Raw genomic sequence first — 72,089 nt, 5'->3', positions numbered from 1 at the left:
GATTCAAAGCAGATATAAATTTTTTATACTAGATTCGTTGGAAGTTTATCTTTCATGTTTGTGACCCTAAAGTTTTTCTATAAGTATATTGCATTCTAATATACTGGAACCAGGATTTAAGTACTTTTGGGAGATAACATGTATATTTGTATAAAAGAAGGATTAAGAAACTTATATAAGAAAACATCTTGTATTTAAACTTTATCTAATTGATGGGGCGGTCAATCAGAATATCCATGATGATGGACCTAAATGGTAAACTTGAATTGGATGTGAAACCTAATGCATCATTGTTGTCTCTCGTTTGAGTTGAGAGTGCAAGATACAAGTGGTTTTCACAACATGAGATTATGTGAATGCCAATGATATGAGCTCAAATGACTCACTACCTTTGTGGCAAGATAACCAATTTAATCCCGCAATGTTAACAGTATCTACCTTAACATGTTTGGCTCCCACTAGACTATAAATTCCTTTGGGTTGAAGATAGTCTATTTGGATATAAACGCCATTTAAAATGATACTCCAATGCATTATGCATATATCCTATCCTTGATCATAGAAACTTATTTACGTTTTTGGTCATTACCACCTTAGTGAAACGCACAACTAGACACACTCACCAATCCTTAGGAACTAAGATCACACCCAATCCATTGTCCGAAATGAATATCCTCTAAGCCCAAGGGGCAAGAGGTAGGTAACTGGGTTATGATGGTCAAATATATGGAATTTGGACTAGTTGCTTTATTGGTTTTGGACCATTTGAAATCTTAATAGTGTAAACTTTTATTTTATTTCAAAACCAAAAACTATGGTGGAAAATAGGCCTTAGTGACAACTATGACTAAGATTTATTTATTTGTTAAAAAATAGCCCACTGCCATTTAAATAAGAGCATAGACCTAAATGATCTGAACATCATCAATATGAAAAAAATAAATAAATAAATCTAATTAAATATATATATGTATAAACAACATATCAATGAACGACTTAAATTTAAAGTGACCAAGTACGAGCATATTCATAATCAATGTTAATAAGACACAAATCAATACATCAGACTTTGTACAACATTAAACAGAATATCATATGATTATATTTGAGATCTAAGTGCAAAGCACAACCTCTGAATAAAAATCAAAGCCTTTTCAAGTGGATCTATAAATTGCAAGTGATAAATTATGGGTCTATTAAAAATAAAATGAGGAAAGAATGCTCAACGTCAAATATTTTATTTATCTAAGTTCTTGTTAGATTCCTTGCATTGCCCTTAATTTTAAAATAAGATACAATTAACTGTATAATGTCAAATAACAATTGAAAAGAATAATTTCAACAACATTCCGACCAATGTTAAATGCTCATTGAAATAATAGAAGAGTTGTGCGAGTTTGAAACCCTTTCTTCATATTAACATGCGAATTGAATAAACTCAAATTGGGGATTCAAAACCCTACTTGTGTGGCCACCATCAGCCCCTTTATGTAGTTGCGAGGGCACCCTGATTACTTGGCCACACTATCCTGTTGCCTAGTCATGCAATCATCCTTGGCTCTTGTTTTCTTCTTTCCTTTGTTCCATCTACTCCGATAGTTCTCCTAACCCAGGCTGTAACCGATTAAGATCGATACATGACTCATAGAGTGTATGTTCCACATATCTTCTTAATATTCGAGTTTTGTGGATCTTCTCTTATGAGTGCTCTTGGATGTCTAAAGTGTCCAAATGAGAGTACCGAATGGATATTATAGGCATCTACACATGTAAAACCCCTTTCTGTGTAACTTAAGGTATAGTAACGTGGACACAATATACTACCTGCATGGCTGCAACACATGTTCAGCTTCGGCATGTTGTGCAATCATGCAACAGACCTAACACTCTGCATAATGTGCCCACCACATGCATCTTTATGATCTTTCTCACAACACTTCCTTGTTGTGTATTCACATAACTAATGAATTTTGTGTCTTAATAAATGCCTCCTCAATCCCTTTTGATTGCTTTAGAGATGAAAATCACAGGTGGATCAATCCTCCAATTGATTTTTCTCATACACTTGCCTTATTGCACAAAATTCTGCTTACCAACAAAAGGTATAGGTGTTGCACGACTGGGTCCGTACAACACCTATCGGGTCTCAACGCCTATTTAAGCTTGACACCCCCACCAACTATTCATTTCATTCTAATTTTTATTCGCACTTGTTATTAGTGTTTTGCGTGATTGTGCAGTTGCTCCTTGCATTCTCACTCACCACCAGTTATTTGCATGGTTGCACAACTTTTTTTTTGTTAGCTTGTTAGTACACCCACTGTTAGTTCACACTTCACTGTTAGCCACCCCCTCTTAGGAATCAATACCAAGACCTCAGTGTTGAAACGAAGTATCTTTCACCCAGTCCACTGTTGAGGGTCGAATATTGCATATCAGACCCTGATTACTGCCTGATTTTACGTACACGATAATGCCTAATATTATAATTTAATCGTGTTTTTATTGCAGGATATAATAAGGAGCTTTGATTGAAAAAGAGTATTAAAAGCATGGATTTAATGCTCCGAAGTCACCAGAGCAAGGAATGGACTCCAGGCGATCGAGATCGATGGATATACACGCCAGAGATCTAAGAAAATTGAGAAACTAAAGCTCAAGTGGCCCGAAATTGGTCCAGAATGCTAGATCATAGGGTTCCCACCATTCGTTGGGCTCGAAACTTCATAAATGGCCTAAGAACCAGAAATTAACCGTACACGTTGAATTTCAGCCCTCAGATCCTTGTGGAAGAGGCTAAATAGTCAGATTAGCCCACAAATCGTTAAAGTGGGGCCCGCATGATATCTGGATATGCTTCAATGTTGGGTCCAACCCCTTAAATGGGGTGGCACAGTGATTAGACGGCATGAATTTTAAATAAACATCATGATGGACCCCACATGGGGGTTCGTGTGCACTGGCTGTGTACCAAATGAGCTAGATCGGTCAACAGGCTGTTAACCAATCCCTTCTTCATCTCCCTTGTCCGCGAAAGCTAGAACAGAGCTTGCGGTAGATCTTTATGGGTCACCACTGGCTATTAATAGCCTGATCTATACCGTCCATTGGAATCTTACGGGCCTGGTCATCGAAGCCTAGGTGTCAGGCTACCAGAAGACAGCAGAGATGGGTTTTCAACGGCTCAAACAGAAGCTGAATGGTGTAATGACAGACTTTGTGGTCCACACTGAATCTGAGTTGAACTACGCCATCCTCGACTGGTTTTTCAAGACGCATCTAATGGACGGCGTGGATTTCTCGAAAGAAAGACTGAGTGGGCCCCACCAAGCATCAGCGCAGCTTCTGTCATAAAGTTATGCACATCCAAGAATTTCAGAAATTTCGGGAGGTGGTGGCTCACCAATGATGATTAGATCGATGATCTGGACCGTTCAGTAGACTCCAATGACCCAGCTAAGGTAGACCTAGGAGAGCGAATTTGAAGAGAGCTGCATGATCGGTTTTTCATCGTTCAAATGCAATTCGGACGGCGGTCTAAAAAGCTCAGCAGGCCACACCAAATCCATTCGAAAACCATCCGTTTCCATCTAATTTTTTGAGCTGAATACAATGAACAGTATGGATTCTTCCGTTACCAACGATAATGGACTCCATCAAGAATCCAGCGCGAGTGCGTAAATCCGGCCGCTGTGGACCCTTTTATGTTTCTGATCACCATCGGATGGGTAATCCAGACCGTCCATCATGTAGTTCGGTGAAAAATATCCCAAGGGACATGGATCTTTTGAAAAGAAAGCAAGGACATGAGGGAGTTGGGACACTGTTTCTTTACTGCATAAAGAGTCCTGCACAGGCTCTCCCGGCCCGCCTCGCAGGTTATAAAAGAAAGAAAAGGAGACGTGTGCCAGGGGGGTGCTGGACGTGGAGCTGGACGTGGAGTTGTTTAACAGTTTTTTTCTCTTCTCCTTGTCCTGATTTTATGTTTTGAGAGGTGAGTTAAATCATGGTCATGATTAGCTAAACCTCTTAGCTAGGGCTAAGAGGTGAAGCTTGTAGTGAGATAGGAGACTCTACTTTATATTTTAAATTTTGTTTTAATTTACGAACTAAATTTGATAATGGTTTGAGTATTGGGAATGTTTTTAGTTTTTAATGGTCTGTTGTGACTGAAATTACAATGGATCTACGATAGCTTTGAGCATGTCCCTTTTCTTTTATGTTTATGATGTCAGGAAGCCCTGTTGTTTACCATCGTCTCCTGGGCATGGTTGGATGACGGTACCCTCCCTAACCTTCATACATTGATTGATTGGTTGGTAATCAGTTTAATTCTGTTGTTTGACTTGTTGCCTGGGCATGGTTTGGTGATGGAATCCATTCTAATTCATATACCTTTCATCTCTTTAAAATTATATCAGAGGAAGTTCAGTTTAATTTTCATGATTTTTGAAGCAGGCATAAGATCTCCCTGATCTCTACAAGTGGATCCTCTGAATCCCTAGTTTCTTATCTCTGATTTCTCTTAAGTTTTAGATTAATCTCTCACCATTATTCATCATTTTATATTGGATTTAAATTTCATCTTAGGTTAGTTCTATTTCTACCTAGTTTCAGGTAACGTATAAGTATCAGTCCCTTGGGATTCGACCTCGGTCTCACTGAGTTTATTACTACATCACAACCCTATACTTGGGGAGTGAACAAGTTTTTGGTGCCGTTGCCGGGGAGTGACGGTTATATTTTTCTGAAATTTACTAGCTTTAGGATTAGTTTAAGATTAGGATTTTTTTTCTAACTTTAGGTTTAGATTTCCTATTTTAAAAACTAACCTGTTTTCCTGTTTTGTAGGATCCTGACACAAACTTCTAAATTGGTAATCCCTTTGTAATTCCTCTACTTTTTCTATTTTTAGAATTAGGGTTTGAATTTTAAAAATTTCTAATTCTGGTATTTTTCTATTTTTAGGAAATAGTTTATTTTTAGAAACTTTCCTCTTTTGTTTTTAGAAACTAGGTTAGTTATTTTCCTTTTTAGAAATTAACTTTCTATTTTTATTTTTAGTAACTTTCTAATTTTAACTCTTTTAGAATCTAACTTTGTTTCCTAATTTATTTTTAGAAATTTTCTACTTGTAGAATTTTTGTTTAGAAACTAACTTTCCTATTGTGTAGGCTTTTAAGGTAGAAATTTCTAATTCGGTAAGCTTTCTCTCTACTTTCTATTTTTCAGTTCTCTTTTAGTAATTTACTTTCTAGTTTAGGACTTTCTTCTTTTAGAAACTAGTTTACTTCTATCTTTCTTTTTAAGGATTTTCTAATTCTAGACCTTCTCTTTAGAAACTGACTTGTTTGTTTTCTTTTGCAGGTCTTTAACTTAGGGACTTCAATTTGGTAATTTCTTTCCAACTCTCTCTTTCTTTCTAGATTTTCTTTTCCTTTCTTAGGATTAGGTTTCAAATTTGATTGAGGGCTGTGAGTGTTTCATGCCCAAGTGGGCCCGTGACAACACTCGACGTCTCTTGACTGAAGGAGGATTGGTTGAGGGGTTAACTATCCATCGCAGGACTAGACACCACTCGAAATCCCCTGAGTTAATTGAAGTGATGGCTGAAAACCAACCTCTTCTACCCCAACCTAGGGTGGAGGACATTCAGGATGAGAATGAGGTGTATCAAGCACCCCCGCCACGTACTTTACGAGATTATTTACAACCAGCGGGGGTGAGTACGCCCTCATGCATGATTTTTCCTGAAAATACAGGACATATGGACATCAAGCCAGGGGTTATCCAACTCCTTCCTAAGTTCCATGGGCTTGAATCTGAAGAACCATATCTACATTTGAAAGAGTTTGATGAGATCAGAGCCACTTTATATTTTCAAAATGTGTCTGAGGACACAGTCAGGCTGAGACTCTTTCCTTTTTCCTTAAAAGAGAAGGCTAAGACGTGGTTACATTCACTGCATCCTAGATCCATTGGCATATGGAATGATATGCAAAGGGAATTTATAAAGAAATTCTTTCCACATCATAAAATGATTACCCTTAGAAAAGCAATCATGAACTTCACCCAAAAGGAGGATGAAACATTTTACCAATGTTGGGAAAGGTTCAAGGATTTGGTCAGTTCATGCCCACAACACGGCTTTGAAACGTGGCGCATTACAAATTTTTTCTATGATGGACTGACATCTTCCATGCGCCAAATGGTCGAGACAATGTGTAATGGAGAATTCATTAATAAAAATGTTGACGAGGTATGGGATTACCTCGATAGTCTTGCTGAAAAAACACAATCATGGGACTATTACCCAAAGTCAAACACCACGTCTAGGCTAACTCAATTAAAGGAGAAAGGTGGATTATATCTCTTGAAAGAAGAGGATGATCTCAAGTGTAAAGTGACTACGCTCATAAGGAAAGTTGAGGCCATGGAAGGAAAGAATGATAAGGTTAATGAACGTATTTGCGGCATCTGTGATTGCAACATTCATACAACTGAAAATTGCCCTACAATACCCGCCTTTCGAGAAGTGTTGAATGAACAATCCAATGCTGTAAATAATTATCAAAGACCTTTCAATGGACCAACCTCTAATATGTATAATCCTGGTTGGAAAAATCATCCAAACTTTAGTTGGAGAAATGGACAAACTGCTACACCTCAAAGTTTTTTCAATCAAAATCCAAATCAGGGGAAACCTCACGATGAACCAGTTCAAAATTCCATGCAAGAGCTGACTCATGCAATGCGAGACTTTATGTAAAAGATGGATTCACGTATGACGGTTATAGAAAGGGGGATGCTTCCTGCACAACCGCTCCCTAATCCTAAACCGCAATACGAGATAAGTGATCCTAGCTCTTCAAATCAAATGGGGCACGCCAAATCCATCACCACTCTTAGGAGTGGGAAGATCATTGATAAAACCCTTCCGGTTAGGCCCGAAAAGCCTCAAGAACCAGAAGAGGACAACAATAATGGATCTAGTGAGGCCCCACAAAAATTAGAACCGGAACTTCTAGAAAAATCAGTTGCTCCATTTCCCTAACGGTTGGTCGCACGAAAACCTCTCTCTAACTCTCAGGATATCCTAGAGGTGTTGAAACAAGTGAAAGTCAACATTCCTCTGCTTGATGTCGTAAAACAGATACCTTCATATGCCAAATTCCTAAAAGACTTATGCACGACCAAACGACGGCAGAGTATTCAAAAGAAGATCTTCTTGACTGAGAAAGTGAGTGTCATCCTAAAGCAAGACGTGCCATAGAAATTCAAAGATCCTGGTAGCCCAACCATATCATGTGTAATCGAGAACCATCGAATTGATCATGCACTTCTTGACTTAGGAGTGAGCGTTAATCTAATTCCCTACTCGGTATACAAACAGTTAGGTTTGGGTGAATTAAAATCCACCCTAACCACACTACAACTTGCTGATCGCTCTGTTCGTGTACCAAGAGGGATAATTGAGGATGTGTTGGTCCAAGTTAATAGATTTTACTACCCTGTGAATTTTATCATCCTGGACACCGAACCCATCAATAACATGAGCACTCAAATCCCCATCATTCTTGGTCGCCCATTCCTTGCCACTTCAAACGCAATTATCAATTGCAGGAATGGTGTCGTGACTATATCTTTTTGGAATATAACATTAGAGTCAAACATTTTTTTCAATAACGGCAGAAACTTAGAGGATGATGACGATTTCCACGACATTAACATGATTGACTCTTTAGTGGAAGATACGACACCTCTGACCTTATCCTCTAACCCTCTAGAGACGTGCCTGGCCCACTCCCATCATTTTGATGATTACATGATTAGGGAGATGTGTGCCTTACTTGATACTGCACCGGTACTTGAAGTTAACCGGTGGAGGCCACAATTTGAAGAGTTGCCCCAAACTGATGTAGTGCCTCTACCGTCTAACCTTAAACCACCGAAGCTTAACCTAAAACCTTTGCCCTCTGATTTGAAATATGTCTATTTAGGTCAAGATGAGACATATACGGTGGTGATCTCTGCCCACTTGGAAGAACAGGAGAGTATGCTCATATCTATTCTCATTGAGCATAAGGGAGCCCTTGGATGGATGATAGTGGACCTCAAGGGAATCAATCCCTCGATTTGTACTCACCGCATTTATCTTGAGGATAATGCTAAGACCACTCGGCAATCACAACGTAGACTAAATCCAAACATGAGGGAAGTGGTTAAGGCTGAGGTTCTTAAACTGTTAGATGTGGGTATCATATACCCCATATCCGATAGTCAATGGGTGAGTCCAACTCAGGTGATTCCTAAGAAGTCTGGGATCGCCATCGTAGCCAATGCCAGTAATGAACTCGTACCAACTAGAGTTACTACTGGTTGGAGAATGTACATTGACTACAGGAAGCTAAATACCGTCACGAGGAAGGACCACTTTCCTTTGCCCTTCATTAATCAAATCTTGAAAAGGCTAGCTGGTCATTCCTATTACTGTTTCCTTGACGGGTATTCGGGCTACAATCAAATTGAAATCGCCCCTGAGGACTAGGAAAAGACTACATTTACATGTCCCCACGGCACCTTTGCTTATAGAAGGATGCCATTCGGATTATGTAATGCCCCTGCCACCTTTCAGCGATGTATGATGAGTATCTTTTCTGACATGGTGGGGAAATATCTAGAGGTCTTTATGGATGATTTCTCTATTTTCGGTTCATCTTTCAGCGAGTGCTTAGAGAGTTTTAAATGCTGAAAAGATGTGAAGAAAAGAACTTGGTACTTAATTGGGAGAAGTGTCATTTCATGGTTCATAAGGGAATTGTCCTTGGACATATTATCTCGTCCAAAGGAATCGAGGTGGATAAGGCAAAAATCGATCTTATCTTTAACCTACCTCCACCCAAGAGCATTAGAGTGTGCGATCCTTCTTAGGACATGCAGGGTTTTATAGACGATTCATAAAGGACTTTAATCTCCTCTCCCGTCCCTTATGTAATCTTCTACAAAAGGATGCACCATATGAGTGGACTGAGCAATGCCAGGAAGCTTTCACCAAGCTTAAGGGCATGTTAACCACCGCACCTATCATGCAACCACCCGATTGGAGCCTTCCTTTTGAGCTTATGTGCAATGCTTTTGATTATGCTCTTGGAGCGGTTCTAGGCCAGAGAAAAGATAAGAGGCCCTACGTCATTCATTACACAACTAGAACTTTAAATTCTGCCCAAGTGAACCACTCGACTACGGAAAAGGAACTCCTAACCGTAGTGTTCACTTTGGATAAATTTAGGTCCTATCTGATCGGATCCAAGAACATTATCTATATAGATCATGCGGCACTTAAGTATCTTCTTTCTAAGAATGATTCTAAGCCCCGTTTGATACGATGAATCCTTCTACTCTAAGAATTTGATTTGAAAATTAAAGATAAAAAGAGAGTAGAGAACGTAGTGGCCGATCACCTTTCTCGCCTTAATACCTCTGATTCCCTTGAGGCGACCCATATCAATGATATGTTCCCTGATGAACAACTGTTCAGAGTCTCCCATTCACCTTGGTTTACTGATATTGCTAATTATCTTACCACAGGTTTGACACCAACACATTAGACTGTGCAAGATAAGAAGAAATTTTTTACCGAGGTGCACAAATTCTTCTGGAATAATCCTTATTTGTTTAAATATTGCCCAAACCAAATCTTAAGGAGATGTGCGCCAGATAATGAACACCAAAGTGTCATCTCCTTCTATCACTCACAGGCTTGTGGTGGTCACTTTTCTACTAAAAAGACCACGGCTAAGATTTTACATGTGGCTTTTATTGGCCCACTATGTTCAGGGACACTCATGAGTTTTGCAAGGCTTGTGAGCGTTGTCAAAAATTAGGAGCATTATCCCATCGAAATATGATGCCTTTGAATCACATCCTTATCATAGAAGCATTTGACTACTGGGGCATCGATTTCATAGAACCATTCCTCCAATCATTTGAAAATTTGTATATTTTGCTCGCCATAGATTATGTTACTAAATGGGTTAAAGCAATTCCGTGCCGAAATAATGACCATCGCGTGGTCATTAAATTCTTAAAAGAGAACATCCTTTCACGGTTCGGGACGCCTCGAGCCATCATTAGTGATGGGGGTTAGCTTAATGAAGAAATATGATATCTCTCATAAGGTAAGCACCCCATACCATCCACAGACAAGTGGACAAGCTGAGATTTCCAATAGGGAGATCAAACATATCCTAGAGAAAATGGTTAACCCTGATCGTAAGGATTGGTCAATCCGATTGACTGATGCCTTATTGGCATACCGTACTGCTTTTAAAACCCCTATTGGAACGTCTCCCTTTAGACTTGTCTATGGAAAAGCTTGTCACTTGCCTGTGGAGTTGGAACATAAAGCGTACTGGGCGATCAAAAATTTGAATTTCAATCTAGACAACGCTGGCTCGCTACGTAAACTTCAATTAAATGAACTTGCAAAAATCCAGAACGATGCGTACGAGAACTCCAGAATTTACAAAGACAGAATGATGGCATTTCATGACCAACGTATTCTACGGAAACCATTCACACCTGGTCAAAAAGTCTTTTTGTATAATTCTCGATTACATCTCTTTCCAGGTAAGCTTCGATCTCGTTGGACCGGCCCTTACACTGTGGTCACTGCGTATCCTCATGGGGCCGTTGAAATAAGAGATCCTGACAATGACAAGGAGTTTAAAGTAAATGGACATCGCTTAAAGCCATTTATCGAGAAATTTGATTCAGAGGACATGTCCATACCTCTGACTGATCCTGTTTACTAGGATTGATCTCCTAGTCTGATGGAGGTATAGGTAGGTTTCCTCTTTTCATAGGACTAGGGTAGTTTCCTTTATTCTATTTTAGGATAGATGGTAAACTTAGCGCTCCTGGGAGCCAACCCAGCTTTTCATTCCGTTTCATTTTCTCAGTTAGTTAGTTCAATGTTTGTGGGTAACATTGCTGTAAACCCTCACGAGACTACAACTCGTCTACAGGGGCAACCTAAGGGTTTAAAGGCTTGTTGCATACGCTAAATGCAATCGAGAGTACCTGCGAAAGAGGTATAGGTAGGATTTTATTTTTATTTTTGTTGGTTTCTCTCTTGTGCTGACCCGCTCTTACGTAGAAATCTATGGAAAGCTTGTTGATTCTTTCGTTCAGGTATTATCATCCCATCACTTCTCATTTACTTTCGTTGTCCCATGTGCATTGCATGCTTACTCTTTTACATTGATGACAATGTAGATTTTAGGTTGGGGGTGGGAGATTAGGTTATCTAATCAGTATTTTCTTGGTTTTGAGCAGAAATTTGTGAAATTTTTTAAAAAATTTTCTAACATTTTTGTGAATTCGAAGTGATTTTGACGACCATCTTGGATTTAGAATTACAAGATAAGTGATGTTGGTAATTTATGACTCTTAGATTCAGTTATCTATTTTATTAGATTTCATAGTTAAGTTTGAAGTGTTAATCTCTGATTAGAAGTTTTAAACATTGATTGAGTTATGATTTCACATGTCACATCTCGCTTTCACATTAAGATTTCAGTTTGATATTGAAGGGTTAACTTGGTAATCACTAAGCATGTAAGGAACCAGCTTGGAAAATTTGCCCGTCATGATCAATTGAAGAAAAAAAAACAGATACCTTTGGAAAGGTTGGGCGAATAATCTTCACCACAAGTTTGCTCCCTGTAGGTGAGGATTTGATTCCCCTTCTTGACGTTACTTTTACTACAAAAATCAAAAGCAAAAAAATAAAAATAAAAATAAAAATAAAAATGATGAAAAGATGATTTGTGAGGCAAGTTTTGGTAATTCGTGTTGGTTACCAATGATATCCTGAGATAGAGAAGTGAATTTTAATGATGATAAGCCGAGATTAGACTATACACCCATGGAACTTAATGTTTAGAATTGTTCTAATTAATGGATTAATACTTTGAACTCGACTATGAAGTTATCGTGCGCTCGAGTCCAGGAGATAGTAATGCCCAACATTCAAGAATTATAGAATTCTAGGATCTGGATTGTTTTTCAAAAATCATTTGATTTTATAGAAATTGTCCTGTAATTTTCAACTTATTTTTCGTATAATTTGCTCGGGACTAGCAAAATGCTGGTTGGGGGTTGTGTTGAGGGTCGAATATTGCATATCAGACCCCGATTACTGCCTGATTTTACGTACACGATAATGCCTAATTGAAAAAGAGTATTAAAAGCATGAATTTAACGCTCCGAAGTCACCAGAGCAAGGAATGGACTCCAGGGGATCGAGATCGATGGATATACACGCCAAAGATCCGAGAAAATTGAGAAACTGAAGCTCAAGTGGCCCGAAATTGGTCCAGAATGCTAGATCACAGGGTTCCCACTCTCCGTTGGGCTCGAAACTTCATAAATGGCCTAAGAACCATAAATTAACCGTACACGTTGAATTTCAGCCTTCAGATCCTTGTGGAAGAGGCCCAATAGTTAGATCAGCCCACAAATCGTTAAAGTGGGGCCCGCATGATATCTGGATATGCTTCAATGTTGGGTCCTACCCTTTAAATGGGGTGGCACAGTGATTAGACAGCATGGATTTTAAATAAACATCATGATGGACCCCACATGGGGGTTCGTGTGCACGGTGCATAAGTGCACTGGTTGTGCACCAAATGAGCTAGATCGGTCAACAGGCTGTTGACCGATCCCTTCTTCATCTCCCTTGTCCGCGAAAGCTCGAACAGAGCTTGCGGTAGATCTTTGTGGGTCACCACCGGCTATTAATAGCCTGATCTATACCGTCCATTGGAATCCTACGGAGCTGGTCATCGAAGCCTAGGTGTCAGGCTACCAGAAGACAGCAGAGATGGGTTTTCAACGGTTCAAACAGAAGCTGAATGGTGTAATGACAGACTCTATGGTCCACACTGAATCTGAGTTGAACCACGCCATCCTCGACTGGTTTTTCAAGACACATCTAATGGATGGCATGGATTTCTCGAAAGAAAGACTGAGTGAGCCCCACCAAGCATCAATGCAGCTTCTGTGCATAAAGTTACGCACGTCCAAGAATTTCGGAAGTTCCGGGAGGTGGTGGCTCACCAATGATGATTAGATCGATGATCTAGACCATTCAGTAGACTCCAATGACCCAGCTAAGGTAGACCTAGGACAGCGAATTTGAAGAGAGCTGCATGATCGGTTTTTCATCGTTCAAACACAATTCGGACGGCGATCTAAAAAGCTCAGCAAGCCACACCAAATCCATTCGAAAACCATCCGTTTCCATCTAATTTTTCGAGCTGAATATAATGAATGGTATGGATTCTTCCGTTACCAACGATAATGGACTCCATCAGGAATCCAGTGCGAGTGCATTCGCACCCCTGTGCCGAGAAATCCGGCCGCTGTGGACCCTTTTGTGTTTCTGATCACCATCGGATGGGTAATCCAGACTGTCCATCATGTAGTTCAGTGAAAAATATCCCAAGGGACATGGATCTTTTGGAAAGAAAGCAAGGACATGAGGGAGTTGGGACACTGTTTCTTTGCTGCGTAAAGAGTCCTGCATAGGCTCTCCCGGCTCGCCTCACAGGTTATAAAAGAAAGAAAAGGAGAGGTGTGCATTGGACGTGGAGCTATTTAACAGTTTTTTTTCTCTTCTCTTTGTCCTAATTTTATGTTTTGAGAGGTGAGTTAAATCATGGTCATGATTAGCTAAACCTCTTAGCTAGGGCTAAGAGGTGAAGCTTGTAGTGAGATCGGAGACTCTACTTTATGTTTTTAATTTAGTTTTAATTTATGAACTGAATTTGATAATGGTTTGAGTATTGGGAATGTTTTTAGTTTTTAATGGTCTGTTGTGACTGAAATTACAATGGGTCTGCGATAGCTTTAAGTAAATGTCCCTTTTCTTTTATGTTTATGATGTCAGGAAGCCATGTTATTTACCATCATCTCCTGGGCATGGTTGGATGATGGTACCCTTCCTAACCTTCATACATTGATTGATTGGTTGGTAATCAGTTTAATTCTGTTGTTTGCCTGGAATCCATTCTAATTCATATACCTTTCATCTTTTTAAAATTATATCAGAGGAAGTTCAGTTTAATTTTCATGATTTTTGAAGCAAGCATAAGATCTCCCTGATCTCTACAAGTGGATCCTCTAAATCCCTAGTTTCTTATCTCTAATTTCTCTTAAGTTTTAGATTAATCTCTCACCATTATTCATCACTTTATATTGGATTTAGATTTCATCTTAGGCTAGTTCTATTTCTACCTAGTTTCAGGTAACGTACAAGTATCAGTCCCTTGGGATTCGACTTCGATCTCACCGAGTTTATTACTACATCACAACCCTATACTTGGGGAGTGAACATCTACCACTCGAGCTATGGATCTGGGTGTATGGTTGCACAACTTGTTTCCGACATCAACCTATTGCACGATCATGCAAAAGATATTTTGCTTTAGTAAAAATCGCCAAGTTCCAAGACTATGCAGAATTTTTTCCTCATCCCCATTCAACATATACCCTCTGCGGGTGCTTCTATATCTTACACAACTATCCATTGTGAAATGTATTTGACTTGCGCAACTGTCTATTCAATGATCTTCCCTAACATTCCTTCAAGTCCACATTTTTTTCTTTAAGACTTTTAACTCTTTTTAATTTTCAACTATTTCCTTCTTTACAAAAAATTGACAAATACTAAGACAACCCCCAACGTTACTTCGGGATCCTTAACTCCTCCTTGTCAAACCTGGAGTCAAGCCTAACAATTGGCAAGAAGATTGCCTCAAGCAGAAGAACACTCTAATAAAAAGGCCAAGACCACTGCTAGCAATCTAGTCTTGTTCAAGATGCCAACTCCTCCTATTATAGACTTCTCAAATAAAATAGATAATCTACTGAGCTCCATTCGCCAAGCTATCATTATTGGCAAAATAGAGAGACCACTTAGAATGGGTCATGAATTGAAGTGGGAAGATTAGTTGAAAACCACTTCCAACATTAAGATGGATAGCACCAAACCGCCCATAAGAGAAGTTAGCTCGTCTCCAACCTTCTCTCAAAAGACAAGATGGCCAGCAATGGGATCTTTCAAACAATACATTAAGTCATAAAAGAGCCACATATCCTATAGGGCTCACTGATAGAGAGGGGTTCTAGATATTGGACATGGAAGATATCTTTATCCGATTCCTGATGCCAGTTACAATCCTCATGATCTTTTCCCAACATGCTACTTCGAAATCATACAACAACGATTCCTCAGTCGGAATTCTCCTTGGGGCATGGAGAATTCTACACCCGTGGCTTCCTCTCCTTGCATAATTATTACCATGCTGGGGCGAAGGCAATAATTAGAATGCACTCAGATATCCTTATCAAGATAGACTTTCTTGATGCTATTGAAGTCATATCTGATCACTTGTGTCATGATGTGACCATCTTCAAGAGATTTCTGAATTGTTGGTGCCCCACTACTAGATCCTTTCATATTCCCATTGGTGAAGTCAACATCACCCTTTGAGACATCTATAGAATGGAAAGTCTTCCTATTACTAGACATTTCTACGACGAGTACGCTAACAAATGATGAGTTTGCACACAAGATTACTAAGACAATCGTTGAACTCTTCAAAAAAATATCCTAGTTCTTTAACATTAGGAAAATAATCAATTTTACTTGGCTAGCACACTTCACTTGCGATTTTTGTACATTTGCATTATTATTTTAATTTTCTTGCATTCTTATGTACTACTCTAACGATTTTATAGAGTTAACTTTCTCTTATTTTGTAGTTTTATTGAGAATAATAGCAAAGAGCTTAACAATATCAGGCAGAAGATTAGCGGTTGAGTTAAAAACAACAAGTCATGTGAGTTGGCCATATTCTTAGTCTATTGGCTTGGTTCAATAATACTCCCAAGCTCTAAGTGGGCTGAGGTCATAAGACCCACTCTATTCAAAGTAGTGAGAATAATGGCCGAAGGAAAAATTATTCATTAGTCCCTTCAATACTCTACTTCTTATATAAGGCATTTAGAAATGTGACAATGCATTGTAAAAGCCCCTCAGTTGGAGCATCATTAGCATCACACCTTAGCACTATTTCACAGGGTGGTTTAGACTGTACTTCCCTTGAACATATGATAAAGCTAACAAGGCCTATAGCAACTCAGATCACCTATTGCTCTAGCAATATTAGTGGAGGAGGATGATCAAGAAAACTTACAACTAGGTTATAGATAAGATTAAGAGGATAGAGTCTATCTGCTTCTACCAATTCCCTCTTTCCAACAATCCTGAAGATAAAGATGCAGATCACGACTCATTATCATCAAGCGAGTGTCACTTCTTCATATCTATCAGATCATGTAGTCTACCCTTGAGAGAAAGTAATGAATTTTAGCCCAAACCCTATTATCCTAGCAGGTTTGCAAGTCAATTCGATTTTAATAGGATGATTCTAGAGACTTGCAATGCCGTTACTCGAGTAATGAGGAGTTTCGGTTTTGTCTTGTATAATTGGGTATTTATCTGGAAACAACTTCTCATGGTGCACACAGGATCACATTAGAATGTAGCGACCACGCCTGTCACTACTAAATTGGTTAGAACTAATGCTTTGCATCCTCTAACATTCCATCTATGACCACTCCTCCAACTATTCCCATAATGAGCCTACTATTGCATTGACTCCTACAACAGTAGATTCAGGTACTGATGCCATAGAAGCAACTTTCAACATTGTTTCTTAAGCAGATATACATGAGTCTTTTACTACTCCCTTTGTCATCGGATACTTGGCTACACCTATTCTTCCATAAATGATTTCGACAATAGGTATAATTATAGAATTCTTAATCTTTTTATTTATACTCAGATTATTATGTTATCTCTTATCCTATATTAATTATGTTATCTTCTTTACTTACGGCCACACAAGTTCAGATCTTTTCTGTTGGTTCGAATTCAATGGAGATAGTATCTGATACCATTTCTTTAGAGAAATTTCCTCCTTATAAGCTTATTCTAGTTAAGAACATACTCTCACCAATCACATACATGTTAAATGGTCCAAAACAATGGCTTCTTAGTGATGTATTAACAATTCTGGATAACACTGCAAAGCTTGCTAAGATTACTATTTCACGATTGCATGATTCACTTTCTCAATTTTGCGCTTCTCTTCGGGCAAGTGGAGTCTGCACAGTATAGAGGTTGTTTCAAAAATATTATATCGTCAAGAAGAATTATTACTTCTCAATGAATATATCTAAGAGATCTTCTATTATTTCCAAACATAAGAAAGAGTGCAGCTCTCTTTAAGAGTGGGTAAGAGCTTCTAAACAAGTTTTGACATCTGTTAACTAGAAAATTGTCAGTCTCAAAGCCATGAAGCAAATTGAAGAATTGAAACTGAGCATGATCCAGGTGGATTTTGATGAAAACGTAAGTATAACAAAACTTGAGGAGTCAAAGCTCTCAAAGAAGAAGATTGATGCTGTTTCACTGGAATAAGGGCTTGGGGAAATTTCAAATTGAGTTGGCTTAATGTTGCCATAGCTCAAGTTCAATTTAATCAAGACTTGCAGGGATATATGTTGGCTTTGGGCTTTATAAAATGATTTAACATATGTAATTTTATCAATATGTAATTTTTTGACAGATAAGTTCATGATTTGAATAATATAAATAATTTTGTTTAACTTCAATCCTACACTTCTTTTCTTAGCATGCTCTTGTGGATAATTTTCAACTTTATGAGTCATGTTGCAATTGCATATGTACTTCATTTTAGTAAGAATTACGAAGTATCATTAGGATTTATTTATTCTAACTTTTGCATATCGTTATACTTTATGCTAATATGTGGAACTACCTTAAAATTCTATTAGTCAAACTAAGGCGCCAACTACAGTTTAAGCTAATGAGTATTTGAAGCATCCATAGTTTTAGATCTTGAGTATTTGGAGCGTCCATAGTTTTAGCTCTTGAGTATTTGGAGCATGTAGGGCTTACGCTGGTTGGCCTTAGTAACTCTCTTGAGTTTGTGGAGCTCACAATAGCTTGGGGAGTCCACGCATTACGATCCAGTGGGGTCCTTAAAGTTACCAGGGCACTGGACTTAAAAGGATTTACGCACAGGGTTGGCTTTAGTAACTCTCTTGAGTTAGTGAAGCTCACAAGGCTACACGTCGAGTTACCAATCCTAAGGTTGTCAATCTATTAATGGGGAGCTATTCATTGTTCGCCCTTCCCATGAGTTACTATTGGAAATAAGCCAAAGAGCTGGGAGATGAGGTGGGGGGGTCTTATGCACAGTTAACTGATTAAGGCACACACTACAGCTTTCTTTTTCTTCACCTTTATAACCAAGGTCCATTCACATGGGGGGTCTTACGCACAGTTAACCGATTAAGCAACACACTACAGCTCTCTTTTTCTTCATAACCTGGGTCCATTCGCATGAGGGGGTCTTACGCACAGTTAACCGATTAAGGCACATACTGCAACTCTTTTTTTTTTGCCTTTATAACCAGGGTCCATTCACATGGGGTTTATTGCATTCACATTCCCTATGACGCTACCAAGAGTAATAAAGATAGTATATCTTACGTGTGGTTGGCTTATTGCGAACATTGCGAACATTAGGTCTTATGCATGGTTGGCATTCTTCAGGCCAAATAATATGATCCAACAGCAGTACAAACCTCTGTCTGTGATGAAGGCAATCTTCTACTTGTTGTGCCCGTGCATGCTAGTTTGGTTTTACCCTGAGTATGCATCCATGAAATTGAGCAGTGCATACCCAACAGTGGCGTCCACCAGCCGGTCGATCTTTGGTAGTGAAAAACTATCTTTGGGGCAAGCTTTATTTGGATCAGTGTAGTAGATGTAGACCCATCATTTCCCATTGCCCTTCTTCACTAGCACTACATTGGCGAGCCGGTCAGGATAGTGGACCTCTTTAATGAAATCGGCTTTGAGAAGCTTGCCAACTTTTTCATTGATTGCGACATACCTATCCACATCAAAAGCTAATCTCTTCCATCAAATGAGCTTGTGGTTGAGATCCACATTTAAGTGTTATACCATGACTCTTGGATTTAACCCGGGCATGTCCTGATGAGACCATGCGAACACATCAGCGTGCTCTCTTAAGAGGTCAATCACCTTAGCTTAGAATTGGGGACCGAGCAGTGACCTGATATGAACTGTCCTTATTGGGTATGTCTCGGAGAGTTATATAGGGACAAGATCTCCCACAGGCGATCTTCTTTTTGTAACTTCCTCCTTGAGATCTAGGGAGGTGATATGAATGGCCCGTTTATTCTCGTGGCCTTCCTCAAAAAGCTGTCGAGTAGCATTATCAGGCTTCATGTTGGTCGCCCCTAACTCTATTTACCCCATGTTCGGTTAGAAACTTCATGGTGAGGTGATAAATGGAAACTGTAGCCCGCATGACATCCATGGATGGTCTGCCCAAGATCACATTGTACACTGAAGGGCAGTCCACCACAAGGAAATCTATCATGGTGGTGACTTGGTTAGAGCCTTCTACTATGATTGATAATAAGATGTTTCTTTCTGAGATCACGCTATCTCCTGCAAAATTAAGCAAAGGGGTTTGCATGGGCTATAATCTCGACCTCCCTATTCCCATCTTATCGAAGACAGTTATAAACAAGATATCTCTCGAGCTCCCTATGTCGACTAGCATTCAGTGTACTTTGTGGATGGCCACAGTCATGTTGACCCCCAATGCATTGTCGTGGGGGTGTTGGATCCCCTTTGCATCCTCCTTATTGAACGTGATCGTGCACAATTCCATATTGGGTTCCTCCTCAAGACGAATAGTGAGGTTCACTTGATGGATGTCATCAATGAGCTTCACACTCTAAGCATGAGCTCGTAGTGTTCGGTTCGAGTCTTCTCCACTAACAGGTCCATCGAAAATGATATAAATTTCCCCAACCGACTCATTGTTGTTGCACTCCTCTTGTTGTTTTTGCTGAGGAGCTGGTCTATCTTCCCTGCACCTAGCGACGAACTGGCATAGGTAGCCCTCTGGATGAGGTAATCGATCTCCTCCTTAAGATAAAAAAAATCAATCATTTTTTTTATCATGGTCTCGATGAAAATAACAATACTTTGCATTCTCTCTTTTCTCAGGAGTGGGCCCCATCTTTTTCGGCCACTTCAGAATTCTCTTATTTCTGACCTCCATGAGCACCTACTCAAGTGTGATGTTCAATGGAGTATACTAGTGAAACTGACTCTTTGGAAGTCAGGGAACTCAGGGAGTGACCCTAGTTGCCGTCTCTCTATCTTTTGGGGTTGGCACTGGGTCCCTCCTTCGTCTTATTTCTCTTTCTATCTTTCACCAAGTTGCTCTCGCCCTTAGCATCCTTGCGGGTATTGAACAATTCCTCATCATTCGTGTATTTATAAGCACAGTTCAGTAGGTCGGCCAAGGTCATGGGGGGGTTCTTGCCGAGCGAGAAGAGGAACGTCCCTTGTTTAAGCCTAGCCATCATGGCTATGAGGGCTACCACTTCGGAGTAGCTGTCAACCTAGATGGCCTTAGCGTTGAACCGGATGATGTAATCCTTCAACGACTAGTCATCCTTTTGAGTCACTATAAGAAAGTAAGTTGTTGGTGTACGAATATCTTTGTCTCTAATAAACTAGGTGGCGAAGGCTCTGTTGAGCTAGGCGAAAGAGTCAATGGACTTCAACTTCAAGTTCTTTTACTACATCTAAGTTGCCATGTTGAGTGTTAGGGATAATGCCCTACACATCACAATTCTGGAAGTGCCATGAAGATCCATCCATGCTCGGAACGACTCCAGGTGCTCAGCTGGGTTGACCAAACCCGAGTAAGGTTGTATATGGGGCATTCTGAATCTTGGTGTTGTCGTCAGTGAATCACGGCTATATCTGCTCCAGGGGGGCGTCAAAAAATGCCGGAGCCTTTACTTGGTAGGGTTGTTGAATATTACCAAGCTGGTCCCGAATCTCTGATTTTCGTTTCCTATGGGACCCCACTCTCCTCCATGACTTTTGGGGCTTTCCCCCAAGCCTAATCACTTCTCATTGAGGGTATGGCGCAGGTTGGATTCAGCGAGCTTTGTTGTTGCCCACATTTAGGCTGGGGCGGCTAGGCTTCCTCTAGCTCATACTTACCCCTAATGCTGCTCGGAGCATGATTGTACAGGGTGGGATTGCTCAGTCGCTGCCTCCACTACTTTCCATTGGTTGGCTGGGGACGCTTGCCGCCTCTCCAACAACCTCATGATACAATCCACATTATTGTCTAGGATTCCGACCTGGTTCTCAAGATAAACAAGTCAGCTTCCTTGATTCGTGATTTTTATACCACAGCCTGTAAGGGTAACTAGGACTAGGGAGGTGACCATGAAACCTGATCCTCCCCAAACGTGGCCTGGTGAGTGGGCTCGGTTGCAATTAGGGCCTTTCCTTTTCTCTTTGCCATTGGAGAGAAGATTGGTGAAAATTGTAGTTAAAGACGGTGAAAAATAGCTTTGTCGATTCCCACAGACGGCGCCAATCTGTTGTTGCCAGATTCTAGCTAAGAGATAAAATCGATGTAGAATTGCGCCATCTGGTGAACCTACAAAAGCTAGATAACATATGAGCAATGAGGGAAGGGGTGCCAGTGGTTAGATGTGGACCCTTTGATGCCTAAGTCAAGCTTGTAGTTGGTCTCAGAGGTGTGAATTAGGGTTTAGATATGATCTCTTTCTCCCCTTCCTCTGGTTTAGAGTGGTCATATATATAGGGTCTTAGAGGAGGTTTTGTACCTCCGTCTCATGTGCTATGTTGGAGTCTCATTCTGACGGGATTCCTATCTTAGATTTTTCAGAGTGATATTCGGCTGAGCTCAAATCTGTTGAAGTAATCTTCAACTGAGATCAAGCCGGATCCTTCTCTTCCACATCCATGGTGAGATTCTCTCATAATTTCTCATACTGCCTCTCTAACAGTGGTTAACTTGGATCTAAACCTGAGATCCTTTCCCATATGTTCGTTGCCCACATATTCCCTACTCGAGCCCCATTCGGCAAATCGTCTTTGAGATAAAGGAATTGGTTTTCCCGTGTTGATGACCCTTCTACTCGGACCAAGGTCACCCTAACTTGGAGGGACGTCGCCTATAGATAATCGTCACTCTTTTCTGTGTGAGGTACGTTTGTTTTCATACATAAAAAGTTGAATTAAGAGTTACATGATGTTGATGACAATGATATATGTATAATTTCTAAGCACATTCAAGTAACCACAGCTCCACTACTATGGCTTTCAACAAGGGAACCCTTGTGCTCTCAGGTGAAACCTGTACGGTTTGGCTCTAGGTTAAAGATTTTGGCCCATGGGCTTCAGCGCTTATGTATGGGCTAGAAAATGATGGTACAACTTAAAATATAATAATATTTTTTAATCCAGACCCTGTCCATTTATAGGTATATTTACATGTACAATGGACCAACCAACCATAGGCCTAATTAACTTTATGGGTCCATGCCTGAATTTCAGGCCCGATTTAGGAATGGGCGGAGCTTTATGCTGGCCTTAGCCTCTATCATTTACAGCCCAAGAACTGATTTACCATGGGTGATTGCACAACTATTTTCAGTATGGGATTTTTCTTACCGAAAGATATTTTAAAATAATTTTCTTCTTCTCAGACCTTACGACAAGATGTTGAAAAAGCCCTGTACAGCAAAATGCAGAACAATGTAGTACATGTGCTTGTATAGGAATATATGATCAGTTCACTTCCACCTCTCTCTGACAACAACCCCTCTCTGGCGTCCGACTACGTGCAATAATTGGACGGTTAGAATTGTCTCGTCAATGTCAACGAGATGATGGTGTCTGGGTCGGTGTCCCTCGCCTTCATGGCCCACCCTCATCAACTAGTCTGGAAATGCTATCCTAGGTTGCGAGTTCACTACCATTTTCAAAATATCGGTGACTAATTCACCGTACATGTGGTGTATATCAGATCAATCTAAAACGTTCAAATTGCTGGAGCCCGTCTAGATGTAGTGTAGTCCTAACCACACCAAATCAAACTCTCTTGTATTGACCATTAACCACGTTGATCGTTGATCACTAACTCACTATGGGAGTGGATTAGGTGCGGCCCCGGTCTCACCCAAGAGGGTGCAGTCCTTACCGTGGGGCCCACCTTGATGTATATAATCTATATCCACACCGTCCATCAGTTGTTTTCAGATCATTTTAGGGTATGAGCCAAAAAACGAAGATCCATATCTCATGTGGACTATACTACAAGTGGTGATTGAACACTAACATTAAAAGATTCCTAGGGCCAAGGATAAGGTTTCCATAATGTTTATTTTTAATCCAACCTATTAATAAGGTCACATAAATCTGGATGAATGGCTAAAACAAATATCATCTTGATCCAAAACTTTTATCGCTGATTAATGGTCAATCACCACTTTTTTCCTATTGTATGGTCCACATGAGAATTATATCTACTTAATTTTTGGGCTCATACAATAAAAATGATCTGAGAAAACAGATGGACGGTGTGGATATATAATATATACACACCGCCTTGGATAAGTCCAGGGTGGCACCTAATCCGCTTGCACGACGCTACGTGTGAGAGCGGATTACTCTCCCTGCCACTAGCCAATGGCTAGTGGTCGGTGCTCTGTGGGCCCCATCATGATTCATGTGTTTCATCCATTCCGTCCATCTATTTTGCCTAGATCATTTTATGATATGATCCCAAAAATGAGATATATCCCAATCTCAAGTGGACCACATTACAGGAAATGGTGTTGATTGAGGGTCGACCATTAAAAGAATTTTATGGCCATAAACATTTTGGATCAAGATGATCTTTGTTTTTTCCCTTCATCTAGGTCTGTATGACCTAATCAATAGATTGGATGTCAAATAAACAGTACAGTGGGCCTTAGTAGGATTTTAATGGTGGATATCCATTCACTATTGTTTTCTTGTGGTGTGGTCCACCTGAGATTTATATCCCTCTTATTTTTGGAATTAAGCTGTAAAATGATCTTTAAAAATGGATGAACGGCATGGATAAAAGACACACTTTATAGTGGTGCCCACAGAGCACTGACCACTAGCCACCGGGCAGGTAGGTGAGAAATTCACTCCCTGATTGGCAATCTCACGGTACGACTGGAATCGAAAAAAGAAGCAGATCCAAAGGTTGGATTCTACCGTGTGTGTAATGACTGGCCTGATTTTGATTGGGCTTGAGCAGAGTAATTCGTGTCTGAGTGTGATAAAATCATTTTAACTCAAAGCATACGAATGCTTTATGACACCAAGCACCAAAGTAGGTGGATTAAGATAAGATGTAATGAGAAATGAGATTTGGATGCAGTTGTTCTCTTACATTGATTATATAGTATTTCAAAACACACAATAGATTGATCTTTGTCATAGCTACTGCAATAATTGAAGTTGACATTGGGCCAGCTATTGTCCCGTCAATCTATCGTAATAAAAAATTAACTCGTATTGGTAAACCGAATTTGTTAATTAGTCATTCAGATGAGTTTGTTTGCTTGTTTTTTTGTTTATTTATTTATTTAAACCATGAAGATAATGATTTTTATCACAAAAATGATAGCTTGATTGCGTTCATCATCAGAATAAAAATTTATGCAGAAAATACAAAGTCAAGTGTCAATTCCATTCATCTAAAAAGTAAATGCAGTATCATAGGCAGATAAATAAAAAAGAGAAGGAAATTATCGATGATGACTCAATCGGATAAGACGACTGTTGACAATTGACAATCTTCTTAACCTAGATTATTGTGAGATGGTCCTCATAATTATAATACTTTGATTCTCCAGGAAACTGCTGAGTCACGCATCGATCATACCCCTATAAACATGTCCCGACCCCCACACGTGCACCCATACTCCCTAGGTGTGGGTCCTTTTAGTGAGCTTGGACCTTACCCAACCCATGGGTCCATGGCCCATTTCAACTCCCTCCTCTACCCCTCACCTCACACCTACCTCACCCTTACATCATCTCTCTCTCTCTCTCTCTCTCTCTCTCTCTCTCTCTCTCTCTCTCTCTTAGCTACCTTACCCACATGAAATTTGTATGCTAGCCACCTCATTTACATGCTTGCTATTTTACTTCACTCACCTCCCCTTACACCAAACCTAAGTTAGCTAATCTCATACCCTTAACCCCTAGGTTAGATCTCTACACCTAAGGTTAGTTTCTAAACTTTTAGCAAAAGCGAAAAGAAAGAAAAGAAATGGAAAGAAAGAGAGTAAGAAAGAAAAGAAAGAAAATAGAGACGAAACACTACATAATATTATTATTATTATTTTTTTTTTTAAGCCTTTAACCTCTGTACAAAACCATGGCTAAAAAGGTTAAAAACCAAAGCTAAAGCCTTTTAGATTTTGCCTCAGTTACCTAAACTAAGGTTGTAAACCCCTTAGCTAAAGGCTTTAACCTCGGTTTTAGCAACCAAGGCTAAAAGGCTTTTATAGCCTCTATTCTTCAATTGAAGCTAAAAGAACCTGTTTAGCTTCAGTTGCCTCGAAATGAGGCTAAATCAAGTTTTTAGCATCAATTGTTTCCAACCAAGAGTAAATTAAAAATTTAGCCTCGGTTTCCTATAACCAAAGCTAAATCTATATTTAACATCGATTCTCAACAACCGATAATAAAGCTTTTAATCACAAGAGTTGCTGTTTGGATAATTGAGGCAAAATCGAGGTTAAAAATTGATTAGCATTTGTTGCCATCAACAGAGACTAAATTCAACTTTGACCTTAGTTCTTAATAAGTGAGGCTAAATCTAGTTTTTTGTCTCGATTTGGGTAACCAAGGAAAAACTTGTGCATGTTTCACCTATTTGAATCATTCATTTAATTCATACAACAAAAAAAGTTCTCTATTAAAGTTTTCAAAACAAAGTACATATGCACCCAACTACACATCAAACCGTTACATGATGTCACATAAGTTTTTCTCCAACCATCCTTTTCGTCAATCATGTGTGGTGAATCTGACAAGTGGAGAAATTTGACTTCTAGGCTAGGACCATTCCAGGGACTCCCACTTGATGAATGGTCAGGATCTCAAACACAAGAACCATGTTTGAATCTCTTCAGTCTCTTCATGCGAATTGCCTTCGGTCCTATAGTAAATAAAAAAAAGGCAACGTGGGGGCATCGTTTGCTATTAGCAACATATAAGAATCGTTGGGTGTGTTTATTCTATATATGCATATGAGGCACAACTCCTCTCCGGCACGAACATAGAATTTCATTAGCTGCAAATTAAAAATAAGGTACAAATCATTATAAACAACATGAGTAATATAAGGGGCATGGTTTGTTGGTAGGTGGTACCTAACAAGTGGAGCCCACATGATGTATCCATCAAACACAACCTAGAGACCTTGTGATGTACCTAACACGGCCACTATCCATATGCAAGTGTGGCCGACTAATCATGTGAACTAAGGGCCTACGTGTGGCCACCAACTAGCACTATACCAAAATTGTAAATTTGGAATGGATGGTTATGTTTTTGGTTTAGGAATAGGTTTAGACCTTTCCAAATTTGGAATGGTTCTAAGCTGTTCCAATCGTAGAAAAAAAATCGCAAAATTAGCGTTTCTCACCTCTCGCAGTTGAACAAGTTAGTATTTGGATATGCTAAGCTATGAATCTCATAAACTGAAAAGATATCCTTTCACATCATGAAAAGGCTTAGATCGTGCTCTGAAACAAGTAACCAAGCTTCGTAACCCTTGAGCTCTCCGTTACGTTATTCATAGTTTCCTTCGTGCTTCTTTCCTTTGAACCTGCTCTTCGAAACGAGGACTCTAGCTCGATGGCAGATCAAAAAGTTATTATAGGTTTTCTTATCTTCTAGATCTACAAATCGTCGAAATTTCAGCATTTCTATTCGAATCGGTTGTGGAAATCAATAATAAGGTTAGTGAAGGTTCAGATCTCGTTTTATTAATAACAATTCAATCTCAGCTCTTTGAATCGTTGCTCACTTTCCGATCTTCAGGTCTCCATAAGCCCTAGATCTGCAAATCCACAGATTATCAGAGGATATAATACTGGAATTTGGTTCCGTTTCCTGTAAATCTGTAACCAAATATGGATTTTAGGTGAAACAGGTTCAGATCTTAGTACTGGAACAAGATGTATTGTTTTTTTTTTTTCCAAAATTTTGAGTCTCCCTGTTATCTTGATATGTAAATAAACGGATTAGGGCTTTCCTAAAAAATCTCACATTGTAAAGAGCTCGAAGGATTGAAAAATCTGCTCCGGCACCATCATATCTTTAGCTATTCTTATGATATTTTCATTTATCTTATGAAAAATAAAATAAAATCAGAGCTCAGATGGGGATATTATTGACTGCGTCCATGTCTCTCATCAACCTGCCTTTGATCACCCATTCCTCAAAGACCACAAAATCCAGGTCGGTTTCTGGTTTTCCGGTTTCTTCGTTTTTGTTTTCCCCCGCTTTTGAATCATAATGGTTTTTTTTTTCCTCCCTTCCAGATGAGGCCTACTTTCCATCCAGAAGGTCTTTTTGATGAAAGCAAAGTAGCTTCGGATTCTAAAATCAACAAAGAGGAGAAATCAAAATCCATTTCCTAGCTTTGGCATTTGAATGGAAAGGATGATATTTACACCCCCGTTTTTGGTACTACATTCCCATGCAGACACTTTCAAATTTAGGTGGTATTAAATGTTAAATTGGATTTTCCGAAAATAAAATCAGATACCCTTTTGAGCTTCTTTTTTAAAATAAATATTTCGAGCTTTTTTTTTAAAAAAAAAATATATTTTGGAGTAGCATGCAATTTCTTATGTACATCTACAGCCCTGCTTTTGATTCTCACACCCCATGTATAACACTTTGTAGTTTGTAAAATTGCAGCAATAAGAGAAAAAAGGGGTTTGCTATCAAATATAGGTGGTATAAATGTATATTGGATTTCCCAAAAAAAAAAAATCAAGTACTCTTTTCAGCTGCTTTACTTTTTACCTTCTTTCTTGTTTACTTTGGAGATCTTATTTATTTATTTTGGAGGAGCATGCAATTACTTGTGCATATATACACCCATCCTTTTGATACTACACCCCCATGCAGACACATTGTAATTTTGTAATAATTGGGATGAATTTTTTTATTTTTTATTTTGAGAGAGAGAGGAGTGTACTATCAAATATTGGAAGTGTTAAATATGGAATGGGTGATTGTGCGTCCCAAGAAAAATAAAAAGAATAAATAAATGTTCTCTTCAGCTACAAAAATCCATGGTACAGAGAAGTTGTGCTCTCAGCTGATCAAGCCCATCCCAGTTAATGGTTGTTTTTTTTTTTCTTATGTTTTTAGAATGTGAACCATTGGCCTTTATAAACTTTAACAGTCTTTTTGAGGGCCACGGTGGAGCAACCTAGATCATCCAATTAGTGAAATTTTGCACCAGGCTCCACCCTTGATGTGACCCACCTGATGAATGGTTCTAATCTTGAAGGGTTGGCCCTGCTTACAGTGAAGGGCCCAATGAGTAGAGTTTTGGCTGTTTCCATGGAGTTTATATCTCTCTGAGGATTGTTTCAGACTTGCAATAGTTCATGGGACCACCTGAAACTGTCATCTATGCCCGCCCCCCACAAAACATGTGGCCCACCCTCGCCATCCGAAACATTCATTTGGTTGGACCCGAAGTTGATGGCCTACTGAATCATACGCGATGAGGAAATGCTAAATAACAATGTGGATCTTCCTCTAAACTCATTCAGAGAGATTTATGGGCATCCCTTATCCATGATGGGACCGTGCTCATTAGATCAATGGGTCGGATCACTGAAACTTGGGCCCTTGTTTTTAGAATCCTCTACATCAGTAAAAAAGCTTTTGCTGATGAATAGGACTGTAATTCTGGTAGAATGTCTTCAAGACCCAAGAGCGTGTCCGGCATGCAAATGCAGTGTGGATTCTGGATTGAGACAACAGGTTTTTACCTTGGGCTTTGGATTCAGTTATCATGCAAAGCCTTCATTAAATATAATCTGCTGAAACTCTGGCCTACCACAAAATTGTGATTATTTAATTTTATTAGTTTTTGTTGCAAGCAACATCCCAAGTATGCTTTGAATATAGCTTTCAGTGAAAAAAAAAAGTATGATCCTGTTGTGTCAAGGTTAATCTTGCATTCTGGTAGAACATTGCCTATCTTATATTAGTCATTCTTATTGTTTTCTTCCACCTCTAAAGCCTTTAGTAATTTTTATACTTATTTTAGATGTTTTCATAGTGTTTATGCTAACGTTCTCTTTGTTTTTTTAATTCTATTCTTCCAGGCTTACACCATGGAATTGGAAGCTGAAGTAGCAAAACTTAAAGAGGAGAACAAAGAAATGCAGTAGAAGCAAAACTGATTTTTTCAGTGAAGTGTAATGCAATGCTCGGCCAAACCCATTGGCGTTTGAGTTTGGGCCAACATTAAGCATAGGTTGCGCTTCACTGATGGTGATCCAGGCTATTCATCTGATGGGCCACACTGTGGATGGGTGATGGACCAAATATTTCCGCCATTGAATAATTTCAGTGATCCAACATTGGCCTTTGAATGGATGGTTGGAAATAGACTATAAACCAAGGCCAATACACAATAGGAATATAGGTCCACCAATCAGATGGCTAGGACTCTTAGACGGTGGGATTTCGTGCAGAATATCACATCCAACGTGGGGCCACCTGAATAAACAATCTGGAACACTGAAAGTGGCGCATGCCTATAGGGAATGCTCTCCTGAGCCAATGTTGGTCGTTCAAGCTGAGATTGTCTATTTCTTTGGTATCGATTAATATCTGAGTTGTTATCTTGTTTTTGCTAGTTTTGGAAATTTCCCAAATGCCTCTACACATCTGTTGTATTTGAGATTATAACTGTAACATAAGGCACATCATAGGCCAAACCTGATACTTTAAAGGTGCATAGTTAGAAATTGTGTTTTCTTGGACAATCTTTTGGGAGCAATTGCCAAAATGCTTTAATGGTTTCATTTTCAATACATCATCAAAATTGTTTTCTTGAATGATTAAGTACTTTGACCTTTTGCAAGCCCATCTTCCTCTGTGAGATGAAGAGGATTTCTAGATTCTCTTTTTAACAATTTCATTCAGTTAAAATTTGTATACTAACTAATTGATTAGGAGTAATGTACTTTGTTTGATTGCTATGGCCAGACAGGCCAGGTAGTATTTTAATTCAAACTCACTGAGACATTTGGTGATGCTTTAAAAACTCGGTCCCCAACGTTCAAAAGGAGACATCCAGCGGAGGGCTAACCATGGCTATGTGATAAATGTGATAAAGTGTAGAAACCTAACCACACACTAATGTATCCCAACTATGTGATGAATGTGATAAAGGGTGGTGGCCACTTAACTATGTGATGATGTATTGAACTACAGGAAAAATATGTTAAAGCGCAGCCAACTAGCTATGTGATTTGGTGTTGTTGTATGTTTATTTGATTATGCAAGATTAAATGCTTCACTACAAATAAGTATGATAGAATGTGTGACCGAGCTTTAAAGTTATATTATGATGACATTTGAATCATGTGATCCCAAATGCTTAATTATATGCCAAGTGATGGTTGTAATATATATCTTATGTAGTGGCAGGAAATGTGAATACTTGTATAGCTCTCATGACCATGTATGAAGACTGTACATTGGACCATTGGGCTTTACTTCAAATATATATTGTGCCATTATTCGGTAAGTATTGGAACTATCCGAATATATGTATGACTTACCTTGGTAGCTTGACATACTTAGGCAAAAATACATACGCATCATGGTTTATTTGATGCATTTCATATGAATTTGGATCATGTGGAAGGTCATGTGCATGGATTTACATATTGGGATCACAAAATGATCATATACATGGACTTACGGGCCATGATGGTTGTATGGATTATATATGGACATAGAAGCCATGGGATGATTGTATGCATTGCATACGCATGAGTTAAAAATTAGGTTGGTTGAGTACTTACATGAGTGTGGGAGCATGAGTTATGAATATGTCATACAGTGAATATGCATGAATAGAAACTAGGGTGCAATGAGAGTAACATATGCATTGTATGTTCACGGATGCTAGAATCATGACAAGTTGGATGTCGATCAATGCATTTCATGCTCATGAATGATGGAACAACGGGATGGTTGGATATTGGCTTATGTAGGCTAGGTTTATAAATCAGTGGAACCACTGATCTAGTAGTGGTTAGAACACCGATGAAAGTGTTGGAAACATACTGGAGATTGATGGGCCCACTGGTGAAATTCTTTAAACCTCGTTTGTACCAATCGAGTACTTATTGATCAAGGTTGGACGGGTGAAACAGACCAGTTATGCAGGTCGGGTGAGGTAGAGGTTTAATCAACCTAACATGTCAGGATTGCGACAAATGGGCTATTTTAAGTTCATACATATTATTATTGTATTTTAAGGATATGGCAGGCAACAATAGTAGCATAGCAGGGACTGTACTAGTTGCACTATGATATTTTGACCCTTTTGAAAAACTTTATAATGTGTCCATGTAAATGGAATTAGTGTATTCATTGTATCTATAAATGATATATAATGAAATCAAAATTTGGTTCATCTTGTGTGGAGATCGCAAGCTTACTGCTCGGATATTCTGATATATAAAAAAAATGCCAAATTTTTTCTATTGTGTGCCCGAATATGGGATCGGAGCACATGACCATGGCATGTGTGTTGGGAGTTAGATTTCAAGCATGACAAAAGCCTTGTCGGTTGTCTAGGAGAACAAAAAAGAGTTATACATTATCTATGTGGAACTTACCGATGCTAGCTCATTGGACTGATCCAAGCCATTCACACCTTCCACCTTGATACATGTACCATGTGTGACCCACCATGTGGTTAAATTATAGCTGCATGTGGGCCCCATGAGGTGATACATGTTAACAATCCTGAATCGCGACACACGAAAAATAAACTATAAGACTAGGTTTACTGCAGGAAATCCTTCCATCGTGACCATAACCCTTGGAGCTATGCTGATGTTTGAATGATCCAAACTGCTTATATGATGGGCGGTGGACGTACTGTTTTCCATTGAGTATGGACCATTTCATTATCCGTTATTGCATGCGCCATTGGTACGTGTGGTGTGCCACACACCCTTAAAGCCAGTCGTGTGTTGACATCACCAATTTCTATTGGTCTCACCATAATGTATATGTCATAACCATACCATCAATTCATTTTGCGATATCATATTAAGGTACATACTTAAAAAATGAGGTAGATCCAAAGTTCAAGTAGACCACACCAAAAAAAAAAAAAACATCTGTGATAATGATATTGACATTGAAACCTTCCTAAGCCCCCAGGCCCACCAAGATATTTATTTGCCATCAAACCTGATGAAAAGGTCACACACGCTTGGATGAAGAGAAAATGCGAGTATAAGCTTATCCAAAACTTCCGTGGTTCAAGCAAGTCTTTAATGGTAGCTCAACGTCCACTAGCTTCTGTGGTGTGGTCCACTTTTCTTTTTTTTTCTTTTTTCTTTTACAGGTGCACACGCCCCCAGACATTCACACGGTAGTAGGATTTCACCCCATGTGAATACTCGAACCATTACTGGGTGTTGAAACTCCTGAGAGTCTACCACGGGAGCAAGAGTAAGGATCCTGGTGTGATCCACTTGAGTTCTGATTCTACCTCATTTTTAGGCCATGCTTAAACTGAAACTATAAAATGAATGGAGAGTGTAGATATAACGTATACATCATAATGAGGCCAACAGAATTTGATGACGTTAATACACCATTGAGGTCGGTGGTGTGGGGACGCCAGGCAATCCACTTCCATTTCCCAACGGACGTGGATGGCCTTTAAACCCATCATAAACATCCAGCTAAAGTAAACTAAATTGGGCCACTGTGATGTTTGAGAGAAATCCACCCCGTCCATCCGTTTTTTTTTTTTTTTTTTTTTTAAATTTTAATTTTAAGAACATGGTCCAAAATTGAGGTAGATTCGCGGTTTGGTTAGTGTCGCTGCCATCAGCCTGGTGGCTAGTGGTCGGTGCTATGTGGGCCCTACTATGATGTATGTGTTTTATCCATGCCGTCCATCCATTTTTGCAGATCATTTTAGTTCTTGATCTCAAAAACGAGGGGGGAATAAGTCTCAGGTGGATCACAGCACAGGAAAATAGTGGTGATTGAATGTCCACCATTAAAATCCTCCTGAGGCCCACTGAACTGTTTATTTGACATCCAATCTGTTAATTAGGTCATACAGACTTAGATGAAGGGAAGAAACCAAAGATCATGAACCAAGCCCCCGAGAAGTTCTTAACGGTGGACGTTCAATCAACACTGTTTCCTGTGATGTGGTCCAACTAAGGTCGGGATATACCTCACTTTTGAGCTCATACTGTAAAATAATATAGAAAAATAGATGGACGGCATGGATGAAACACATACATCATGGTGGGCCCACTGAGCACCGACCACTAGCCATTGGCTAGTGGCATGGTCACTAGCCAATCCGCTCTCCTACGGATGGTCTAAAAATATCACGATGCACCACATGAAGGTTTCAACCGTAGGCATTTTCCTGCCCACTTTTTCTTGCCGTGCAACTCGCTTAAGTTCCGGATCTCCCTCATTTTTGAGACCATGTTCTACCATGATCTTAAAAAACAGATAGACGGGGTAGATTTCTATCAAACATCATGGTGGGCCCCACCTAGTTTGCTGTCGCAGGCAATCCGTGTCCTTTCCCAATTGATATGTCAACGCCATCACATCAACGGTTTGGATCGCGTAACATGAACCAGATCCAACGGCTGTAATAGCAGAATTTGCATTTGGACGTACTGTAGCAAACCGCCCGAATGAGTGCTGTTGTCTCTTTCAGTGATGTCATAAAACCTGCAAGTGGGCATGCAAGTTGCAATGCAAGTGGTGTACATTCAAAACCACCTATGGAATTCAAAAAAACCGGGGGCCCACCACCCAAAACCGCTCAACCTACTCCTTTCCTCCCATGCTGTAGGTGGGCCCCACAAGCACCCCGGAACTTTCTCCTCCCTCTGCCTTTCTCCTAACCAGAAATGCCAATTCTACTCGCTGGATGGAACTCACCTCACACGTGTAAATAAGTCCAGCGTGCGAAAGATCGGACTGGCTCATAAGGCATTCATCTCTAACTAGACTCTACCCATCTAAAATAAGGACAGATATAGTCATCAAATGGGCAACGCGCGTACACGGAATGTGAACCGTTCGTTCATTTAGTGCTAATGTCTACCACCTGATGATTCTATCTGGTTTTTCCTTTTGTACATAGTATCTACTTCGCTTCTATGGACGGATAAGCAGTTCAGATCTCTCACGTGTGTGCGATTTTTGCAAGTGTGAGTGAAACCCATGGCGGAACTTGACAGGTGCGAGTATATCTGGCATTTGTAGCGATTAGAAAGGATGCATATCTCCAACAGTAATCTAGAACTTTCGGTTACAAGCTATTTAAACGACCACACTCCCTCGATAACCTCTTTCCAAGTCTATGATTCTTCCGCTGAATTCTCTATCTTTGAAGTTTTTATCAAAATCTAAATTTTTTTCAAAAGTTGCATTGAATTTCACTTGTTTTGGGGTTCAATCTTCATTTCAATCGATACCCAATTGCTGTTTTCTTCCATTGGAAAGAAATTCTTTCTGTAATCTTCTTGATATTCTCCTCTCTTCCTTTCTCTGTTTTTCTTGTTCTGTTTTGAGCTGAAAATTGCCACTTTTTTCTGATTTCCAGCTTCTTGATCTACTCACCTGCATTTCCATCGAAACCCATTTCGTTTTCCTCAATTTGAACCTCTTTCTCTCTTCCGAAGTCTTTTTCATCTATCCCAAAACCCCCATCGTCTTCTCTCTGTACATCTTTCCCTGTTTTATTCTCTGTTCTTCACCAAAACTTGCATTTTCCTCTGTATTATTGCATTTCCATCAAAACCCATTTCTAATTTGACAATCGAAGTTCGTCTCTTACAAAAAATTAGATTACTTTGATTGCATTTTACTACCTTTTCTCTCTTTTTTACAGACATGAATCCACATAATCCGGTTAAAGAGGAGTTTCCAGGATCGAGCTCCTTCAGCCCACCTATCGTTCCTCCCCAGCCAATGGAGGGCTTACACGACTTGGGTCCACCGCCTTTCCTCACTAAGACATTCGATATGGTGGATGATCCGAGCACGAATGAGGTGGTTTCCTGGAGCGAGTCCAACAGCAGCTTCGTAGTGTGGGACCCGCACACCTTTTCAATGAATCTTCTTCCAAGATACTTCAAGCACAACAATTTCTCTAGCTTTGTCAGGCAGCTCAACACATATGTAAGTATCTACCAAACCATTTCAATTTTCTTCTTTTTATTTAAAAAGAAAAAAAAAAAAAAAATCTTCTCATGTCAGGTACGAAGATTCCAATCTTATATCGAAAAGATTCAAAAAAGAAGAAATAGAAGCAGGAAAAGAAGTTGAAGAGAAATGAAGATTGGAAACAGTAGGATTCTTCTTTTGTTGTTATCGAATTCCTCTTATTTGGTCGTGTTTAAAATTTCAATTCCACTACTAAGATCATTGTTTAGATGTAAAAGAAAAAGTTCTCGAATTCCAATTCAATCCATATCTCTGTGTTTCTTTGCATAATTGATTGTTTCTGTTTGCCTTATTCTTTTTTCCCAATACACTTAAAAAGACACCCCATTGTTCATGTGAATGCAAGGGATCTTATTCTTTCCAATACACCATAAAGAGCCTAAATTTGTGATTTTTGGAAGTTCTACTAAGAGTAAAATTCCAAAAGTAGAAGTTATTTTTCTCCATAACTATTTTTAGACATGATCCAATGGATCCCAAACTATTTCCATTTTCCTTTTTGATGTAGAGCGGGTCGCGGACAGTTTCATGGCCAAGATGGATCAGAAAAGGCCCGGTCGACGAGAGAGGTGATCAGGACCGTCGGACCTTAAATCGGGCATATCTCACAATCCGGAATGAGTTATTTGATGTAAAATATATGATTTTGGGGTAGAACGAGCTACTTTAGCCAACCAACCCTGCTACAGCGGGTTGCTCAGCCTGGAATTGCAAAAAACCCCTGGATTGACGGTCGTTTCCCTGTTTTAATTTCGTTTTTACTATAAATAGTAAGTTTTAGTTTGATTATAACTCTTCATCCGTCGGGCTTTAGGAGTTGCGCCCAACGTGAAAAGAGCTTAGAATAATTAGGAGAACGGTTTGGTGAAGCCAAATAGGACACTTACTATTTTTGGCCGAAAACCTTGCGCACTAGTAGACATCACGACCGTCTATAAATAGTAAGTTTACTATTTATGGTAAGTTGCTAATTCTAGGAGTTTTAGTTGTAGTTTGATTCTGATTTCCTTCCCATTGCTTGGTACCGCTATTTAAAGGGTTGTGAACTCATTTTTATTCATTCATTAATCAAATTCGAATTGATTAGAATTTCTTTCTATTTCCTGCTTTCTTTCCTCGTGGATTCGAGAAGTCTCTGTGAGGAGTCCAGAGAAGTTCTGTGGATTCGGAATAGTTATCCTCTTGAGGAAGACGGTTCTCGACCTCACGTCCTCCCCTGCGTCACTTTTTTTGTGTTATGTTGATCCTTGAATTAGTTAATTAATGTGGCATCTTTATTAGTGTCTAAGCTATCTTTTAATTGTCTTGTTCTGTTAGAAGCTCTTTTTTTATTTATTATTTTGTACTTTTAATGTTGGCGACTGATTATTTACTGAAAGAAAAGTCTAAAATGCACTATCTTTAGTTGCTAAGATGTCTCTTCTGATCCTCTTCCTTTGTTGAAAGGGTCTTCTTTCTGTTTCTGGATTTGGATCACCTGGTTATGTACCTAAATAAAAGAAAAAGAGCACAGATGAATTGAAATGTAGTATCTGCAAGAGCTAAGCTGTTAAGTTAATCCTTTTTCTTTGTTGAATTGGGCCTTTTTTTTATTTCTATTTCTGAATGTGCGTAATCTGGCTAGCTGCCAAAAAATCGCTGAAATGCAGCATTTTACTAGTTAACCTTTTATTTTAATCATTTTTCTTTGTTTGATGGATCATTTACCAGTTTATTTTATTTTATTTTCTTTCTTTCTTTCTTTCTTTTAATGGAATTGGGTAATCTGGTTATACTCCAAAAATCAAACTGTAAAACGTATTGTATCTTTACTAGCTAATCTTTTCCTTTTTCCTTTTATAGATTTTAGAATACAGTTATTTTGTTCTTTTTCCTCCTATTTTCTTTTCATGGGCTTTTGCAAGGTTCAAAATATCAATGTATCATTTCCTTAATAGCAGGAATTTTTTTGATTCATTGGCACCACAATATGATGTTTGTACTGCAACATGGCAATGTATTGGAAATACGTTCTGATAAAATTGCATAATTTCAGAATGGTTCATGATAAGTTCCTCCCGAAATAACTTGAAACTAAGTGTTGTACCAATATCAGTGATTTTGGAATGAACGGAAACATGTTCTGAATGTCTTGCGATAAGTTTGCTAGCTATATGATATGTTCGAACTATATTTTGGATCCTCGGTCTTTTAGTCGATCTTTAAATTTAGCTTTCAGCCATTTCAAACCACTTGTATCCATATAACCAATCAAGCTATAGATTAGATTACCAAACTCCCTCTTTTGTCATCATTTTGGTGAGGTGTTTCTTGTAAGGTGCCTTATGATTTTTAAGGGTGGCTTGGATTTCAACGCTAACAGAAGAATTTGATGCCCACAGGGATTCAGAAAGGTGGATCCTGATAGATGGGAGTTTGCCAATGAGGGATTTCTCAAAGGTCAGAGGCATCTACTTAAGAACATCAGGAGGAGAAAGCCACCCTCTCGACCCTCTCTACAACAGCAAGCTTTAGGCCCTTGTCTTGAAGTGGGACAGTTCGGATTAGATGCAGAGGTCGACCGTCTGAGGCGAGACAAGAACATTTTAATGATGGAATTGGTAAAAATCAGACAGCAGCAACAAAACACCAGAGCCCATCTTCAAGCCATGGAAGAAAGGTTGCAAGGGACAGAACAAAAGCAGCAACAGATGATGGCATTCTTAGCTAAAGCAATGCAAAACCCAACCTTCTTGCAGCAATTGATACAGAAGAAGGAGAAAAGGAAGGAGCTTGAAGAAGCAATAACCAAGAAGAGGAGAAGGCCCATTGATAGAAGGTCCGGTGGGGGTGAATCGAGCCAGATAGGTGACCCAGAAATGTCTGTTAAAACCGAAGAGCCGGATTTCGAAGGCCTTTATGGCTCTGATGTCTCAGAGCTGGAGGTCCTTGCACTGGAGATGCAGGGATTTAGGAGAACTCAAAAGGAAGAAGAACAAGGAGAGCATGACCAGCAAGAACAAAAAGATGAAAATGAACTCAACAATGACTTTTGGGAAGAGCTGTTGAATGAGAAGTTTGGAGATGAAAAGGGGGCTTCAGATATTGAAGGAAGAGAAGATGAGGATGTGAATGTCTTGGCTGACAGATTGGGTTATTTAGGTTCCAGCCCAAAGTAGAGAGAGAATCGTATCTTTGGTCTTTTGCTTTGCTTTTCCTCTAATTCAATTTCAGCTGACTTCGATCGCCAGAACTTTTCTATCCTGGTAGATAACCTTCTGTATCTAATTTGATTGGACTTCCTTATTCGAACTCATATCCATGCTGCACCTACCTGGATGGATGTCATTGCACCCATTATCCATCTTGGCTTTTGTACTGTTTCAATATTCAAATGGAGTATGGGTGTATGCAAATCAGAAAGGCTGGGTGTAAATAGTCTCTCCCCTTCGTCATCCATTGTCTATGAGTTCTCTTTTTCTTTTCCAATTTTCTTAAGAACCCAAATATTCATTGGGTTCTTTTCCATCTTTCATTTGGGTTCTATAATGCTTTGAAAGGCTATAACTTTCATCTGGGTTTTTGGATTTTGAGCAGAAGATGCTGAAATTTCATAGTAATCTGCAGAAACAACAATGGAGAGGGAACCAGGCATTAGTATCCTTTACAGCCATCATGTTCACTAGTTATGTTTTACATTGATTTTTATTGGGTTCTCTGTCTTTTCTGTTTCTCTTGGTTTATAAGGCCTCTCTCACTGTCTGTCTGAGCAGCTTGCAGGAATAGCATGGAAGAGTCTCTGGATGTCTCGACCATTATTTTTCTGAAAGTCTGTCACTCTTCCTCACCTAACATTTCTCTATACATTGCTTGATTCTTCATGCAATTACTTTTGTTTAAATGCATCTGAAAATGGGTGCAGGATGTTCAGCAGCAATGGGACTTGAAGAGGGGGTGGCTCCAGAGCTCAACCAACGGTCAGATGATATTTTCGAAATGTGAGTTATTAACAGCTAGCTTCTCCTTGTCGGTTAGATTTTAATGTAGTCAATGTAACGGAGGGTTGAGGCATTGAGAATATCATTACAAATGGTCGGTGATGATGTTAACAGTTTCGTATGTAGTGGTATTTTTAATCTGTGACAGTGCCAGGGCTCTTTTGTCTTTTTCTCATTTTGTCGTCTACGTCGTGCCATCTCATCATATCTGTCCATGTACTTTTTTTCTTTTTACTTGTTCAAATTGCACAATGAGTTAGCTCTACTGATCTTTAATCAGTGCATTCTAGGATGATAATGGTAATTGCAGCAGTGCTCGTAAGCAAGGGCGCCCATCTATCCGGACTGTCCATTAGACGAACGCCGCCTCTTAAATAGGCCAATGCCCAAAAGCCCGAATCCTTGACAGATACAACTACCAAAAAATTTTGCTAGATGGACATTAAGAAACTGTACTCTTCTCCAATTCCGTAACAATCCTCTTCCCAATCGACAGTTTCTGTCGTTTCGAAGGTTGCCTATCCAAGAGGTTGTTATTCTAATGAGCAGTCCAGATCAATGAGTACATTCATTGATGGGTGTCGGTGAAGGAAATGCTGAAATACCATTTTGCAGTTTGAGGCAATAAGAAATGTGGGATTAAAAGGCTAATTTCTAAGGTTTCACCGTATGTAATTGGAATCGAATCTTAGTGGAATTCATCCTTCTTCTTTTTTCTTTTCTTTTTTGTTTTCTTTTTAATAAAATCACTCGAATGTTGTCGAGAGCATGATAATTTGCTATCTTTCAAATACCGAGTATGGTGTGACAATTAGCGACAGTAATATATCATCTTCATAGGTTAATGTTCAACTTCAAGCTTAGCATTATCTTGAAGAGAGAATCTATCAGGTGGGGCTGACCATCAACATTGCCTGACTCAGTAAATCTGGCTGCTTTGGGTGGGCCACATTTTTATGAGAAGAATGGAACATCTGAAAAATTCCAATGCTCTATATGGAAAGTACCTGTGTTACATATTTAAGAGAGTTCCTTACTCTTTTATCTCAGGCGGGCCTCACAAGACATGGTACGGCCCCGATGTGGGGCCCACCATGATGAATGCATTGTATATCTACACCGTCCATCCGTTTAGGGCATGAAACCAAAACTGAAGAAGATTCAAATCAGGATCAGGCTGTGCCCAAGATCGCCAGTCTCGAATAATCAGATTGGGCCACATCTACTTTTCGAACCTTTACCGAACATACAAGTGTGGGCTCAGCCCAATTAGTTATTGGGCAAAAACTCAGGCCTAATCCAGCCCATGGGAGTAAACCCAACCTGGACTGTTGATGTTGATATGGTGCCAGTATTGGACTATGGTCCTTCCAGGAGGTGGGCTATCACGTTGACTGTCCAGAATGGTTGGAGAATAACAATATGATGTTTTTCACTTTCATGGTGTGCCCATCTCTACCTCCATTGGATGGGCCACATAGAGTACAGATGGATAATTCTTGAAGATGAGACTTTTCAAATGTTTATGTGCAACTTTATGTTCCTTGCTTACGAGTGTAATCTTTGAATCGACATACACTTGTGGCCCCATCTAATTATTGGATAGGCCTAACTTTCGACACGAGTGATTTTCATGGTGTGGCTGACAGTTATACGGTGTGGATGTCCTGCACAAATGGCATGTTGAAAGATAGGACAGAATGACTAGTTTGTTTGTTGTCAAGGTGTTCAGCTCTTGAATTTTGATACGATGCGTCCAACTACGGATGGCCCATGAACTTGCTCTCCTATATAAACAATTGCAATTATGGATTGGTGAATCATCTGAGTCGACTCAGGGAAGTCGCGACTGACTTGTGACCAGCATGAGTGAGATGGTAAAGTGATCGACGCAGGGAGAGGCGTAATGAGGATGATTACCATCTTCCTCAACGATAAACACCTTAAAATAACAAGGTTCTTTTAAATACACAAGAATAGTTTTTCGAATCCATGAGAGAAATAAGAGAATGTTTTTGAAATTTTATCTAAAAATATCAAAATAATTGCATGCTTAAATACTCTTAAAGAAATCCTAAGAAGCAATTAGGAAAGACGTAGACAAATAAGAAAACAAAAACTGAAAAGCGCAATAGTTTCTGTTGACCATCAATCAGAATGGTGCAAAACTTCCAAAGAACAAAACTCAAAAATTGTATTTGTTCCGATCAACCGATCAAATTGAGCAAAAAGTGTCCCGCAAGGATTTCTATTGATCGATAGATTAACTCGATCGGTCTGCTGGATCAACCCCGATCAATCAAATTATGCTGAAATTTGTTGATTTTCTTTTGGACTTCTTTTGGTCCATTTATGAGAGGTACATGCTTATTCGATATCCTAGTCATAAAGTCTCACTACACGTGAAAATATGACCCAGAGATCTAAGCACTTGGTACAAGTGGGGTCCATGGTTTTTTCTTTTCTGTTTATCACATCAGACACGCCATAGATTGGGAAAGAAACAAACATATTACAATTTGAAAATGCCAGCCATCAAATATTTCTCCTATGGGCCACTCAACCATGTTCCCCACTTGTACAAATGGATGAGGATAGCGTCTAGCGTTTATACAAGTGAGGCGCATGTACATTGATCCATGCCATCAATCTGATGGACCACAGCATGGATGCACCATGCTAAATAGATCTTCTAGTTTATCCTAGTGTAATCCTTGGTGCTATTAATGTTGATTGATGTCTTGAATATGTAAATCAGCAAGTCTGTCGATGATGATATCTTGATGCCATTAAGTAGATTTTGATGCCATTGGAGGCTGCTCGATGCCATCGGAGAAATCCAAAATTTTCACGATTTGTTGTTGGACACTTTTGGTGTCCACTTGATGGCATCGAAATGGGTTCGTTGCCATCAACGAACCGTCGATGACATCGAAGTGCCATCGAGAGAATCCGAAAAATATATGTTTAGTCGCCTGAACATTTTGGTGTTTTGTTCGATGACATCGAAGGTTGTTCGATACCATTGAAGTGACATCGAAGGTATCATCGAACAATTGCACAGAGTTACGTAAAGTTGCGTATCTGCAGGATTTATTTCCTATTTCGATTGTCATTCTCATAGACGCTATATATGGGTGTAATCGAGAATAAGGGAGCATTCCAAAGGCTTTCTAATTCGTTCCTAGGGTTTGAAGGGCTTGTATGGGAAGATTCGAGGCTTGTTCAAATCGGGTATTCTCTCTATCTTTTGTAATTTTTACTTTCATAGTGCATTGTTGTCGCTTTATGCCGTGGTTTTTTCCCGCAAGGGTTTTTCCCTGTTAAATTCGGTTTGTTTGTGATTGGACTTGGTTGTTGCGATTAGAGTACTTTTTTTTAATTCATCTGTGTGTTTCTGCGGTCCCCCGTTAAGTGTTATCAGAGATTAACGTCGAGGCACAAATTGAATCTAAAAGCATAGTGTCAATGGCTTATAATCCTAAGTTCAATGTTGAGAAAGATTTCAGAAAAAATAATTTTGAATTGTGCAAGGTCAAGATGACCGATTTCTTAGTTCAGTAAGGATTGGATAACACGCTCCTTGAGAAGCGACCAGAATTTATGACAGATAATGAATGGAACAAGATAGATAAGAAAGCGAGAACCTTTATCTAATTGTGTTTAACGAATGAGGTCCTCTATAATGTCATGAGAGAAAAAACTGCAGCAAGTATATGGGTGAAATTAGAGGACATCTATGCGAAGAAATCTCTTGATAATCGCCTATACTTGAACTTTCAGTTGTTCAATCTAAAAATGGTAAAGAGAGGTGATGTTGGGGCCCACATAAGTAACTTTAATAAGATGATTTACAAATTGTTGGATGTAGAGGAAATGATGAAGGATGAGGATCAGGCATGCATCTTGTTGAATTCTCTCCCAGCGTCTTATGAGTCATTCAAGGACTCGTTATGCACTGATATATCGACCCTTATCGTTGATATCATTATCTTAGCCTTTTATGGAAAGGTGATAAGAAAGAAAAGTAGTGATGAAGGTCCCTTTACAGATGTATTGGTTACGAGGGAGCGGAATTTTGAGTGAAATAATGTATCTTCTCGATCAAGATCCAAATCCAAGGGCAATGGAAAAGGAAAGTTGAAGTGATGAAACTGTGAAATGTCTGGGCACATGAAGAAGGATTGTACAAATCCTAAGGTGAGAAAAGATAATTCATAGGCTTCTTCCAAGGAAGCCAACACTGTGGAGTCTGATGAAAGTACAAGTGGAGGTGATGTGTTGTTAGTGTCCATGGTCAGGCACTTATACGATGATCATAAAGACGAGTGAATTTTGGATACCGAGGCATCATATCACATGACTCATTATCGGAGTTAGTTCACCAGTTACAAAGAGTGAGATGGTGACCAGGTATTTATGGAAAATGATAATGCATGTAATGTGAAGGGTATTAGATTAGTGCGCATTAAGATATTTGATGGCATGGAGCGTACCTTGACCGAGGTTAGACACGTACCTTAATATCTCTTGGGGCACTTGAGGCGCTTAGATGAATTCACTGGTTTTGATCGTGTCCTTAAAGGTTCAAAGGGGGCAGTCATTATTATGAAGGCACAGAGGAGTGAGAATCTTTACATGTTGATCGGGAGTAGTTCATCAGGTGGAGTTGCAATGTATGTAGCGGATTCTACGTCTGCATGTATGTGACATGCACGTCTGGGCCACATGAGCGAGCAAGGCATGAAGGTACTTTTTGACCGTTGCTTAATTTCAGTTTTTAAAACTTTCGATTTAAGTATATACGACCACTGTATATATGGTAAACATTCAAGGTTATCTCTTATATCTAAGAAACATGTATGAATGGTGTTCTTGAGTATGTGCATTCTGATGTATGGGGGCCTACGCCTATGGTTTCCGCTGGAGCGTCGGCATGGTTTGTCATATTCACTTACAACTACTTTAGGAAAGTGTGAGTTTATTTTATGAAAAATAAATCCGATGTTTTCAGCAACTTTAAGCAGTGGAAGGCGGTGGTTGAAAAACAGTCAGGTCGAAAGGTAAATGTATTAAGAATAGATAATGGTAGAGAATTTATTTCATATAAGTTTAATCAATACTGTAAGAAAGAAAGGATTGTGAGGCACAACACAGCGCACCACACACCATAGCAAAAAGGTGTGGTTAAGCGGATGAATCAAACTCTCTTAAAGAGAGCCCGATATATGATTAGTAATGCTTGGTTGGGTAAGGAATTATGGATTGAGGCTATTAATACGACTTGTTATATAGTAAATCGGTTTCCTTCTACGGCCATTGATTACAAAATTTTAAAGGAAGTATGGAGTAGACAACAGGTAGACTACTCAGAATTGCATATGTTTGGTTGTGAAGCTTACTCTCATGTACCGTCAGTTCAGAGAGATAAGCTAGACCAAAGAGCCAAAAAGTACATCTTTGTTGGCTATAATGGTGGTGTGAAGGGGTACAGGCTGTACCAATGGATCACACGAAAAATCATCATTAGCTGTGATGTCAAATTCGATGAAGGATCCTTGTTCCGTAAGGATGAGCATGAAGAACCAGAAAAGTTGGCTATAGACGTTCAGAAAAACACAAGTTAATATTGATATGCAGACAAATTAAGGAACGTGAGTAGGTGGAGTTGCCACCTGTGCGAAGGAATCCGTTGCAGGATCGCACGTTACTAGCGAGATACAGGGATGAATCTAATGTCGCGTATGCCCTCATTACAGATGAGGGGGATTCGTTTACTCTTTAGAAAGCTCTTGATGAGTCTGATGAGGAAAAGTGGAAAGCAGTGATGAATGATGAGATAAACTTCTTATATAAGAACAAAACGTGAGAGCTGGTGGAGCTTCCCGTTGGCTAAAAAGTGATCGGGTGCAAGTGAATCTTCAAAAAGAAACATGATAGGTACAAAGCAATGTTGGTAGCGAAGAGATACAGTCAGAGAGAATGTATCAACTTTACTGAGATATTCACGCCAGCTGTGAAACAAGTATCTATCAAATTCGTGTTGGCATTAATAGCCCAATACGATCTCAAGCTGTAACAAATAGATTTGAAGACTGTTTTCCTGTATGGGGAATTGAAAAAGCATGCAGATTTATGTGAAGCAACCAAAAGGTTTCAAAATAAAATGGGCAGAGAATAAGGTTTGGAGCTTAAAGAGGTTGCTGAATGGCCTGAAGCAATCGCCTAGGCAGTGGTACAAAAAGTTTGATTCTTTCATGGTGAGTCAGAAGTTTGCTAGGAGTGAGCATGATCACTATGTTTATTACAAGACATCGACTGATGGGAAGTTCATTATCCTGGTGTTGTATATTGATGATATGTCTATCGCCAGTCATAACATGTCTGAGATAGATTTACTGAAGACTCAATTATCAGGGACATTCGAGATAAAAGAACTGGGGGTTGCAAAGAACGTTCTCTACATCGATATATACATAGATAAGAAAAGGAATAGGCTTTGACTATCTCAGAAAGAATACCTTTAAAAGGTATTGATGAAGTATGAGATGGACAGGGTTATACTAGTCAACATTCATCACGCGACTCATTTTAAGCTTCCTTTTGAACCGTGTCCTAAAACTAATGAAGAAAACCAGGAGATTTCTCATGTGCCATATTTGAATACGGTTGATAGTTTGATATATGTCATGGTCTGTACTAGACTAGACATTTCACCTGCAGTCGGTGTTGTTAGCAGATATATGTCTAACCCTGGAAAGCAACACTGGGATGTAGTAAAATGACTACTTTGATACATTTGAGGTACATAGGACTACATCTTATCTTTTGAGAAATTAGGTGTTAAGTTAGTAGGGTATGTGAATTATGTTTACGTGGGCAGTGTGGATACAAGAAGGTCGACTTCCAGTTACTCGTTTGTGCTAGCGGGTGGAATGATCAGTTGGATGTCAAAGCTTCAGTTTGCGGTGACTCTTTTTAGGACCAAGGCTAAATATATTGCAGTGATAGAGGCATTCAAGGAAGGTGTTTGGTTAAGGGGGATGATAAATTAGTTGGGGCTTCAGCAGGAAGTCATGCTGGTTAGTTGTGATAGCGAAAGCGCAATCAATTTGGCTAAAAATTCTATTTATCACTCATATACTAAACACAATAATGTTCGTCACCATTTTATCCTACAGGTGCTAGAGGAATGAGTCATGACTCTGGAGAAGGTTTACATAAGTATGAATTCGACTACATGCTCATTAAGGTGGTTCCGACAGAGAAGTTTAAGTTCTGTGCAACTTCTATAGGCTTGGCGAAGGCATAAAAGGAAGACAAATTATGCATGAGAAGCAATGGTGGAGTTATGATACAAGATGAGATTAGGGATGAGGAAAAATGAGCTATGAAGAATGGCAATTGAAGACATGGTGGAGATTGTTGATTGATGTCTTAAATCTGTAAATCAACAAGTCGAGGATAGCTCGATGTCATCAAAGGTTGCTCAATGCCATCGAAAAAATCTGGGAATTTTACAATTGGTCGCTAAACACTTTTGGTGTCTTACTCGATACCATCGAAATGGGTTTGATGCCATTGACGAGCCGTCGATGACATCGAAGTTCCATCGAAGTACCATCAAGAAAATCCGAAAAATACATATTTAGTCACTGGAATGTTTTAGTGTTTTGTTCAATGACATCGAAGAGGTTCGATGCCATCGAAGTGTCATTGAATGATCATGCAGAGTTACGTATCTGTGGGATTTGTTTCTTATTTCGATTGTTATTCTCATAGAGATTCCTTTTTTAGAGTAACAACTTCTCTTTTGAGGAGGTTTACTTCTCGATAGAGATCTTGCAGAGACACTTGGGTTGAGGAAGTTGTTTTAAGACGTTGATATACATCTTGCATTGAGGTTAATGCAACTGGCTTATGAAAAGAAACAAGTTTTTCTTTTTCTTTGGAATTTTCTTTTGGAGAGTCTTGATTTAAAGCACTACACACACACACACACACACACACATGGGTGTAATCGAGAATATGGGGCATTCCAAGGACTTTCTAATTCATTCCTTAGGTTTTAAGGGCTTATAAGGGAATATTTGAGGCTTGTTCGAATCAGGTTGGATTTTTTTTTTTTTTTTTTTTTTAAAAAATTCTACTTTGATAGTGTATTATTATCGCTTTGTGCCGTGATTTTTTTCCACTGAAATTTTTCCACATTAAATTTAGTTTGTTTGTGATTGGACTTAATTAGTTGTTGCAATTCTAGTACTTTGCCTGATTTATCTACGTGTGCTTCTGCAGTCCCCCAACAGTTAATCTGAAATTTGGACGGCTGCGGTGTTTCTATCTTGACAGGTGGTTTGAAGGCCACGAATCAATGAGTTAGGTTGTCCCACTGATTATTATCCTGGGTCACGATTCATCCACCGTGTCGGACCCACCAAATCAGTGTTCTGATTCAACAAAACCATTGGTTTACCTGTACATGCATCAGGAATTGAAGTTCAATTCGCAACAGTGACTCCAATCCATTCAACAGGTGGGGCCCATGTGGAACATGATATGTCGCTCATCACATGGACCACACGTGTTCGTGAAAAAAGGAAAGATACCAAAAATAACCAACAGCCAATGTTCAAGAAACAGATGGCTACCCAACTGAGTGGTCCGGCACATCTTTTGAGGATGGTCACATTCATCGTTGGCACCACGTATAGATCACCTAAAAGAATGATGACGTTGGGCTTGCATCACGCTGACCGTCCATTTTCTGGTCCCAGATCAATGTGGGTCAGACTCACGAATATACTATGGTCCTGGAGGGAGCGGATTAGGTACGGCCCCAGCCTCACCCAATAGGGTGTGGCCCTTACCGTGGGGCCCACCTTGATGTATGTATTATAATCCATGCCATTTATCCGTTTTCCCATATCATTTCAGGGCATGAACTAAAACTGAATGCTTGTATAGAACTGATTAAGTTTTACTTTGTATTCTTGTACATGTCATGGTTTCGAGAGTGGACGAGTCTTACCTGAGTTGACTCGGTATTAGTGGGACCATATCCGGTTTGACACAAGTTGGGCCGTCTGACGATGTGAGATGTAGACAATTCATGTATAAGTACTATTTGGGGTTGTTTAAATATTGCCTACAGGTTCTAAAGTTATAAGTGACTTTTAGGGCCTGTTTGGATACCACCAAATAAGTTTTTTTTTTGGATAAGTGACTTATTTCAAATAAATTGGGTTTATGCTTAATTATATAAATGTAACTTTTTCACTTAAAAATATATAATTATTTTAGTTAATTTTTTAAAAACTTTTCTACTTTTCATACATTGCTGAAAAGAGACGCAAGGATAGATGAAAGAGAGGAGAAGCTAATAAGTATATTGTTTGTTAAACAACTTATCTTGAGCAACTTGCCATCCAAGCAGGCCTTTAGTTGTAAGCCAGTAGAAAGTGGCCTATCACCCTAGTTTCATAAGTTTTTTTTTTTTTTTTTGACAATTTTGTATTTTTTTTTTCTTTCATGCATTACTTATAAGTGACTTATATGTAAGTTTTCTCTTTCAAACATCACTTGTAAATAACCTGTAAGTTCTCACTTACAAAGCTTATAGGCATAGAAAAAAATAATAATAATAATAAAATAAATAAAGACCCCTTTGAGTTTTCATTTGTAGTTTTACACCTGTCTCATGGCTTTGAGTTTAGATGATTCCTATACGTTTTGTTCAGTTGACTACAATGGACTAGACACGAGTCGATTATGACTCGTACACTTAGTTTCAGTTTCGGTAGGGCCATATCAGATCTTACACCATGTGTTGTGTAGATAATTCATCTCTGGCTTGGCCGAGTTGGGCATATTCTACATATGTCACATCATAGACAATTCATGTTCAATACCATTCGTGGTCTTCTGGTCATGAGTTTAAGAAAAGACTAATCTACTCGTCCGAGTTGATTCAGCCTCAATTGGACCATATTTGATTTGAACACCATTTGTCACGTCATGTGGATCAAGTTCCTAACATTTATGGGACCAGAATAAGTTCAAGAAAATTTTGACAAAATTCAGCATAATTCAATCAGTCGATCAATTACGTTGATTGGTTGAAATCTTAATAGAAATTTCAGATTGTTTGCTAGCTGATTTCTGTCAGTTTAGACAAGTTGACAGGTCATTGATAGGTCGAAATATTGTTCGACAGGTCGACAGATCAGGTTGACAAATCGAAATTTACAAAATTTTCAATTTTAGTCTCTAGACGTTTTTTGAGTCATTTTTATAAGTCGATGATAGATTGACAGACGACAGAAATTTGCACGATTTTCATAATTTGTTTAGGACTTGTTTGATTATGTTTTATGATTTTTTTAAAATTATTTAAGTATGTAAACTCATTTTTTCAAAAATCTATATATAATCTATCAATAAAATTTCTTTAAAAATTTTTCATATCTCATGGATTCGAAAATTTTCTCTTGTGGATTCAAGAATTTTCCCTTATGAATTTAAGGTGTTTATCGATCAAGGAAGATGATAAATTATCTCATCACATCCTTCGCTGCGTCAGTTTGTATCAAAAAGAAGATTTTTCTCGGATCGATGGCTTCTAACGACGGGTTAAGTAGCAATCTCATAGATGGTTTTCTAGGGAATTATCATTTAAGCGGCTTTCGAGATAGCATAGCAGGAGAATCGACAAGTCATATATATATGCAAGGGTTGCAGACTACTCTCGACTGCATGACAGAGGCCCTAGAGCAACTCTGTGTTTGTGGCAATGATCCTCCTACGATAGGCGCTGAAATTTGTAATTGTACTGATCACAGGACGATGCCCGCGATGAATTGCAAAATCACACTTAAGGATGTGGGATCTAACAACGAGAAGATTGATGAAATGATCCTCATCTCAAACGAGGCAGCGATTGGGTAGATTGGACGGATCGAGAATTCGGGATGAAAGTTGATCTTCCTAACTTCAACGACCAACTCCACGTCGAGGTCTTTCTCAATTAGCTGCTTGAAGTGAAACGTTTCTTCAACTACATGAACATTGCCGAAGAGAAGAAAGTTAAACTTGTGGCCTATAAGTTGAATGGCGAAGCTTCAACTAGGTGGGAGCATCTTCAACTCGTAATAAGGACGAGACAAATGAAAGCGTCAAGCTATACGTGGTCGCAGATGAAAGAGTTGTTGCCTATGCGATTCCTCCATAGCAATTACAATAAGGTATTATTCCAAGAAGACCAAAATTGTTGGTAGGATATCCCATCGGTTAAGGGTTATGTAAAAAATCCTATTGTCTGTCGGCGAAAGGTAACCTAGTCAAGATGGAGTCGCGACAAGCTATCTGATTCATCAGTGGCGTAGGTGTGACCCCTATGGAAACGGAGAACTAACCTAGTACCTTTAAAGTGGACGAGCAGCCTCTCATAAACTAATGGGATTTCGTCAAACACTCTAAGAAGACAGAAGTGATAGTGGCATTAGTAGAAAAGAAAGTAGAAGTGGAGTTTATGAACATTCTAGAAAATGTAAGGCCAATGTTGCAGGAGTTAAAGACAATTGTGCTCACTGAACTTCCCGACGAATTGTCCCCTATGCAGGAGATTGGTCTTTCTTAGGTTGATTTTTTCTACGACAACACAAAGAATCAATCTATCAACCAGGCCCAATTTGAAATTGTATATGGCCGAGTTCCTAAACCTGCACTCGACTTTTTTTTCATTGCCTAAACTACCTGGAATGAGTGTTGTGGGGGAGAATATGGAAGTTCAGGTAACAACTATTCATGATGATATTTAAGAGAAATTAAAGAAGTTTCCTGCAAAGTATAAGGAAGAGCCTAATAAATGTCGGCATCTGAAGTTGAATATATATCGTGAACGAAGTCCGTTGAAGAACTCGATGACAGGTTTGTTTTTTTTCAAGTGGAGGGGTCTGATAGGACGTGGATCAAGCATGTTCCTAACACACATAGATGAGAATAAGCCCAAAGAGAATTCAACAAAATTCAATATAATTCAACAAGTCGAAATCCTGACAGAAATTCCAGATTGCTTGCTGGCCGATTTTAGGCAGTTTAGACAAGTCGACAGATTTATCGACAGATCGAAATATTGTTCAACAGGTCAATAGATCAAAATTCATAGAATTTTCAATTTTAGCCTCCGAATGTTTTTTAGCTATTTCGACTGGTCAATGACAAGTTGACAGATGGCAAAAATTTGCACGATTTTCAGAATTTTGTTTCTTTATTTGATTAGAACTCTTTTGATTACATTTTAAGATTTTTTAGAGTTATTTAAGGATGTTAAATTCTTTTTTTTTTCAAAAATTTATCTATCAGTAAAATTATTTAAATTTTTTAATATTTTTTGTGGATTAAAAATTCTCTTATGGATTTAAAAGTGCTTCGTGGATTCAAAGTGTTTATTTGTTAAGAAATACGGTGATCAACCTCATCACGTCCTTCCCAACGTCATAAACAAATAATCATCCCTGATTCAGACAAGTTGGGCAATTCACCCTATCTCAGGCAAGTCCGGTGATCCACGCCTTCGTAAGAGAGGCTCGATGAAGATAGCCACCCACGTTCTAGAAAATGCTCCTATGGAAGAGATTGGGGAGTTTGATTGTCCATGCAAGTCGCTGATACTGCACGGTTTCTTCTTAACGGTCCCTGCATTTGAAAGCCTCTAAGATGGGCCAGCACATATACAATTAGAAAGAACATACAGTAATAGTTTCCATTCAGCCAAAATATCTCATCTTTCAATGGCTAGGATCTTCCAATCAGGTAAATTTTCGGTAACCAATATCAAGTCTCATGACATCATCATTTTGGATATTTAAACCATGAACCTGCTTATTGAAACTCATGACACGTTAAGAGGCAATCCACACTGCAGGATCACCTGGCCCTGAGCTTTATATGATACCTTTTCTTTTTCGTTTTTTTGTGGATATTTGTAGAATCTCTACTTTATATAAGGCGGCTAGACATGGACAATTTTAACCACATAATTAGTTTTGGATGAGAAAAAGTTATATTATTTAGGGACATTGAAGGGTTTTAAGAAAAGGAGATGTCAGTTAGGTAACTTAAAAAAGTATGAGGGGCCCACCATTCCTTTGTCTAGGCTGTCTACCATTTCCAAGGAAAGAAACTTGGGTACTTGGATAGGGTAAGATGGTTGATAAATGAGCACTAAGATATCATACACAAAGGTGGTTGATAAATGAGCACTAAGAAATTATACACAAGAAAACTATGAATTAAAATAAAAATAGTTAAAATTATATATTTAGATTTAGATGGATTTTAATTAAAAATAATTTTTAATAATTTTTTAAATAGTTAATTAATGAATATTTAATAGATGGTCAAGTGAAATTAATGGATTATCTAAAGTCCACAAATAAATACTTAATAATTTGAGCTCAAAAAGTTTAAATCTTTCTAACTTTTGAAAAGAAACCTATCTACTGTAGTTCCAACGACTTGGCCTGTTTGATTGAGCTGATGCATGCCTTGTGTATGGTTTCAAAGTGCATGAATATCAATCCTTAGTCTTTGACAAAGTATTAAATAATTGCAAACCTCTCTCGATCTCTCTCTACTCACATGCATCACATGCTACACCACATGGGACTCTTGGGAGAAAAGAAGAAGAAGAAAAGCTCAAGCTAGAAGAGTTGAGTTGTATGGCATTTGGCTTTGTTTTTGTTTTTTATTTTTATTTTTCTTTTTTCAGTTAGCTTAGTACACACCCTAGGTCAGTACACACTCCAGTGTGTTAGCCACCTCCACGAATTGATACCATGACCTCAATGTTGAAATGAGGTATCTTCACTCAGTCCACCACTTGAGCTATGGATCAGGGTGTTACATTTGGCTTTGTCATATGAACCGTTGTGATATTTTCTTTCTCAACCATATGTCATTGACTGACAATTGAAATATTCTTCTAAAGTTGAAGGTTCTCCTAGCACGCGCCATCCACAATTCAATCCATTAATAGCTACTACATGGAAAGGTGAACCATGGTGTTCCTTACCATTCTTTAGCTAATTGCTTGTGAACCAATATGTTACAACTTTCGGGTCGTGCATTTTATAATAATTAATTACAAAGGGCATAATGGAGAATGAGGATTGTGTTAGGGGGTTAGACACAAGCGCTAATGAAAAAGCACCACAAGTAATGCGTGAGACCAACGGTGGAAAGGGCAGAACAATCATTTCATGCAGGGAATATTTAATTTTTCACTATGAGACATCTCACGCATTATACGCTTGGGTGATGTATTTTCATTGTCGTTACACTGAGTGCATCCAATGCCTTGCTGGACGCAATTTACATCCCATAATGAGATTCTCCGAGTGTTTATCGAAAAATAGGTCTAATGAGTTGTCCTCCAATAAATATAACAGGTGGTGTCAGCTCTTATCCGAACTTGTGTTTACGGTTGAGATTGTATCTACCACTACGCCCACCTATTTATCCGACGGGCATGATATTTTGGACATTTTTAGAGCTCGAAAATATCGCACTCATCCACACATGTGCAAGAGGTGGCACGGAAATGCCTCTCCAAGTGGTGCTTTTGCAAACACGGCAAGGGCAATGTTTTGGCATGTTCATCATGTGGATATAAATTAAGCCACTTTTATTTTTAATGGCACCCAAACACTAGATAAAGTTTGCCTATGAGCCTTTAATTATCTTTGCACAAATATCTCACAAATGGTAAAACCCTAACCCTCTAAATATTTTCCCAACAAATCGATGGCGAAGAAAGAAAATGAGGAATAGTTTCTACTCAAAAGAAGCTAAATATCTTGTAGCTAGCATATTCCAAATTGAGGAACTTTCAGTTGGGCCACCCCTCTTTAGGTTCATTAGAAGTGCCCCAGTGGCACCAATGCAATTTGAGAAATGGTGTAACCATGTTCTTCTGGCCCCACATGTTGTGGATGACATCCAACCCATCCAAGTGGTCCACCCCATCATGATTTTCAGAAGCTATAAGATTATGACAATTTATTCAATGGGGTCTTTCTATAATTGAGAATTGCCTATTATACAAAATATTATAGCATGAAGATTTTTTTGAATGGAGATTTCATGGGGCCCCACGTTCAATATGGGTCATTCATTAAGAGGCGTCCACCTTTGTTGTGAACCATCTATCATGTGAGACCCACTTGATGAGGATAGTCCATCATGCGAGGCTACATTTTGATCTAATTCATCCATCACGTGAGACCCACCTTTGATGTCCATCATCCATCATGTAGGTCCCACCTTTTTTGTGGATTGTCCATCATGTGGGCTGTCCATCAGGTAGAGCCTGCTTGATGTAGATCATCCATCATGTGGAGCCACACTTTGATGCGGGTCATCCATCATGATGGGCTCACATTTGATGTGATATTGCATTATGTGGGCCCACCTTTGTTGGGGACCAATCATCATGTGGGCCCCACCTTTAATATGGGTCGTTCATCATGTGAGCCCAACTCGAAGTACTTGAAAAGTTTAAGGATAATTTTGTCAAAAAATGTCTACATGCTTAAGCCAAATATGTTATTTTTCAAAAAGTAACCCCTCACCCATTTATAAAATCAAAACTTATTTACTACTTTCTAAACAAATTTATAAAATTGAAACTTATTTACTACTTTTAAACAAATAAATTTCATAATTCTAAAATCAGATCTTATTTGCTACTTTTTAAATAAATAAGCCATATAATTAGACTTTTACCAAATAATCTAACAGCTCATTTAAAAATAAAAAATAAACCAATCAACTCTTATTTGTAGAGATGCCAAACGTCCCCTCATACAAATATTTTAACCATTGGAATTTTTCTTAATATAGATAGATCTTTTCAACTTTAAATGATGAAAGAATTGAAATACTTTAAGTTGACTGATTTTAATATCAATTCTATGGTTAAGCAAATCATGTAGACAGCTTGGTTTATCGAAGGATACCCACCTTCAATGTCTATAGCCTGGGCGTGTACAATATAACAACGTATGAAATGCATTCTACCAAAGCTTCCAAGATACAGCCATGATTGCGTTGTAAAAAATGAGGAGATGAAACATAGAAAGTAAGGAATACTACTACAGTAATGAGGTCCTCAGATATGGTTTACATGTTTATATATCAACCGGCTCCATTGATATATTAGACCTAACATGGATGGCACAAAAAGTTAAGGCATTTCTATCCATTGAAGAATAGCCATTAAAGCAACGGTATCCATTAAAACAACGGTAGAAAATAATAATAATTAATGGTCAACAGAAAACTGATAAATAAGACCGTTTGATAGATGGGCCCGATTGATGATTCAACCTACTTTGTGCACCACGCCTAGTGGGGTTAGTACTAGTGTAATAAAAAAAGAAAGGGTCCTTATTCATAAATCAGTGATAAACTCACAAGGGTTTCTGCGTGGGAAAAAAATAAAATAAAATTCGCCGGGGGTGAATTCCTGGAGTTCTTTAAAAGATTTTGCTAAGCGCCTACACGCGTCTGAAATAAAGCTCATGTACATGTCACATGTGCCAGCATGGCATATAGGGGCTAGATCAGGTCCACCCATCAGGTTGGTCCAATATATTAAATGTTTTCCAATAAAACAAACTACTGAGATATAAGCCCTTATAATGGAAACATATGGATGGGTCACAAAGCTTCGGCAAGTATTTAAAAGCCGTACAGTTTTTGCAAGCTATGGCCCATCTTACCAGTGGATCAATCTCTTAATAGGGAATCAATATAGTGATGCTTTTCTAATGGATTAGATCTTGGAATTATTGTGCCATACTGGCACATGTGTGGCGTGTACATCAGCAGAGGGATGCGGATTTCTGCGGAAGCCTTTTGCATGCAGTTACTGAAAACCTAAGTGGGGCCCAGCGTAATGTTTATGAGAAATCTACTCCATCCATCCGTTTTTTGAGATCATTTTAGAGCATGGGTCCGAAAAATGAGCCGGATTCAATACTCGCCGAAAACGTGAGGATTGAACATCCACAGTTGAAATATTCGTGGGCCACATAAGTTTTGAATCAGTCCAATATTTACATTTTCAGTTCATCTCAGTAGTAATGGATTTACGAACAGCATAGATGGCATGTAAACATCAATGTCAACCAAGGAAGGTTTGAATGTCCCTACTCACCTTTTCCTTTCTTTAGTGCGGCCTACTTGGGACTTGGATTCTGCTCATTTTTTGTCTCACGTCCTAAAATGATCTCAAAAAACGAACAGGTAAATTTATCACAAACATCACAATGGCCCGAACTAAGTTTTCAGAGTGCAGGAACTCCCAGCGAGAGGCTTTAGCAGGAAATCCGCAAATCCGCATGTAGTATGCTTACATACACATGCACACGCCATTGCTCATATAGCATACACGCATCTCAAGCCAAACCGATCAAATAGCGCATACCAATGTAGATGGGCCATAAATCTAAAAATTACACCGGACTGATTATCTTAATTTTCCAATTGGTGGGCCTTTAGTCCAAATGGTTAAAGTGACAGATAGTGGTACGGAAGGAACAAAAAGAAAAATTCCACCAATCAGAGGCGAGAACCATCTAGTCAGTCCGATTCTCACGCTGTTTCCTGTATAAAGTGGGGCCCGCAATTTGAAATGCTTGATTTGAGTACACTTAGATACCACATGTACAGCGGTTGAATGCACGTGTTTGTACAGAAACGCTACTGGTGAGTGAATTGTATGGGCAGATACATTGCATGGTTTTGCCAGCTTTAAATCTGGACAGTTCATCATTAACACGAGCTTAACGTTCACCTTTAATGAAATGACCATTTTACCCCTATCATTACTTTAAAGGACTGAAAACTCGCATAGGATTCCATGGACTAATCAACCTAGCCTCACCCACGTGCCAACCCAACACTTATCAGACGGCCTGCATGGCTCGAGGCCAAATCGAGGACACGTGTCCGATTATGGCTTACACACAAAGAAAAGAATCTGTCCGCATCATTAAAATTACAATTCTGCCCTCACAGTCTTCTCCATACCAATTGAAGTGAACTTGTCCATGTCTGAATCCACTGGGGCTAAAACAGTCTCACTGGAATAAGAAAATTAGAAGGGAAAAAAAAAGGTTATAAAGGAAAAAAGAAAGAAGAGACCTTGAAAATTCCCTATGGTGGGGTTGAGCCCATGCACTTTCATCACCACATACTCAAGCATGCAAGAAAGAATATCAAAAGATAAGAGGAGGATAAAATAAAAAGTAATTTTTTCTAAGTAAAGAAATGGATTTTTGAGGGGGTTTTAAAAGAGTTTGTGAATGATGCGTATATGATACCTTTACCAAGCTTTTAAGCTTCTCCTAAGCCCTCATTCCATTCAAATCAGGGACCCTTTTGAGAGTTTGGGTGTTTTATAACAGGAACAAAGGAAAAGACAGAAAGTGCCAGCATCACATAGAAGAAAAACATAAAGAGAGAGAGAGAGAGAGAGAGAGAGAGAGAGAGAGAGAGAGAGATTGTTACTGTGAATTGAATCAATAGAGGATTCCAGGTTCTTGGCCTCATCCACATCTACTTTGCAGAATTCCTCCTACTTTTTCTTTCTTTCTTTTTTCTCTCTAATTTGCCAACCTTTCTCATTAGTCTGCTCTTGTAATCATCACAAAACCAAGATAAAAAGGCCCTATCTTCAACACCCCAGCTGCTAGAATTGATGTTTCTGCTTCTTTTTCAAGCTTAATTTAAGGCTTAAATATCACTTGGGTTGGATTTGATTTTCCTTGTTTTCTTGAGTTTTGATTGCATGGTGGGCTTTCACAGCATGGGTAAAGATGTTTTCTGATTTTTACAGGGCAGGGAATACTCAGAGAAGCAATCCAACGGTAGATAGTGAGTCTGTGGGGGGAAATCAACCATCATCATCATCTGTTCACGAGAATTTTCTTTTGCCACCTCTTGAATGATGCCTTTCTGATAGAGATATCAGTGCCACCTGTTCAAAACAGACTACTGTTTTCAATGCATCTCACAGCTGGGCTTCTTTTCTCTACTATTTATCTTTCTTGGTTTTTAGAGTTTTGAAAGAGCAGCGAAGTGAAAGTGGTTGATGAGATTATAGAGACTAGATATAAGAAGATTGTTGGGATTTTTTTTTTCAATTGGGTTTTTGGGAATTAGCTTCCATTCATGTTGCATGCAACCATGTCCAATTCAACCTCATTGTCTGAGGAAGCTAGTGTTTCTTCTGGTATTAGAATACAAGATTTCAATAGCTTGAATTCCATCTTCTCAGCCTTTTCTCCGCAGGAAGAACAGAAGATCAAAAAGAAGAGAAGTCTGCCAGGAAACCCAGGTATGATTTTATATTTTCCTTATATCTTTTCAGTAGGAATGTGTTTTTTTTTTTCGTTTTTCTTAAGCTCTGTTTGTGTTCATTTCTATGTATTGCATGTTGGCATGTTCATTTCTTGAAGTCTGTTTGTGTTCATTTCAGACCCTGATTCAGAGGTAATAGCCTTATCTCCAAAAACTCTTATGGCTACCAATAGATTTGTGTGTGAGATCTGCAACAAGGGGTTTCAGAGAGATCAGAACCTTCAGCTGCATAGGAGAGGTCACAACCTCCCATGGAAGCTAAGGCAGAGAAGCAGTAAAGAGATAAGGAAGAGGGTCTATGTCTGTCCAGAGCCTTCATGTATCCATCACCATCCATCAAGGGCCCTTGGTGACCTCACAGGCATTAAGAAGCATTTCTGTAGAAAACATGGGGAGAAGAAGTGGAAATGCGAGAAGTGCTCAAAGAGATATGCTGTTCAATCAGATTGGAAAGCCCACTCAAAGACTTGCGGAACAAGGGAGTATAGATGTGACTGTGGTACCCTTTTCTCAAGGTAATCTCTCTCTCTCTCTCTCTCTCTCTCTCTCTCTCTCTCTCAGATGGTAGTTTGGTCTTTCTTGGGAGAGATGAAGTATCATGCTTTTAAATTCTCCATCATGCATTCGTTTGTTTTCATTGTTTTTTTGGTAGGGTCTGCTACCAATGACTAATTTGCTTGCATGGAAATAAATGGAACTTGCATGCTTTGGCAGGTTGCCTAGTAACAGACAAGCACTGAATGCACTCATGTCTGTTAGTGATATGATAGGATAGAGAAACTAAACTGCTTGTAAGCCAAGAAGAAAATCTCCTGAAGCGTTTTGTAGAGAACAGAAGAAAATCTTCTGAAGCTTTTTGGGTCTTATATTTCTTCATATCTGCTCAGATCCAAAGGAAGAGATTTCCATTTCCCATTTGCATATCTAAGATTGAACTTTCTTGGCCCATTCCATGTCATGTGTCTGTTCTAGTTCTTTCTTTCTTTTTTCTATTTCCTATCGGAGTCAATAGCTATGGAGAAAGAGATGAAAATCTACTTGTATCTAAGAAATGATTTTTCTTTCAAAGATTTATTTTATTTTTTTCATTTTTCCTGCCAAAAATTTGGGTTTTCAAAATACATACATTTTTTCCACACGACGACTTGGAATAAGGGGCAGGAAGAAGGAAGAAATTGGTTTCAGCAAAAACCCATTTTCCATGCTTGACTGATTGGTTTTTGTAAATTAACTTACAGTAGGACTCTTTTCTATCCATTTTATTTTCCACATTCTCTAAGTTTTCAAGCCATGCTTTTTTGCATGTAGCCCGAAACACTGCCTAAATGTCCACCAATCTTATATTTGGAAAATCCACAGGTTGGAAAATCCTAGCCATCGAATCCTTTGCCTTTCCTTTAGCCGAAGATGAACTGTTGATGCGTTTTCTTTCTTACACCAAAACACATGTCTAATGTTGTAAGTTGTTCTGTTTTTCAGCTTGTACTAGTGGGCCAAGCCCCTGTAAGTCAGTAATCCAAACCCTTGGAGGGTCCATGCACTATGAATCCCCATGATTGAAATATCCTAGTAGAATAATATTTGACTCTTTTCTAGGTTGAATTTGAGCCGTTGAAGTATTCTGTCATAACCATCTATTAGTTGGCTACCTGATGAATGATTAGGATTCTTCCAAGGATTTTGGTGGATGGGCCATTCAAAATGGGACCACAGTATCAACTGTTTGGATCACTGAGCCATGGGCCCACCTTCCAAGACTTTCTAAAAACTGAGATCCTTCAATTTTTTGACCTTTCTACTTTATTTATTTGTACTCAATTTGTATAAATGTGTCCTAAGTTTTATTTTAGCTGTCCAATGGGAAAATTTAAAAAATAAAAAATAAAAAATAAAAAAAACCATTCTATTGAGAATTTGTTCCTCAGGTGGGTCCCATAACGGATAGTCTAATGTTGATAAAATTATACTGTTAAGATGATCCAGGCCCTCAGAACCATAAAATTAGTACCATTAAAATGGACGGCTTATTTTTGTTCTTCGTACATTTGTGACCCCTTTCTAGGTTGCCAAGTGGTGGTTAAGACTAGGGGTGCACACTGAACAGGTAGAATGGAACTGGTAAATCAGACCGGAACTGACCAGACCGCAGAATTTGGGCCGGTTCTTAAGTGCAGCGATTCTGAAAATCAAAGAACCGATTACTTCGGTTCGGTTCTCAGTTTGGGATTATGTAGAACCGAACCGGACCATGAATTAGACCATAGAACCGAACATTGGATCCGAACTTGAAACCAGACCTCTTGGTTAATAAATATTTAAATTTTATTTTTTTTAATATAAAAAGTAAAAATAAAAAATAAAAGCCTAATTTTTCTTTATTCTCCCCCTCTTTCATGGCTCTCTCTCAAGAACCGTACAATTGGACTAGATTCTAAAGAAAAAACAGAAAACCATCCCTCTAGGCTGGATTATAAAAATAAATCATTCAATTGGACTGATTATAAAAAGCCCAGAGCCATGGAACGGAACCGAACCATGTGCACCCCTACTTCTTAAGACCGTCTGGTCAGTGTTTTTGAGATGTGGAGCTGCCACTCTAGGATCCATCTGATGAATGAGCCAAATCTCATCCATCTTTTGCCTATGTGCCATCCTATAGGTTTGTACATACGTAGACATGGCTACGACGTCTCTACAACGAGTTGGATAGTTGAGTTATGGCTGCTTCATCCAGCGTATAATTGACAACATGACATCCAACCCGTCCAAAAGGTGGGACACACCATGAAGATCGATTAGTTTAAATATAAGATAGATCCACCCGTAGAGTGAGCTAGAAATGGAATTTGCATCTGATCGATGGCTGTCCATTGTCCGCTTGAGTGTGGTTCGTGGGTCGCGTGATCTTTCCGGGTCTTCTTCATGGTAACCTGTTGGACGTGTCGGATGTTGTACAAATCTGACAAGTTGAACCTTGTGAGGTTTGCTAATTCCACACGTGTAGAGACGTGCACATCCACATGCTGGCACACGTGCAAATATGAAAATAATGCTTGCATCTTCCACCTAAAAAATCAGACAATGCTACTAGTTAGGTACGCGGAATCTTATAAAGTTCACGGTTGAAAATTTTTCTAGCCATTCATTTGTTTCCACACGATGTGGCCCACCTTAGGTTGAAAATAGGTCTGATTTTCATGCCAGAAGATCTAAACAGTGTAGTTCATATGATATGACGGAAAGCTCAATTCTCACACACGTATCACATTCTGACACATGCCCCTTACATATCATGGTGACATCCACCCTCGTGCGGATGTGTACAGTTCCCACACGTGTGGAATTATCTATGTTTTCTCTTGGAAATTTTACAACTCGTCTCTACAACGTGCAGGAAAGACAGCTTTGTAACCCACAGAGCCTTCTGTGATGCTCTTGCTGAAGAAAGTGCAAGACTCTCCGGCACCACTCACTTAACAGACACGCCTCTTCTCCAAGTCCCGCAAACCACCATATCTCCCTGTCTCTTCCCAACTCATACAACCCCACCCACAACACCACCTGCAAACACTCCCCTCTCAGTCTCATGGTTCCCACCTCAAAACTCCATCCCCACCGTTCCCATCATCATCAAGCCAGAAACCCATCTCCCCACATTCCACAACACCACCCCACTTCCCCCTTTCTTCCAAGAAACATCCCACAAGCAACCACAGCCGTTGGCCACATCATCATCATACCATCGTAGCCATCTGACCAACCCCACCTGTCAAATGCTGTCAGCCTCTACTAATTGCATGCAGGGTGCAGCTGCAGACGTCCAAGGTCACATGGACGCTGTGGGTCACATGATCCCGCCGGGATACATGGGCATTGGGCCGGGGAATCTCTCCACGTGGCAGAAAAGGGATCAGATGACGAGGGACTTTCTGGGGCTGGCAGGAGAGGCTGCTGCCGCTGCGGGCGTGAACGTCAGGGATCTGTTGTCATTCACGGGCGTCGATTTCAACTATGATCGTGACCACACGCTCACATGGGGTGACTGCTGAGGTGGGGTCTGTGTATGGTGTGGCCCATTTGGCCCTGGCTTCTATGAGAATTACATGCATGTCGACTGATTGACCGTCCAGATCATTGATTCTGTACACGTGTACATGGCCACTACACGCATGGCATGCATTTACTTCAATCCGAAACGTCCAAAGTGCACCCCACTATAGATTCCTTAGAACCCAAATGGGTGATCCTGATCCATTGCTTGTGGACCTTCTAATGGACGGATCAAACGAAAATCAGTATTTAGAAGTTACAGCGAACAACGTGAATTAAAGGTCGGGAATAGATTTTGATGTTATGCAAGATCTAACTTGGGGCCCGTTAATTTGACGGTTCAGATTTAAGTATATGCATGCCACATGTACAAGGTTGAGTGCCTGTATATGACGACTCATATTCTGCCAGCGTATCAAATAACCCCTTGAGTAGAACGCTCTGTTGCATCAAATTTCTCGAAGAATTACGATAATGCCATTTGGCTGAGGTAGTCAAATAGTCTGGTTTTCCTTTTGTCTTAGCATGACCCGCACTCCTAATAAGACACGGGTGGCATTATCGTAGTTTTTTCAGAAACTAGTGTCGGGATATTAATATTAATGTTTCATTGACAAAACCATGCAAAGGGATGTAGGAAACAAGATAAGTTTTTATGTTTAACTTTTATTTTTATTTTCATCTTCTGGAAGGTTAGTATCTCAATTTGTGGCCGCGTGGGTGTCATTTTTGTAGTTTGTGCTTGTTGTAAGGTTATTTGTCATAACCTTGGTTATTGTATTGTATTATGTAGAGAGAAGTGCGTCTTTCCTCCGCCGCACCTCGGGATCATGGATCGTCGTACGGGTGTATACGGTTCTTTTGGTTCGGTTCTAGAATGAAATCAGAATGGAGCTGTTCTATGTAGTTATAGTATTTTTAAAACCGGAACGGAACCGTTAGCATCTTAGAACCGAACCGGAATCAGATCATGGAAATCAATTCGGTTCTGTATCAGTTCTATGATTCTGGGCTTTTTATAATTCAACTTAGGTGCATGTTATATTTTATAATTTAGCTCATGCCCATTCGTATTGTGATCCACTTGATAAATGGTTTAGATATTATATATAGTGGGAAAAAATACATTTATGAAAACAATTAGTATAAATCATGAGTCAAATATACAATTAAAACATATCGTAAACGTTTCAGGTTTAATTCCACGATTCGGTTCCAAGTTCGGTTTCATGAATCAAATCCACGGTTTGCATCCACGGTTTGGATCACAATTCGATTCGGTTCTACATACCCCAAGCCAAAACTAAAATGTTCTTTAATTTTTGGAACCGGTTTCCGATGCACTCTAGAGCCATATCCAATTGGACCATTTGGTCAGTTCTAGTTTGATTCCACGGTTCTACTGGTTCGATGTGTTTTAGTCCATTTTCACGGTTCTACCAGTTTGATGTGCACTCCTAGATCATCTCATCATGGCCCACATTCTGAGATGGTCTAATGATCGGAACCGTTCATGTTCTACGGTCTATGATATTAGGCCATCTTCAGTAACTTACACTGAATTGATGAGTCTGATTCCTGAACATTGCTGGGTAGACAGAGTTAGAGCTTCAGATCATAAAACAATCTCAGATTGCGTGTGCAAATAGGGCGACAAATGACGACAATTGTCAGTCGCGACAGAGGCGAGAGGAACTCATTCTACGCGTGAGCGGGAAATGATGACGACTTGTAGACTTCAGCCTCTGCAAGAATATAATGCAGAGAAATGCGGAGCACCGAGAGTGCACTCGATCACACGTGTGGAAGGAGAATACATGTCTGAGATCGGATCCGTTCATCATGTGGCCCCTACTTTGAATAGTCTAGATATAAAAAATCATAGAAAAAGGATCATCATTTGGGTAGTAACTATCAAGAGAATTCGGAGTATTAGTCAATCTCTCTGCCGTTCATATGGTTTGTACGCACTTGGCCCATCTGAAAATCTAAATAATCTGATTCTTGTTAAGATAAGGCATTTAGCCAGTGCCGATCCCCTGATGAGTTGTTCCGATCTTGCACATGTGTTACTAAATTCTCACGCGTGAGGCGAGTGTACATTCAAGCTCACACGAGCGTGTGTGCACTGAGCGGTCTTCGTGCATGCAAGGTGAGGATGGCCCCACGAAACTTAAACGCTTTACGGCCCGAAAGACCTTCCATTTCGCGGGTGTGAATGCAATTGCTAACCCATTCGCTTCGAAACGCCAATCAATGGGATCAAGACCCTTCCTCAAGTGGGCCTTGATGATCAGCTCATCTAGTGGCCACACGTACACATGCAATGAATGGCTAAAAGAAACTGACCAACGATCCACATCCAACTTGATCTTTCGGGTCCACCAGTATTTTCCCTGGAAAGTGATCTGATGAGGGTCTTTGGATCTGATACGGCAGCACTTGTGGTGGCCAGCACACTGGCAAGTGCACTTACAATGCACCCGCGCGACTGCAATTGATGTTCCAATTTCTCACACAAAGTGAAGGGCTGTTGAATAAATTAGCTATCTTTTACTAATCCTCTAACTTTCAAGTGCTTCACAATACCACGTATGCCTTTATATATAGACACACACAAACGTACTGCGAGCAACATATGTCACAGTACATATTTAAATAACCCTGTTGGGTCATATGTGAACGCGTTATCTATGAGTGCGGGCGCATGTACACATGTACTAATGTATCTAATTGTACAAAAGACACCTATGCTTGTTTAAAGGTCTTTGACAGAAGTAACAGTCATATGATAAGATGGTCCATCCAAAAAAAAAAAAAGCTTATTTATTTTATCAAATGCTTTGAAAAAGTTCTTTCTAAAGAGAATTTTGAAGCTAGCTAAAATGGTTCTTAAATAAGAATGAAGAGACTCAGGACCATACTTTTGGTTCCTAGAAAATCTTCAAAATAGGAAGATAGAAAAGTTTCAATCATTGGCCCACAAAAGAACATGTAAATTGACGGTTCATTTTCAAAAGAAAAGAGTTAGGTGATAAATGATCCATTTATTCCAATATGATAGATTTTTATCATTTTTTCTAATCCACAGTAAAAATGTGTTGGAAACTGCGGAAATACTTAGAGACGAATCAAGCAAAGTACAAGCAATCACGCGACTAAGTCCAAACAAGAACAATCTGAATTTTATGTGGAAAATCCCTTGCAAGAAAAAAACCACAGCACAAAGTGATAAGTAAGGCACTATGAAAGAAGAAATTACAAGAGATGGAGTCTTACTGATTCGAACAAGCCTCGAATCTCCTTCGTCAAACCTTTGTTATGCCCTTGAACCCTTGGGAATGAATTAGAAAGCCCTAATACACATCTCTCTCTCCCAAATCCTCACTACACCCAATATATAAATTATCACAACCAGAATAAGAAACAAATCGCACAACATCTTCGATGTCATAGACACCCCTTGAAAATATGTCGATGACATCGATCTCCTTCGATGCCATCGAGTAGCAATACTAAAACGTTTCATCAACTAATATGAAAATTTTGAATTTTCTCAATGGGATCGAGCATCTGTCGATGTCATCGATATCTGCTCAATGGCATCGACAGACCCTATTACTAACAGATTTAAGACATCAACAACAATCTCCACCATGTCTTCAATCTTCATTTATCATAGTTCAATATCACTTTTCATTTCTAATTCTGACATCCATCATAACTCCATCACCGCTTTTCATGCATACTTCGTCTTCCATTTACACATTCGCTAAGCCCAGAGAAGTTGTACAAAATTGGAACCTCACTATAGTAACCACCTTAGTAAGCGTGTTAGTCGAATTCACGCTTGTGTGAATCTTTTCTAGAGACACACCTCCTTCCTCAAGCACCTGTCGGAGAGAATAATGATGCACATTAATATGTTTAGTACGTGAGTGATAAATAGAATTTTTAATCAAGTTGATCACGCTTTCACTGTCACAATTGACTGACATTACATCTTATTGAAGTCTCAACTAATTTATCATTCCCTTCAACCAAACACCTTCCTTGAATGCTTTTATCACTGTCATATAATCAACTTCGGTTGTGGAAAGAGCCACCACATTTTGAAGCTTCAACATGTATTCCAATCTGATAGATTTTTTCCATTTTTTCTGATCTACAGTAAGGATGAATAACATTCGATTTGAATTGTTGAGACAAGGCTCTATGTAACGTCTCGAATTTTTTCCAATTTGGAGTTGGACATCCTTGAGTGTTACCTTTGCTTTAATGATTTGAGTGCATGTCCGAGAATGCATTCGTATGTGTTTAAGATCAAAATGAATGATGTACGGTCTACCAAAACTGTTCAAAAGTGTGAAAATTTGAACTTTAAAGAGTGGGGACCGACCCCGGCGGCACATAAACTAAAAAAATACATTCTGAGACAGTCCTGGGAGGTGTCACTGCACAATTGGTGATGCCACAATGGAAAATGGATAGTAGGGGGTGGTTCCACCGTGCAATCGGCCGTTCCACCGCACCCCCCTATTCAACAACTTTCTGCACTCTCAGATTTTGACAGTTTCGATATACTAACTTCAAAATTTCATATCTTTTGATTTACAATTCCGATTGAGGTGATTTAAAAGCCAAATTGAAACTTGATGAGTCTAGTTTCATATAAAAATAAATAAATAATAAAAAAATATTTAAAAAAGGTTAATTTTAGGAAATTTTAAAAACTATACCAAAAATCTTGGTTTCGAACAATATGTACTTCCGAAATTTTTAAAAATTTTTTAGACCTTGAAAATTAATGAAATTTAGTGGAAATAAAGTTGACTTAATGATGAAATACTAAAAAAATAATAAAAATAATATAGTAACTAGAAGTGTCAAAAACATTATATGAAATAGAACTATTGAAATAGAAAATTTTCTACAACTACACGTTGTTAATGGGCCGTGCATATCTTTTTCATCTTAGAATTTTTATACTCGGCATCTTCTTAGAAATTGCTTTTAAATCATACTAGGAATCATCCTATATAATTAAATTAAAATTTTCTATTTTAGTATATTTTACTAAATTAGGTAGTTTCAAGTATAGTTGAATTAGGGTTCTTGATTAGGGTAATTATGACCAAATCATCATTTTCGTTAGTTATGAATAATCTACACTACGAACTTAGCTAATCTAAACCCTAATCATTTCTCACAAGAAATCTCGATACCCAATTTATTCCAAAAATTCCCTGATTATCCAAAAAAGATCTAGACCGCTTGTTAGTGGGCCACTAAATCTGGGATTATAGAAAGACATTCGCTTAGTGGGCTTGACGTCCATCACAGGACATCGAGCCGATATCATGCCTCGAATCATTCAACTTGGACTCACAAGGTGAGTGCTTGAGTTATGCGAATACATTATATAAAAATTTGTAACTTAAGTGAAACTAACCACTTTGTTCTTTTATGAAGTTGTAGCTTTTGGACCATCGATTCATGGCCAAAGTCGGGGTACCAACTAATGATATTTTCATAAATATATCCGTATAACCACGGCCTTAATCGACAATCGGTGACCATTGAATATACTTCTAATCATATCCGTCGATCAACAGATCCAAATAGCGAGCCAATTGTATCTATGCATAGATCATCATTAAGGCTAAATATCTTATGGTGGGCATCGACCCCTACGCCCTGTAATTGCCCCCAAAGAGTAGAAACATAATCTCCTAGAGCTAGTATAGTAAAAACTCAACCCTTAAGGCGATTTGCACCAAATCTGATGCTATAAATAGATCATTTGGGGGTCTTATTTGCTCCCATACGAATTTGCAAAGCCAATGAGAGAAAGAGGAGGAGAAGAAGAGAGGAATGAGAGAGTTGGTGAGGCCCGGTGCCGGATCACACCATCCAATCCCCATGCTCACCGAATTCGTGTAAGACCTCATCTATATTCCCCATCTCTTGCCTTTTATGGATGAAATCCAAAGATTTTACATTGGATTCTCCACTCACTTGCTATGTAAGAGATTTTCCTACATGTCTTTCCATCTCTTTCTTTCACTTCCTTCATTTTGAGTCATTAGGGTTAGAAACTCCATTTTGTTTTCGTCGATTCTCGCAAATCCTAATATTAGGATTGAGTATGTTAGGGCTTTAAGTCATAATTATCAATTAAAGCGGTCCATACTCTTGAGGGAGCCGTAATCGAGCTCTATTCCATTATGGTTTCGATTGTACACCGATTATGAGTCCCGATTTGTCGAACCGAGTTGATGGATTAACCAAATTGATTTAGTTAAGTCATAATTCATTGTTTAATATTTAATTAAGACTAAATCCATATCATTAACAATAATCTTATACTTTAATTTAAGTTTGGAGCGTTTTTTCCAATATTCCCGACGCTATGGCCGCATCCCGAGTCCAGGATTTTAACTCAAAGGTGAAGATCTACCCCCAAGCTTCTACTTAGAATATTAGAATTATATATTAAATATATTTATTTACTTTTTGATTGATAACATGCTTGATGAAATGTTTGGATGACATGAAACTCATAATATTATAAAAAAATTTGAATGTTGAATACTTAGAAATACTATAATGACTGAATTGTGTTGTTATGCTGAATCGAGCTTCACAAATTATTAAAATATGCAAATAGGCCACTTTAGGGAGGCTATCCCAGGCTTGTACGGCCGACCGGAGTTGAACATGGACGATCGATAGTAGTTTGAGCTACGCGGGATGCTTTGCACCCAATGCCAGTTTGCCCGGGGTCCTCCGTAGTCGATCGTATCAGTCTACTGCAAGCTCGATCATTCTTATACTTGGTGACTGTATAATATTCAATAGAATCTGAGATACCACCATTACCATTGATTTAGTATACTCATAACTGTTATTGATACAATCTCAAGACGCATGAGTAGGACATGGTGGTATGGGATACCATGTCCAAGCTATCGGCCTACATTGAGGTGACGAGCCTCCTCGTAGTGACCAGTAAGCAATTAAGACTTGAGAGTCGGGCATGGTGGTATGGGACATTATGTCCGTGCTGTCAGCCTACACTAAGGTGCAAGCCTCCCCGTAATGATCATCGAGCACTAATGAAGGTGATAGGTCCTTGTTCGAATGGCCCCCGTCAAATTACCCGACCGATGGTTCCGTGCCAGAGTACCGTTCGAATGACCTAGGCATGAATGGAATTGGGTGACGAGCCCTTTCCTTGTATGTTTTTGATTTTATGTGACAAGCCCATACCTCGGAACTAAGTGATCATACTCAGTTTGGGTGACGACCCATACCGGATTGATCCTCATACATTTAAGTATCATACCATACCTTTGTAAATATTGTTGATTTATGAGATAAATAGGTGACACCTAAATTTAAATCAAGAGACACTGATAAGGAGTCGCTACGTGCAGCAACGAACCATATGATCCGGATAAAGACTCGTGATATAACGTCAATATCCTAGCTTCGTCAACATACTGTGTGAACTGAAACTAATAATCACTTGGCTAATCATGCATTAGAATAGGATGTTGCAATTTGGCGTTGGAGTTAGTTGTGAGAGAGTGTCAGTCATTTATGAAATAGGCGTGGAAGTCGCTTGTGAGGGAGTGTTGGATTATGAGAAGCATGCATCATTTTATAATCACATTAATATACTTACCAAATAGATTAGAAAAATATTTATTTATTATGCAATCATTACTTACACTTTATTGTGTTGGTAACATCTGTAACTTGTTTAATAATTGTGCATTAAAGATAGCATGCTTGAATGTATAATATGTATTAATATGTATTTGTTGTGAACCTGCTAATCAGTAAAATGTCCAAAGTAATAATCTTGGGGATATTTCTTCACTATGTTGGCATTTGATGCCTTCTATTCGACATATGCAAATAACTCAACAATAGGACCATTCGTTGGTGCACTTGGGGCACCTAATAAATCTCTAGCTTCTTCCCGCTTGGTAGATGTTCTTCTGTTCCTATTATAATTATGGTAATTTGTATAATTCTCATTTGGGCGAACACCATATTTTAATTGTATCTTTATTGTCGGCCTCATATTTATTTATTTTTGTTATCTCTACCTCTATAAATTTAAATTGCGCTACTATGATTGCTCGTGTGTGGAACTGATGTGAATTTGAACGAGGCCACACGTGCATTTTCATTTGGTTAACACCTGGAAACTCGGGATCAGAGTATATGTACTCAGGTGCTGATTTTCGAGGTGTTATACTTTAGATGAAAGGGCTCTAGGATCATCCCCACCCATCGTTAGGGCTATCAATAGAACTTAGGCCCTCATATACCTGAGGGACCTGGCTCTATTTTAAAGAGTTGGATCCCCTTTTTTAAACCCTTTAAGGAAGTGGGTCGGGATTGAATTTCACCTTGTGGAACCAGTTAAAATCGGGTTTAGTTGGGTTCCATGTTTAAAGCTATGTTAGGTCAATGTGGGTGGCGTCTGGTTGGTTTCAATGGTAAAGTTCTATGTTGATCCACATCACTAAAAGGATCAATTTTGTTAGCTGCACATCAATATATTCCTAATTTATACATGCACAATTTTATAGCTAAACATATGCGTACCATCTAATCCACCCATTGGGTGGGCCCAAACCTTATGTGTCTCAATCTCAGCTCAAAGCCTAAATCTAGAGATCTGATGAGCACTTGTGCAATCTAGGTCTAAGTATCTAGGAATTAGACCTCAACCCGGCAAGACCCAAACCCAATTAACCCGAGTGATAGCAATGCATCCTAAAGTCTTGAAGGGAAGTGATGGTAGGCTCTCAAAGCAATCTTAGGTTATGCTAGCTCCTAGTGTAATGGGAACACCTAGCATGTCAATGGAACCTAGACCCTCAAATACCTGATGGACCCAGCCCTATTTTGACAAGCCTGATGCTATTTTTTGAACCCTTTTAAGGAAGTGGGTCGGGTTTGGATTTCATCTTGTGGACTTGTAGACACCCTACCCCAGGTTGATAAGCTGATTGAGTTTAAAC

The 72,089-nt window shown here is 39.0% G+C and overlaps 2 protein-coding genes and 1 non-coding gene across 7 annotated transcripts; 2 read left to right on the top strand and 1 right to left on the bottom strand.

The window, feature by feature from the left end:
• Positions 1-6,043: 6,043 nt before the first annotated feature.
• LOC131234094 (small nucleolar RNA R71) lies at positions 6,044-6,150 on the bottom strand. The gene has a single exon (XR_009165507.1). It is a non-coding gene; the product is annotated as a small nucleolar RNA R71 (small nucleolar RNA).
• A 28,531-nt stretch (positions 6,151-34,681) lies between these two features.
• On the top strand, positions 34,682-39,745 carry LOC131232834 (heat stress transcription factor A-2b). 4 transcript variants are annotated; one of them, XR_009164959.1, is made up of 4 exons: positions 34,682-35,548; positions 37,975-38,838; positions 39,200-39,401; positions 39,495-39,745. XR_009164959.1 is itself a non-coding variant. In XM_058229323.1 (2 exons), exons 1-2 carry the CDS (start codon positions 35,261-35,263, stop codon positions 38,749-38,751), a joined length of 1,065 nt encoding a protein of 354 aa, XP_058085306.1. In that variant the 5' UTR covers positions 34,682-35,260; the 3' UTR covers positions 38,752-39,745. The 4 variants fall into 4 exon arrangements, 1 of the variants encoding a protein (XP_058085306.1); XR_009164958.1 differs by having other exon boundaries at positions 39,170-39,401; XR_009164957.1 differs by having other exon boundaries at positions 37,975-39,401.
• An 18,113-nt stretch (positions 39,746-57,858) lies between these two features.
• Positions 57,859-63,732, top strand: LOC131232992 (protein indeterminate-domain 12-like). 2 transcript variants are annotated; one of them, XM_058229538.1, is made up of 4 exons: positions 57,859-58,171; positions 58,472-58,972; positions 59,114-59,510; positions 62,390-63,732. In XM_058229538.1, the coding sequence occupies exons 2-4, from the start codon at positions 58,807-58,809 to the stop codon at positions 63,042-63,044; spliced, it is 1,218 nt and encodes a 405-aa protein (XP_058085521.1). In that variant the 5' UTR covers positions 57,859-58,171; positions 58,472-58,806; the 3' UTR covers positions 63,045-63,732. The 2 variants fall into 2 exon arrangements, with proteins under 2 accessions (XP_058085521.1, XP_058085520.1); XM_058229537.1 differs by having other exon boundaries at positions 57,859-58,972.
• Positions 63,733-72,089: the final 8,357 nt, after the last annotated feature.

This window comes from Magnolia sinica, chromosome 18, assembly GCF_029962835.1.
Source record: "Magnolia sinica isolate HGM2019 chromosome 18, MsV1, whole genome shotgun sequence".
In the NCBI taxonomy this organism is placed as follows: domain Eukaryota; kingdom Viridiplantae; phylum Streptophyta; class Magnoliopsida; order Magnoliales; family Magnoliaceae; genus Magnolia; species Magnolia sinica.
Note: the sequence above shows the minus strand (reverse complement) of the source record. Positions and strands in the feature narration are given on the sequence as shown.

Excerpts from the sequence above, each read along its gene's own strand:
- LOC131232834 (XM_058229323.1), top strand. The coding sequence starts at position 35,261 with ATGAATCCACATAATCCGGTTAAAGAGGAGTTTCCAGGATCGAGCTCC. Across the intron at positions 35,549-37,974 it reads TCAGGCAGCTCAACACATAT|GGATTCAGAAAGGTGGATCC; the intron begins GTAAGTATCTAC and ends TGATGCCCACAG.
- LOC131232992 (XM_058229538.1), top strand. The coding sequence starts at position 58,807 with ATGTTGCATGCAACCATGTCCAATTCAACCTCATTGTCTGAGGAAGCT. Across the intron at positions 58,973-59,113 it reads AAGTCTGCCAGGAAACCCAG|ACCCTGATTCAGAGGTAATA; the intron begins GTATGATTTTAT and ends TGTTCATTTCAG. Across the intron at positions 59,511-62,389 it reads TGTGGTACCCTTTTCTCAAG|GAAAGACAGCTTTGTAACCC; the intron begins GTAATCTCTCTC and ends TACAACGTGCAG.